Source organism: Brachypodium distachyon, chromosome 4, assembly GCF_000005505.3.
Source record: "Brachypodium distachyon strain Bd21 chromosome 4, Brachypodium_distachyon_v3.0, whole genome shotgun sequence".
Lineage (NCBI taxonomy): Eukaryota > Viridiplantae > Streptophyta > Magnoliopsida > Poales > Poaceae > Brachypodium > Brachypodium distachyon.
Genome location: NC_016134.3, coordinates 17214960 through 17283713, shown reverse-complemented (window position 1 = coordinate 17283713; position 68754 = coordinate 17214960). Strand labels below are relative to the sequence as shown.

Below are 68754 nucleotides of genomic sequence, written 5' to 3'. Positions count from 1 at the left end.
GCGTCCCACAAGCCAAGTTGTCGCCTTGCGAAAAGTCCGCTTTCCAACAATGCGTCGAGAATGCGAAACACCGCGATAGCCAGTACGTGTTCCTGCCGTCGTCGGTACAACATTCAACACAAGGGAAGAGGCTTACGAATTCTATAACTTCTTCTCATGGGAGGTTGGTTTTGGTATAAGGTACGGGAAAAGCAGAAGAAACGAGTCCAGGTACCAGAATAGCCAGGACATTGTATGCCAATGTGCGGTGAGTCCTCACTTGATTAGAAGAGCATAAAAATATGGACATGGTTCTCTACGTATTCCGTCGCAGCACAAAAAAAAAAGTAACCTGAACCATCACTCACTCTTTTCCTCTTTTCTGTCTCTGCAGGGAAGCGACGGAAAAGAAAATTCCGCTACTTGCAGGAATGGGTGCAGGGCCATGATTAGGTTGCTGAGGACCGACGATCACGGGTGGTACGTGAGCCGCTTCGTCGAGATACACTCTCACCTGCTGTCAGAAAGTTGTGGGGAGAAGACGCAATGGAACTCGCACAGCAGCATAGACCCGCTTGCGAAGGATTTCATCAGCAACCTGCGCGAGAACAACATCAGTTCCGGTCGTATTTACAGTATAATGGGGTCCTCTGGCACATTAGGTGTCGGCACACCTTTCCGGCGTCAGGCATTGCGATCCATGCGCGCCAAGCTGGCGCAGGAGTCGATTAATGACGATATGAACAAAACTGTTAGGTTACTACAGGAGCTCGCTACCAAGGATCCCAATTTCGCGGTACGTTTAGACATCGATGAAGAGAGCAGGGTAAAATCTGTGCTCTGGTGCAATGGTAAAAACAGGATAGATTACGCGCACTTCGGCGACGTGGTTACGTTTGACACAACTTATAGGACAAACTTGTACAACATGCCGTTTGGACTATTTGTCGGTGTGAACGAGCATTACCAATCAACAATTTTTGGCGGTGTGCTAATGCGTGACGAGAAGATCGCGGCGTTCGAGTGGGCATTCAAGACTTTTGTTGAGATCATGAATGGAAAAGCTCCCGACACAATCTTGACAGGTGCGCCTTGACACTCGTCCTAGTTGTTATATAAAAAAAAATTCCGACTACGTTTTTGCTACCGTACATCCCTATTTTTCTTTTTTTTTTGGCATCCATTTGGGCCATCCTATCTTAGACAGAAAAACTTGTTTGCTAACAGTGCAAAAATGTTCGATATTTCAAAACCTTTGCAGACCAATGTCAGGCAATGGAGGCTGCGATCCGGAACATTCTTCCGGGAACGAGACATAGGTGGTGTAAATGGCAGGTTCTGCGTGTTGCGAAGGAAAAAATCGGGTTTGTGTACAGTAAGCGTTCGGGGTTCAAAAAGAGTTCCACGAGCTGCTGATTCACGAGACCGATCGAGATCAGTTTGAGAGACGCTGGAAAGACATAATTGCAAGGTACGAGCTAGAAGGGAATACTTTCTTAGAGAGGATATACAACAAGCGACACATGTGGGCGAAGCCCTACTTCATGAGCACATTTGTGCCGGCATGACGAGTACGCAGCGTAGCGAGAGCGCAAACCATCTGCTTAAGCGCTTCATTCCTAGGTCTTAGCCAATGCACCTGTTTGTTTGTCAGTACAACAACATGCTTCAAGCTCGGTTATCGGATGAACAGCAGCAGCTTCATGCATGCCGCCAGTTGATTCTACTGTTTTTTCTTCTAAACGATTACATTTGGAATACTAGTTCATGTTCCGTACTTACCTGGCGGGGTTTTTTTATGTACGATCCTATAGAAAGTAAAGTTCACTTCATATCTCGTTTTTTTACAGAAAAGGAGGATGCTGAAACAGTGTACCACTCGAGGTAGACGCCGCCGGTGTACACCAAAGCTATGTATGACCGGTTTTCGGAGGAGCTGTTCAAGGCCGGTTCATACATGGTGAGCTCGTCGCTGCCTGATATGGAATTCAGGGTGAGGATCACCCCCGGCTTGGAACTTTCTACGTATGACTTCAGCGAGCACGCTGTGAAGTTTGAGTTGGGCGGGCAATCGATTAGTTGCGACTGCGGCTGGTTTGAGCACGTCGGAATGCTATGCGCCCATTCAATAAAGGTACTCGTATTACAGAAAGTGGCAACAAATATTTCGTATCTCAACGTTTAACTTTTTTTCCCTTGATGCCTACTGATTCATATTGTTTCTTTCTTCCGAACAAATAAAAAGGTACTCCTGCACCTATCCGCGACAAAGATCCCGACGATGAATGTTGTTAGGAGATGGACAATGAGTGCAAGGGATTCAGCGATCATGCATCTCGTGCCTGATGGGCTGGAGAGCTTGCAGGCCCATGACGAGTCTTACCGGAAGAATGCATTGTACGTCGCCGCCATGGAGATCGTTAGCGAAGCAGTAAAAGAGAGGGAACTGTTCGAACCTGCTAGGGGCGCACTCAAACAAGCGCTGGAAACCATTGTTTCGAAAAAGCGTCCGAGGTCCGAATCACAACTGCTAACAGTGCCTGATGATTATGATACCCAGGACTGCCTGTCAGCACTCCTAATTAGGCCGCCTGACCGGATGAATCCGCGTGGCCGCCCGGCAACACTGAGGCCAAAGAGTCGGATGGACTATGTCGCTGCAAAGAAACGGAAGGAAGCAGCGCGGCAAGCTTTGTCGCACGCTGAAGCTGCCGACGAACTGTCCCCGGTAGACATGCAGCCTGAGAGGCCGATATTTTCCAAGACACGAGAAAGGCGGTGTGGTCGATGTAGAAAGCTAGGGCACAATAGATCACGGTGCAATGCTAGAGGCGTCTGAGAGTGCAAATAACGGAAATCGGAATGGTGCATCACAACCATCCTTTTTTTGTTTTGCCGATGTAAGAAAATATGTTTTTTTCTTGTGTTGCCGGTTATTTTTTTAAGCAGGCGACGTGAAGAAGGCGCCAGAATCTCTTTTTTTCCTTGGGCTACTCGCGATTTATATATGAAAATGTATCTTTTCAACCTTTTTTTTTTCATTGGCGAAACCAGGACAGCGGGTTGTGTGTGATGCAAGAGAGCAGGAGAAAAGGCGTAGACCGGTCACCGATCCAAGAAAATAAAAATAGTAATAATATATGTATATAAGTATTAAAATACATGAAAATCACGGCAGGGGATTGTAAAAAAATGATACCTCGCGACATACCTCCAGTGCCAACGAGTCCCAACCAAAATGCACGAAAAAAAGGTAAAAGCTTATAAATGAGTTTGTACTAATGCTTTTTTTTGTTGTAATAATGCACAACTGGGCCCGTATTTGTGTCAAACCTTTTACGTGTAAAAACATGGATGAGCAAATATGAAGTGTGTGCGGAGACAAAAAATGCATCGCACCTAACACAAAAGGTTAATTTTGTAGACGGAGAGAAACCCCATCATGACAAGTGTCAACCCGAAACCGCCGACGTACCTAGTGCGACGGGTATCGCGCGTGTTTTTGATCGTTAGAATGTATGCCGTGGTGGGTGTGGTGGTGTTGCAGCAAACAATCACGATGTCTGGCATAGATCATATTGTCGGTGATGAACAGACGTTGCGAAGAATTTAAAATAGATAGGTAGTTTGATTCGGCCCGATAATCGTTGCGCGATATTACACAAAAGACGGCCTCCCCTTGCCACATAGGTGTTGCACGGCACAAAAAAAAGAGAATAAACTGCCACTTTTCTTTTTTTCCCACCCGGATCCTTGTAACCGCAATCACATCTCCCAGTTCACGACGTGGTCTCTCAGTCTGAATATGTTGCTGTCCATCGTCATCAGGCTGTGGCAGAGTACTTTACGTTCGCGTGCAGCCTCTGCCTGGCAAAAAAGTTTGCTTCGTCAGATACTTTTTTAGTCAACCCACAAGTCATGCTTGTTGGAAAAAAAAATGTGTTGAAACCGAGTCTAAAAAAAACGAGTTCCGCGCGTAATTGCTACTTCATTGACGTTACAATGATAGTAATTGTTATCTACCGGGCTCTGAAGAATGACGGGCGATCTTATGAATCCATTTTGCGGTTCCATGTTGCTCTCCCTGATCTTCATCGCAACGTGTGAGCAGAATAGCGCCGTGTCATGCCTGGAAAGCACAAGTATAAAAGCCAGACATTATAAAAGAAAGAGAAAGCGCAAGGGCATATATGCTGGCGCACGGCATGTAAAGGATTTCCGTTTCATTTGTACCGCGCAAAAAAACAACGAAAAAAACTCATTGTCCTGATTGATACACACCTTTCAACAGGGCCGCCTATGTGCTGTATGATGTTGACTGTAAAAGCGTTAGGTGTTGTCCGCTCGAGCACATGCTTAATGCAGTGGCAGTACGGATGAAGGCATTCCTAATCCTTTGTCATCTTTGTCTAATGATGATCTGGCTGTTCAAGATAAATTCAATGATCTACGCATTGGACCAATTACACGAGCACGTGCCAAGTTATTAGAACAACAGGTGAACTCACTCCTAACTGCACCTAATGTTTATATTGATGAGAATTTTATACTGCCTAAGTCTTTGTATCTTTGTGTGACCAGGTTTGAGGCTGAGTCAACCGTAGAGCGTGGAGGAGAGGAGGCCGCGTGCGAGGATCATCAAGTGCTGTTATCCAACATCAAGATATGCGCGGGGGAGGAGAGGGAGGCAGACGCACCACAAATGAAGATGGAGCATACAAAATGTTAGAAGAGCAACTTGTGAGCAAGGGGCAGCCAACGACAAGAATGATCTGCCCATCACAAGTTGAGTACGAGTACGAAGCGCACAAGGATAGCCTACGACGAGTCCGACACGTCTAAGGGGCGCCCGAACCTGTGAGTCCTAATTTAAGCCAAATCCTATTCGGATTGGTTGTATGTGTTTAAGTCGAACCTAGTTTGAGTCTGAGTCCGTTTGTGTGTTTGGCTGCCCCTCGCATATATATACCAGGGTTAAACCACGTTTTAGCTATTTTCGAGACTCTTGTTGATTGCGAGAAGCATTCATCTGGAATCATATACACCATATTCGTTTCGATAGGGTGTTTGACATTTACTGAAAGTTCGAGCGTAATCTGTCGTTCCGCTGGGAATTGGAAGATTGCGAAACCGCTTGTGGTCGGCGGACTACTGCGCAAGTGTGTGGTGTTACGAATTTCCATTGGGTTGCAAGTTCGTCGTGCGGCGACGGGTGAACAGCCAGAAGATTTGTAGAATCATACAAGTTATCCACGTTGCTCTCTGAGAAGATCGGGCCGCCCCTTATCATCTTGGTATCAGATTCCCAATGTTTACTCGGTGAGCGTAATTTTTCCCGTAGTTAGATCTTTTTTCGTCCTATCCAGAAAAAAAGCGTCCTAAATTCTAGGTTAGATTTTGCCAAAACCTTAGTTGCACCGTTTCCTTGTGTTTAGTTGCTGGTCGTTTTCCTTTGCGTAACTTTTTCTTCCGTTTAGTAGATCATCTTGGTCGTCTAGGTTCTTGTTTCCGAGTCCTTTAGCAATCGGCGAGTTTCGTTTCTCCTTGTTCTAGTCGGAGTCGCCGAGATCTGTTTTGTGCTCGAGTCCTACTCCAAGTCAGGTTTGTTGTCTACGTATACAAGCCGAATCCGGTTTTCGAGTCCTATTTGCAGTCGGCGAGATCTGTTTTCTCCTTGTTTTAGTCGGAGTCGTTCTGTTCTTGGACGAGTCCTTTTCCCAATCGGCAAGCTCAAGTTGAGCCGAGTCCTTCTTCTAGTCGGTTAGGGTGTATCTGAGTTCTACCACAAGTTAGAGTACTATTTCCAATCTGAGTCCTTCTTTGAGTCGGTTTGCTCTTTCGAGTACTAGTATATCTTTTGCTCTACGGGCTGCTCTTGTTTTTCCATAAGAATCCGATTGATCTGTAAGTGATTTGAGTTCCCGGAAAGCTTCGGTTGCAAGGAAAGAGTAGGGGCGAGCAAAAAAAAAAAGAGTCTAGAACTCTCTCCGAATTTTTTTCAAGCCTATACTGTTTTTACCCTTCCGGGATCGTTTTTAGCTATCCGTCATTGTAGCAGAAAAGTTGTGATCCAAAATTTGCTATTTCCAATTGTCGTTTGAGCAATCTTGTGCCCGTTTCCTTTGAGCCTTTGCTAGTGTCTCTCCTTGTGCATTGCAACACGAGCTTACCTCCGACGTATCTCATAGTTTCAGCTCTTTCATATAGTTGCATTTGCCCCAATTATCTCCACCGTGTGTGTTTCCCGTATGAATCGAGTCATACGATCAGTACTAGGCCTTGTAAATTTGGTGTTGTTAGGTATCCCAACCAAGCTCCACCTTATACACCTTAGTTGTCATGTGATAGTCTTGACCCATAAAATTCGCTTGATCACACACACGTGCGTGTGAGCCACCGCAGCGGTAAGTAGCTTTTTCAATTCACTTCGGAACGGTAAGATACCTTGTTATTTTCAGTTTTGAGTGAGTTGAGAGTTTCCACCTATATATCTACACTTGGTTGTTGCTGTTTTTGTTTCTACCATGTCTACAGACGCTGATCAGTATGATGTGGAGAAAAAGCACGATCCTACAGCCCCGGTGCAGTTCTATCAATATGAGGCGCTTCGCAGGCACTTTGAGCGTCAACTCGGCCTCCAAATTGATCCCCTCGCAGAGCAAGTGCAGAACATGGAGCTGAAAGTGGACAATACCGAGAAAACCGTGCATGACACGCATCAATCTATCACCGCGTTGCAGCAGTCGGTTGGCGTGCTACAACGGTCTATTTGTGCTATTCAAACCACCTTGGAAGGGTTGCAAGGTGATGGTGAGAGTGTCCATGGTCGTGAGGAGGCGGATCGTGAGGATGATGGCGCTCGACGTGAACGGTTTCAGCAAGACAATCGTGATCGTCGAGTACACCAAAACATTCCCCATGGTCGCGGGATGGGTGGTCGTGGTCCGCATGGTCGTGGATTTGCTCATCGTGATGTTGACGGTGATTTCAGGCAGCCACACCATTGTGATGATGATGGCTTGGGCAGGCCCAAGTTTACAATTCCAAAGTTTGAAGGCTCCACTGATGTTGAAGAGTATCTCAATTAGGAGCTGAAGGTTGAGAAACTATGGCGCATGCATGAGTACACCGAAGATAGAAAGATCAAGTTGGCGTCCTCTGAATTTGATGGTTATGCTTTGCTTTGGTGGGAGAACCTTGTGCAAACACGGGAAGAGGAAGGATTGCCTGCTATTGTTACTTGGTTGTCCATGAAGCGCGAGATGCGTGAGCGTTTTATTCCACGCAACTACATCCGTTCTCTTTATGATAAGTTGCAGAATTTGAAGCAAGGTACCAAGTTCGTAGATAACTATCATCAAGAGATGGAGCTTATTATGCAGCGTGCCCGCGTGCGTGAAGATGCCGAACAAACCATGCAACGTTTCCTTTCTGGTCTAAACTTCAATGTCAAGCGCATTTTTCGGCATTACCAATACCATGATATCACGGAGTTGCTGCATCAAGCACGTGAAGCGGAGGCTCAGTTGGTGGAGGAGGCGAAGTTTGCTGCACGTACTACCGCTGCCAAGGGTCGTTTTACACCACGGACAGCGAGCAGCGCGTCTACTCCTAGCACGGCATCCGGGTCACGTGGCACTTTCAATACCAAGCCCGAGGCTGCTGTTTCTAATGCCAAGAAGCCGGTGCAACCCGCTTCTAGTTCTGCGTCATCCTCTACTTCTACCGCCCGTAACAGGGATATCATTTGCCACACCTGTGGCGGACGAGGCCATATCCAGCGAGATTGCCCCAATAAGAGGATTATGCTTGTGAATGAAGAAACCAGTGAATATGAGTCCGGTGATGAGGTTGATCCTGAATCGGTTCTTGAGGAAGATGAGGAGGATCCCTATGGTACTGTTTTATGCTGATGCTACACATCTTCCAACCATAGTTTGTATGCCGAAAGTCTTGAGTGTGGTACCTAGCGCTGCAATTTGTTTCAAACCAAGGCCGTTGTGGGACACGACAAGGCGTGCAAGGTGATTATCAATGGAGGAAGTTGTTACAATCTAGCTAGTAAAGAGCTTTGCACGAAACTGAAGTTGAAGTATTTACCGCACCCCAATTCATACTATATTCAGTGGCTTAGTGATCATGGCGAGATGAAGATTAGCCACATGGTGCGTGTTGAGTTTCAGATTGGACCATATAAGGACACCGTCGAGTGCGATGTGGTTCCAATGACCGTGTGTCATTTGCTGTTGGGACGCCCGTGGCAATCCGATAGAGATGTTCGTCACAATGGGAGAGCTAACACTTATAGTCTCCATTGGCATGGCAAGGAGGTGATATTGCGTCCGATGACACCACAACAGATTGTTAATGAATCACGACAGAAAGTTAAAGTAAATCGTGAGAATGAGCGTGAGAGATTAGATAGGCGAACGACTCCACTTTCGGTGAGTGAGTGCCACAAGCCAAATTTGAGTGGCAAACAGAACCGTGAGGGAGAGAATTCCTTAGTAATGCTAGCCACCAAATCAGATTTAAGAGAGTTCAGTGAGGATCCTACTTTGGAGCCTTTTGTGCTTATGTGCAAAGGTGTCCTTCCTTCTACTAACGAGATAACCCCGTTGCCTATTAGTGTTTCTCATGTTTTGCAGGAATTCGGTGATGTGTTTCCGGATGAAGTCCCCGCTGGTTTGCCACCATTGAGAGGGATTGAGCATCAAATTGACTTGATTCCAGGAGCGTCGCTGCCCAATCGTCCACCGTACCGTACAAACCCCGACGAGACGTAGGAAATTCAGAAACAAGTACAAGCGCTTCTCGACAAAGGTTATATTCACGTAAGCTTAAGTCCTTGTGCTGTTCCTGTTATTTTAGTGCCTAAGAAAGATGGTACTTGGCGCATGTGTGTAGATTGTAGAACGATTAATAACATCACTATTCGATATCGTCATCCTATTCCCCATTTAGAAGATATGTTAGACGAGTTGAGTGGTGCTGCGATATTCTCTAAAATTGATTTGCGTAGTGGATACCATCAAATTAGGATGAAAGAAGGGGATGAGTGGAAAACAGCTTTTAAAACTAAATTCGGTTTATATGAGTGGTTAGTCATGCATTTTAGGTTAACTAATGCACCTAGTACTTTCATGCGTTTAATGAATCATGTTTTAAGGCATTTCATAGGCAAATTTGTGGTTGTGTATTTTGATGATATACTTATTTACAGCCGCACTGAATCTGAACATGTTGATCATATTAGACAAGTCTTGCAAGTGTTGCGTGATGCTAAATTATTTGGTAACATGGAAAAGTGCACATTTTGCAAAGATAGGGTCATTTTCTTGGGGTATGTTGTTTCTGCCCATGGGGTTGAGGTTGATGAATCAAAAATTGGAGCAATTAAAAATTGGCCTACTCCTATCAATGTTAGTCAAGTTAGAAGTTTTCATGGTCTTGCTGATTTTTATAGACGCTTTGTGAAAGATTTCAGCACCATTGCTGCCCCATTGAATGAACTAACTAAAAAGGGTGTTGATTTTGTTTGGGGACCAGCCCAAGATAATGCTTTTGATGAATTGAAGAATCGTTTAACTGCTGCACCTTTACTTGTTTTACCTAATTTCGCTAAACAATTTGAGATTGAATGTGATGCTAGTGGAATAGGTATTGGTGGTGTTTTGATGCAAGAGGGTCATCCGATTGCATATTTTAGTGAGAAATTGAATGGTGCACAATTGAACTATCCTGTTTATGAGAAAGAATTATATGCTCTTGTTCGTGTTCTTGAGGTTTGGCAACATTATTTATGGCCTAAAGAGTTCATTATACATTCTGATCATGAGGTTTTAAAGTATTTGAAAAGCGAAGCTAAATTGAACCGGCGACATGCTAAGTGGGTGGAATTTATTGAATCTTTTCCTTACATTATTAAGCATAAAAAGGGTAAGGAAAACGTGGCTGCTGATGCTCTTTCTAGGAAAGTTGTGCTTTTGAATCAATTAGATGTTAAAGTTCCTGGATTGGAGAGTTTACGTGATTTATATACTTCTGATCGTGACTTTGCTGCACCTTATAATCTTTGTAAGGATGGGAAAGGATGGGATAAGTTTCACATACATGATGGGTTTTTGTTTCGAGCTAACAAACTTTGTGTACCCGAGTTGTCCGTGCGTTTGTTATTGCTACAGGAATCACATGCCGGCGTTGAATCGCACACTTTCAACGTTGCTGCGATCAATGATCAAGAAGAACCTGCGTGCATGGGAGGAGTGTTTGCCGCATGTGGAATTTGCATATAACAGGGCAGTACATTCAACAACGCAGCTTTGTCCGTTTGAGGTGGTATATGGTTTTAAACCCATTACGCCACTTGATTTGCTGCCACTTCCAAGTCAAGAGCGTGTGAATATGGAGGCGTCCAAGCGTGCTGATTTGTTCGGAAGATACATGAGAAGACTAAAGAAGTAATAGAGAAGAAGGGCAAGTACAATGCTACACGTGTCAATACAAAGCGAAAAGAAGTGCTCTTTCAGTCCGGCGATCTGGTAAGGGTTCATTTTCGCAAGGATAGATTTCCTGAACAACGTAAGTCAAAGTTGCTGCCACGAGGAGATGGACCATACAAGGTGCTTGCCAAGATCAATGATAATGCTTACAAGATAGATCTTCAACCCGATAAGTTTGGCATGAGTAATTCGTTCAACGTTGCTGATTTGACGCCATATGATGGAGAAGACCTTGGAGCGTCGAGGTCGACGCCTTTTGAAGATGGGGAGGATGATGAGGGCATCCCTAGTCCTTTGTCATCTTTGCCTAATGATGATCTTGCTGTTCAAGATAAACCCAATGATCTACGCATTGGACCAATTACACGAGCACGTGCCAAGTTATTAGAACAACAGGTGAACTCACTCCTAGCTGCACCTAATGTTTATATTGATGAGAATTTTATACTTTCTAAGTCTTTGTATCTTTGTGTGATCAGGTTTGAGGCTGAGGCAACCGTGGAGCGTGGAGGAGAGGAGGCCGCGTGCGAGGATCATCAAGTGTTGTTATCCAACATCAAGATATGCGCGAGAGAGGAGAGGGAGGCAGGCGCACCACAAATGAAGATGGAGGATACAAAATGATAGAAGAGCAACTTGTGAGCAAGGGGCAGCCAACAACAAGAATGATCTGCCCACCACAAGTAGAGTACGAGTACGAAGCGCACCAGGACAGCCTACGACGAGTCCGACACGTCTAAGGGGCGCCGAACCTGCGAGTCCTAATTTAAGCCAAGTCCTATTCGGATTGGTTGTATGTGTTTAAGTCGAACCTAATTTGAGTCTAAGTCCGTTTGTGTGTTTGGCTGCCCCTCGCATATATATACAAGGGTTAGACCACGTTTTAGCTATTTTCGAAACTCTTGTTGATTGCGAGAAGCATTTATCTGGAATCATATACACCATATTCGTTTTGATGGGGTGTTTGTCATTTACTGAAAGTTTGAACGTAATCTGTCGTTCCGCTGGGAATTGGAAAATTGCGAAACCGCTTGTGGTCGGCGAACTACTGCGCGAGCGTGTGGTGTTGCGAATTTCCATTGAGTTGCAAGTTCGCCTCACGGGTGAACAACCGGAAGATTTGTAAAATTATACAAGTTATCCATGTTATTCTGTAAAATGATCAGGCCGTCCCTTGTCAAGTACGGCTTGATCAGGCTTCTCGCTCTAGGCACGTGCTTCTCGAGCAGGCCCCTGACGCGTTGTACACAATTGTCATCGCCGTCCCGTATGACTGTCACGGACTGCGGCCAAAAGAAAGGAGGAAATTACAAACTAAACTTTTTTTTTCCGATCGTGTACGCCAGATCAGCGTCATGCGCCTGAGAAATAGGAAAGAATTAAGAAATGAAGGTGCGTAATGACAAGTCATGGATGGATGTCTTACCAGTTCGCACGCCACGACGTCGTATAGCGCGCCAGCTCCCATGAACATGTGGCCCACCGATCTAACCGGTGGCTTCCAGCCGTATGACTCACATATTTCCTGTGAAGAAGAAAAGGATTTTTTTTGAATGAATTTCAAGTGCTGATGGGCCGCCACCTGATGATAACTATCCCCCATATACGGGCCGGTAAAAAACATGATTTTATCTGTACTTACGGCCCATTGCGGAGGTAGGTAGTGCGCCTTCCGCGCCGATGAACGGCCCATGGTAGCCTTACTGTCAATCTCGTTGCACAATGCCATGACAGCCTTCATGATGTCCATGCAGTAGTCCTCGCGCCCGATGACAGCTGACCAGAACTTGTATCCGGGAATTTCAAGGGTTTGTTCACCGGGTAGACGGATGTTCAGCCACACCCTGTGGATGAATAAAATAACACGTTTATTCGAAAAGAAACAACATAATTTAAACAACATTATAAGTTTTGATTTTCTTTTAGAGGAGACATAGGGTTTTAAAAAGGAGACATAATTTGTTTTGCGTGGGAGCGTCAAAAGACCTGGCTTGCTGTTGCGCGGTGGTGTGGGTGTGCACGTATGAATGCAGTAGATCGATCGTTCGGTAGTATTCGTCCGGAACTGAAACTCGCACGGTGCGGTTGGCACGTTCGTGGATCCCAGCAGAAGGGAGAACGGATGTCGGCGACCCTGCAGCAGAATTGTCCGGTATGTTCTCGGGCTGTGTCGGTGGAGCCGACGCCGTGCGATTCGCATGCATAAGATTTGCTTTTTTTTATGTTCATGGGGCAAATCGTTTTCGGAAAAAAACTAAAAATGTCAGACAAAGCTTCCATCCAGGTTCAAGTAACCAACCATGTTTAGGTAAAAAAAATAAAAAAGTTAAGTACGGAAGAGAATGTCCCTGCTATGAAACCAACATCCCTAATTAGCAGTCTTGCGGCGGTATCTGGTATCGCAGACGCTCCACGTTGAATCGAGTTACCTTCTAGGGCCCCGGGTAAATTTTCTTTAATAATAATCGTACACCAGTTTTTTTTGCTTTAAGGGTAAGAGGGTGTGTGGGGGGAGGGTGGTGGTGGTTTGTGTGGCAACATAATTGCTATTCCGGGGAATAAGTTTCTCACCTATCAATACCGGGAGGGCTCCCGATGGCCCCTTGGACAAAGTATTAGTTGGGACGTCCGCTGAGACCACCGATCCTGCAAGCGCAATATGCGACGTAACGGTGGCTCATTGGGTTGAACCGGTTACCGGCATTGTCCAAGGGAGAGCGCTCGTTGTCCCGTTATCACCTGTCAGCGACACGACTGTTTTCGTGTTATCCCACGGTAAACCGTCGAGGGAAAAAAAGAGACCGAGAGGCCCCGTTCTCCATTTTCTCAACCACCTATTATGGCGTGGTAAAAACTAACAACAACATCTGACAATTTATAGAACCTGCTACGCAACCCGCATCCCTCGGTGTTAGAGCGAGCGCCTTGTTCAGGTCGATCTCCAGCTCACTCCCTTCGACACGCTTCCTTTTCCCTATTGAAAAGATTGTGTAAGAACATTTTTTTTCCTTGCAAATTTTGTCGTGCATCGCTCGAACGATAATTTAAGATGGAATAGACAATGTGCGTGCGTTTTTTTTTACCTAACACCTCGATGGCGTGCGCTGCTGAGACGCCAGAGTCCACGATTGTCTGGTCCACGTCGGTTGGGCTGCCCTCTATTTGAATCGGAGCAGACGCTGACCTGCCGACCACCCCACGATCGAGGACTAACGATTGTTGGTTAACACACACCATTTAAAAAATAAATGTCAGTGAACCATTAGCGTTTTCTTGTCTCTATGTATTTTAAAGGAACGCATGATGAAAAAACCTCTGTCGCCGTGGCCGTGTTGATCGGTCACTTGCCGTACGGGTCGCTGCTGCACGCGGCATCTGGCACATCAAAGCAAAACGTGCATTGTGGGATGGTACCGCACCACGAGCATCTCGTTTGTTGTAAACGTTATCCAAGCAAAACGTGAACTGGTATGATGAAAAAAAAGGAGGGTAGCAATTAGGGGACGCGGAGAAAAGGTCATTAAAACAAGTACGACGATACAAAAAAAATGCAGCTGTTTTTGCCTGGAGCAAAAAGGCACACGAAATCCCTAACGGGCGGAACAAGAAAAAAATGTCTCGTTTATATACACATAAATTGTTGGGGGGTGGGGGGTGGGGGGCGTCACCTTTTTGTTTCTGAACTTCATCAGGAGCGAGCAGTCTTTTTTTTAATCCTTTCTTCACCTGCTTGTTCACCTGAGCCCTCAGGTATGATGCGGTGTCGGAGCAAGGTTTCCGCCACTGGGATGCCGAGCACCCCATTTTTGGTTCGGTGGAGGGCGAGGTGATCGCTCCGGCGATCGCCGGCGTGGCGATAGACACGAAATGTAGACACAAGAGTTACTCAGGTTCGGGCCACCCGGAGGTGTAATACCCTACGTCCTCCTTTGAGTTGCATTCACAAGTTTGAGTGCGTACAGATCACCCGGGGAGTTCCCGGGTTGGCTACTTAGTGAACGCTGTGCTATGTTCTAATCACTCGGGTTGGAACCTTTTGACCGGTGGCATTGGTCATCCTTTTATAGACAAGAAAATACCACATGTGCCAATGCATGCAGCGTGACACGTTGCCTAGACGCGTGTTACAGCCACACGAAATACACTTTTGCTCATCCATGCTGCAGCGTCCGGTCTACTGTACACGGTAGAAAAAATAGTTCTCAGGGTAGTCGCCCTAGAGTTCGGGAAGACTTATGTCGGTGCATTAAATGCACTGCGCCCGCTGTCTTGTCCTGTCTTCACTATTCTGTGGGTCCCGCTTGCATGCCCGAGCGCGGGTTGCTAGGGTGCACCCTCCCGGCTAGCGTACCTGCTAGCTGCCGGGAGGCGTTCCTTCGGCTTCCCGGGAACGGAGTTCCCGGGAGCATCTTGTACTCGGCCCTTAGCTTTAACTTCGCCAAAGGCCGTTTCCTCGAGGCAGGCTTCCCGAACTCGCCGCTTCCCTGGTGGCCTTCCTGATGGGGCTTCGTCACCGGCGACCCACACGTCACGTATCAGTGCGACCCCGTGGGCCACTGGTACGACAGTAAGCCCCGGGCGTGGGCCGGCAGCCTTGAAGCTTCCAGCAAGTGTTATCCTCAGTCGGTTGCCGGGCTACGGCCTATCCGACGCGTGGGTCCCAAGGGGGAAACCCCCTGGCACCCGGCCTCGCGGGCCGCATTTATAGTTCCACTCCTCCGAGCGGACGCACGATTTCGTGCCTTATCCCCCTTAAACACCAGAGAGTTAAGGCCACGTCGCGCACCCCCGTCTTAATCCCCGATTCTTTAGGGCTCTCCCCAATCGTGGAGATGTCCGCTGCAGTCCGCAAGCCCCGATAAATACCCAAGGCCGGCGGCGGGCACTCCCCATTGTCTCTCGCTCCTCCATTGCCTCCTCCCAAGCTCCCTGCCCCCCAACTCCGACCAAATCTCCTCTCCACCTCCGCCGATGTCTTCCAAGAGCCAGATCGTCCCAAGGAGAGCACCAGCAAAGGGGAAAAGCGCAAAAAGGCCGACAAGAAGGAGTTGTCGGACAGAGCCTGGAAGGATGACGAAATGCGGGCTAAGTTTGCTTTCTTCTCCCCCGGGTACAACGGGGAAGGAGTTGACAAGCTGGTCTTGGCGCTGGCCACTAAGCACAACGAGCGCGGGCCAACGCGGGTCCTCCTCCGCTAGAGCCGCCTGAGGCGGGCGACACAGAGAGGCCTCCGCCAGCCGGGGCGGGCGGTGGTGCCCTGGAGAAGCCCCCGAGCCCCCAGCTCGCCCCTTCGGACGAGCAGAGAGCAGCGGGCTCGGCCAAGACGGGGGCGCGACATCAAATCCAGACGCCTCAGGGTCGCAGAAGGTCGCGGCGAGGTCCTCCTCCTCCGCCGGAGCCGCCTTCAGCCTGGGAGCAGGGGAGCTCGCCAGGCGGACTTGGGGTCGGATCACCTTCGACCCCAGCGTGTTCCAGCAGGGACACCAAGTGATTGACCACATCTAGCAGCAGCAGCGATCGTTCGTCAATTTCTTCAACGACGCGCAGCAGCACCACGCCCGCGTAGTGGCAGAACGGGGCGCAGCGCGACGGGAGGCAGAGGAGCAGTGCACCGAGCTGCATCGGCTCCGGGAGGAGCTCCAGCAGGCGCGACAAGCCGGGGCAACGCCTGCTGTGCAAGGGGTGCCGGAGGCGCAGGTCCTCTAGCAGTTGTGGGATCTCCAGCAAGAGCACCAGCGGGAGCTCGAGCTGGTGAAAGCCACACACGCCAAGAGCGAGGAGGAGCACCAGGCGGCTCTGGACTCGTTCCAAGGGCGTCTCTGGGAGAAGACGGACTTACTGTCCGGTTACTCCCTGGAGATCCAGCGCCTCCGTCGCGAGGTCGGAGAGCTGGAGACAGCGGCTGCAACAACAGCCGAAGCATCAGCGCGCCGGGAGAAGGAGCGGCAGGACCAGGCCCGCTCTCGGGAGCACGAACTTGCAGAGCAGCTCAAGGCCGCCCAAGATGCCCGCTCGTCCCTTCAGGGCGAGCTCAACATGGTGTGGTAGGAACTCCGACTGGTCGACAACGACAACACCAAAGAGTCGGAGATCGGTAGGCTGAAGTCCGAGTGCCGCGAGCACAAGCTGCAGGCCCAGGAGTTTCGCGGTGCGTGCACCGAGCTGTGGGCCTGCAGGACAGGGGAGGTGGCCAGGCTGAAGAAGCTGGCTGACTCGGCGGTGGAGGCGCTGCAGGGGTTCGACATCCCTGTGGCTTCCTTCGATGGGGTAGACATGGGGATTTTCACTTCGTTCTTCGCAGACTCCGTCGGCCGGCTGAGTGGCCTACAGAGCTGTGTGACGGCCTTCGGGGACCGGCAAGTCGGCCTTGCGGCCGAGCAGGTCGCCGGGCAAATTCTCACCCAGGTCCACTCCGCCCATCCCGACTTCCCGTTCGAGTCGGTCTTCGACGCCTGGTCGGACGAAGAAGAAGCCAAGACCCACCGGGAAGTGGTGCAGGGCAGCGTGGACGAGAGGGTGGCGCGGATGCAGGGCAAGGTCGACGAAGACGAAGCCGCTGCTGAGGAGGTTGCCGGAAGCCCCCGATGCCGAGGATGCACCTGACACCGACACAGCCGCCCCGGGAGCACCTCCCGCATAGTTTCCTTCCCTTTTTTTATTTTCCTGCAAGTGGCACGTGGCGCCTTAGAACTTTTTTATGTTAGCTTTCCCTTGTCATTATCAGTGTTACTCGTCAATTTGTTTTTCCCAAGCTTCAATATATATCTGATTCTATTTTTACTTGCTTCTTTGCCTAAAACTAGCTTGCCGGGGAGGGGCTCTGTCCTCCTCGTGTCTTAGCCTTGCGTAGCCGGGGACTCGCCAACCACATGCTTGGCCAGACTAGGGACCCAGGACGGACCCGTGGTGCCAACCTAGGACCAAACAGCAGCGACTAGTCACTCCGCCTGCGGGTTAACTACCCCAGCGCGCACGCCTCCGGGGCAGACCCGCGAGCCACGTGCGGAGGGTCCTCACCCTACAAGCGTCCTTCCTACGCTCTGGCAAAACAGGGACTGACCTTACACCAATAAACCAGTGTTACTAAAGGGAAAAACCAAAGACCCAGGATGAGATACTTAGCTTCCCGTTCTTTTTGGACTTGTTGCACCTTGTTGATAGCCGTGACAAGGACGCGGTAGCCATGCACCCTCCAGCAGCACCTTTGGAGCCGCGGAGGCATGCACCACCACCGCGTCTTTATGACGCCTCTCACTTGTCTCATCGCCATTTGTGGTGTCGTTTCGTAAGAGATATGGCAGGGCCGCGATGGTGGGAACATCCTCAGCGACAAGTGCAGAGGGATGCACCACCATCACCTCTCTGCGACATCTCTTACCTTCTTGCCCGTTGCTGGTGTTGCACTTGCCCTAGTCTCCTTAAATAGCTAAAGCGCTGCTCTTGCCTCCACACGTTCGGGACCACCAGTCGCCGCGTGGAGGCACTGGCCCTGTCTCAGTTTCCTGCATCAAACCTCGAAGTAATTGACATATATGTACAACTTACTCGCAAGACGACAACACCCGTGAACACCCCACGAGCATAGCAGTGTGCCTTCGCCTTATCTCTACCCTGCATGTCAAATTCCTGCAGTGCCCAAGGTACATAACAATTTCTTTTCGAAATGTACGAAAAACAGTATAAACTGGATAGCCGATAACCTCCTGCCTCCCAGCCCCCAGGCACAGAAGAGTCGACCTCAAACCTGGTTGTGAGCATCTTTACATTTCCACGGTGCCTCGCTGGCACGTAGCACGTTGCGGACGGGTCCGGCAACTACTAGGCCTCGTTCCGGGGCGTCCCGGCAACGAGCTTGGTTTTCGGGGTTCCGGCAGCCCCCTTCTCACAGCCAAGGATGAGGAGACAATTTTGTGCACCTAGAGCAGGAGACAGAAGCATTCACAAACAACAAAGCACAATATTTACTAATGCAACACTTATCTTTATTCAACTTTGTGCTAGTGGATTACAATCGGGCCTTGCCCGGCTACACTAGTTTAAAGAGGCACGCTGTCGCAGCGTCACCCCTGGGTAAGGCGCCACCGTTTCACGGGTAGAACTTGCGTAGGTGCTCAATGTTCCAACTATTGGGCACCGGCAAGCCTTCTTCGGTTTCCAGCCTGACAGCCCCCGGTCTGGTCACCTGCACTACCCGGAAAGGGCCTTCCCAGATTGGAGTCAACTTGTTCCCGGCCTTCGTTCCTTGTATCCGGCACAGGACGAGGTCTCCAACCTCGAGCCCCCGGGGACGGACTCTTCTGTCGTGATAACGACGGAGTCCCTCCTGATAGCTTGCAGCTCGTACAGCAACCCGGCATCAAATCTCCTCGATGAAGGCAAGGTCATCAATCCTCTACGTGTGTTGGCTCTTGTCGCCGTACCCATGTACTCGAGGTGACCCATACTTGAGCTCGAGGGACAGCACAGCTTCTGCCCCGTAGACGAGGGTAAACGGAGTTTGACCCGTCGCCCGACTCGGTGTGGTCCGCAATGACCACAGCACGGGCTGGAGTTCTTCAACCCAGTGTTTCCCATGGCCTTTGAGCTTGTCAAAGGTTCTCGTTTTGAGCCCTCGCAGCACTTCTGCGTTGGCTCGCTCAACTTGCCCATTGCTCCTCGGATGAGCAACAGAGGAGAAGTGAATCTTAGTGCCCATGTCCTCGCAGTAAGTTTGGAACACCGCACTACTGAATTGCGTGCCATTATCGGTGATGATGCCGTTAGGCACACCAAACCGGCACACAATGCCCTTGAAGTACTTGATGGCTGCCTACGCCGTGACAGCTCGGACAGGCTCCACCTCGATCCACTTTGAGAACTTGTCGATGGCCACGAGCAGGTACTCGTAGCCGCCAACTGCTCTCGGCAGCTTGCCGACGATGTCCAGCCCCTAGACCACGAATGGCCACGAGGACGGGATGACTTGCAGGGCTTGCGCTGGTTGGTTGCTCTTCTTGGCATGAAACTGGCATGCTTCACAGGTCTTGACTAATTGCTCGGCATCGGCTAGTGCTGTCAGCCAATAGAAGCCGTGCCAGAACGCTTCCCAGCTAGTGCCCTGGAGGCCACATGGTGTGAGCATGTGCCTCGATGTATATCTTCCAGCAACGAGGCGTCCTTCTTCCTGGGGCACGCAGAGGAGTATGACTCCGTTAGGACCCCTACGGTAGAGTTCTCTGTCCACCAGGGCGCACATTTTAGCTTGCCGGGCTACTCGCTCTGCGGCAACGTCTTCCTCCGGGAGAGTCCCGTCCTTGAGGTAGCAAATAATATCCGTCCCCCAGGGTGGTGGCTCCCGGCTAGTATATGCCACCAGTTTGGCGGCATAGTCTCCTGCAGCTGCAGGGTCACCTTGAGTTGCCGGAGGGGCTTCCCCGGCAACTTCCTTGGGGTCGACAGAGGGCTTCGACTGCCTCTGCATGAACACCCCAGGAGACACCTTGCTGCGTTCCGCTGCCCTCTTGGACAGTTCATCCGCAACAAAGTTGTCCTTGCGCTTTACGTGCTCAAATCGAAGTCCTTTGAACTTGGACTCCAATTTTCGAACTTCCTCCACGTACCCTGCCATCTGGGGGCAGTCGTAGTCCTTGTTTACCTGGTTGATCACGAGTTGGGAGTCTCCGCGAACAACCAAGCGCTTGATGTCGACAGTGATTGCCGCGCATAGCCCGGAAAATAGTCCCTCGTACTCTACTGTGTCGTTGGTGGAGTTGGCGAAGTCGAGCTGTATCAGGAACTTGAGCTGGTCCCCAGTGGGTGACTTGATCACCACTCCGGCACCGGCGCCCTGCAAGCACAAGGCATCGTCGAAGTACATGACCCAGTACCCTTCGTCCAATGTGCCGGGAAGGCTCGCTTCCGGCTCTTCTTCCTCTGTGCCTGTTGATGTCCACTCCACGACGAAGTCAGCGAGAGCGGCACTCTTGATGCTCTTGGTGTTTGCGAAACGCAGTCCGAACTCCGCCAGCTCCATTCTCCACTCGGCCACCCTCCCGGTGGCTTCACGGTTGGTGAGGGCCCTCTCTAGGCAGAACCCCGACACCACCGTGATGCTGTGCGCCTGAAAGTAATGGCGCAGCTTCCTTGAAGCAAGCAGGATCCCAAGCAGAAGTTTCTGAAGCGCTACGTTCGTAACAGATCGCGTCCGGAAGGTAGCATCGTGGAATGCTTTAGGGTAGAAGAGTGCATCGAGTTCTGCACGGATTGGTTGGCCGATTAGAAATCAATAGGTCTTCCCGAATCATGGCAAAAGGGAAGCTCGATGGCGAAGGTGGCCTTGGACATACATACCTTAATGTCTATGGAACAGGAAGGGAAGCTGACTTTGAAAGAGCACATTTGGTTATGTTGCAAACTGTCGATTGCTGCCGGCCTTATCAGGAAATGCACATGGAACAACTGTGAAATGAAAACCCTAAAAGAGGAGAAGTCTGGATCCACTGGGAGCACAATAAAACATTCGCAGCGTGGCTGAAGAATTATTGGTATGACAGGGAGACGACCAATGTATCAGAAGAGATGGTTCCATGTTTGTCACGGGAACCTGCTTACCACGTCTCTACTTGGCAATCATATGCGATCAACGGCTATAACTTCTACACTACCTCTCAGGACCGTAAAAGCACGTATCAAAATAGTGGTGTAGTCATGACTTCTGAGACTGCGACAAACAACAACAGCAAAACCAAAGCGTTCTTCGGCGTTATCAAGGAGATCTGGGAATTGGAGTACTCGATCACAAAGATCCCAATGTTCCGTGTAAGATGGACCAAAGGTGACAAAGAAGAAAGTCACAGGTTCACGACGATGGTGCTACCTCCTGAGATCCCTCGTGAACAAGTTGACGTGAGAAAAATCCCGGCAAGAGAGGAACCATGGGTCTTTGCTAAACAATGCAAGCAAGTATTCTACATAGACGACCCGGCAAATAAAGGCCGCGTCATAGTAAGAAGAGGGAAAAGAAGCATTGTTGGAGTGCACGAAGTTACTTCACAAGAAGACTACGAAGATTTCCATGGTCCGACGACCGCCGCATATGACGAAGAAGCAGAACGGACGATACTAACGAGGAAAAGGAGAGGGAAAAGAAGAAGTGATGGGAGCGAGAGCGAGAAAATACCACAAAAACCTACCTCAGAAGCAGTTCTGCGAGGAGTCAAGTTATGACTTACCGAAGGAAGGAGAAGCACTAGTAGTCACATTGTAAAATGTACTCGTATTGTCTTAATGCAAACTTTGTACTAAGTGAAAATATGTGTGAAATTTGTATGCATGTGATGAATTTTTTGAATTTAATGTAGCACAAATACTAGAGAAATACAACTGCCCCAACAAGCATAGTAGCACATCAGTAACGGTCAATTACTATGCGACCATTACTGATGTATAGGAGCACATCAGTAACGGTCGGTCGCTCTGTCGCCCGTTACTAATGTAAGCACATCAGTAACGGTTGCTGAGCCGCCCACCCGTTACTGATGTGTAGGTGATCATCAGTAACGGTCGCGCGGTTACGCGACCGCTATTGATGTGCTTCGGCGTATAAAATGAGCGGTCGAAACCCTAGCCCGTTACTCTACTCGCCTGCGTGTCACTTTCCTAGCAGACCAACAGTGGGCGCTCCTCCTCCCCCGGGTGAAGCCCTGCCGGATCTTCGCCGCCGCCATCAACCTCCTCCGCGCCGTCGACCTCCTCCGCTGCCCCGAGCCCGACGCCCCCGACCCGACGCCCTCCGGCCGCCACCCCGCGTCGCCTCGTCCTCGCCGTCGACCCCGAGCCCGCCGTCCTTCTCCTCAGCGCCGTCTCCCTCCACCCCGAGCACCGCCACCCCGCCGCCGTCGACCCCGAGCCCGAGCCCGCCGCCCTGCACCCCGTGTCGTCGTCCTCGCCCGAGTGCCGCCACCCCGCGCCGCAGTCTCCCTCCTCCCCGAGCACGTGCCGCCGTCTCCTCAATCACAGGTGCGCGCCTCTGCCTCCTTCTCCTCTGCCTCCCTCCCTCTCCTCTGATTTAGGGTTAGGATTTAGAATTAGCAAATTAGTTGTTGTTTTTTGGGTTAGGGCTAGCAAATTAGTTGTTGTTGCTGTTGTTAGGATTAGCAAATTAATATGCTGTTAATTTAGCATATTGTAGCATTGTTGAGTGTGTCAAATTAGTTGTTGTTGTTAGGGTTAGTGTTAGTGTTAGAGTACTTTAGGGTTAGGGTTAGCAAATTAATATGTTGTTAATTTAACGAGAGCTAACTCAATAAGACAATGTTGCTGTTAGGATTAGGGTTGCTGAATAAGACAATGTTGCTGAATACTGCTGCTGCTGCCCCTTAACTTAATTTAGGGTTATTTGCTTAATGTCATGTATACATGTTGCTGGTCAGACAATGTCATAAAAGAACATGCTGCTGCTGATTAACTGAATTTTTTTAGCAATGTGAAGTGTTCATTATTAGATTATTAGATGCTGTCATATATACATGTTGTTTTATATGCTATTTTGGAGAATTGAGTAATGAATTGTGGGCCCGACCATCGTGTCGGGTCATTGGAGAAGGGGCCGGCCAACGAGCTGACGGGGTACATATGCGGGTGGGTTTTTTATGCAGGTTTCGAGCTCCTAATAGAGAAAAATTGCTAGTTTTTTAGCATAGGTCATGCCGAAATTTTCGGCCGATATATATTTGATGGTTTTGATGGCATAGGTACGAAATGGGCAAGAGTAGCCAGAAATCAGTTCTTTATCGGGAGGAGGTAGATCGTGTCAATGAAGAGTCTTCATCGGGAGAGCAAATTGCCAGCTCTAGCTTAGGTAGCTCTCGTTCAGAAGAGCGCGACAACGAGCGACGGGTGGAAGAAAATAACCCGCAGCCAACTGAAACTACCGCTAAGAAGCCAAGGAAGAAGACGCCGAGGGGGAGCCACAACTTGAAGGAGTTTTGTTACGTGGTCACCCGACACTCTGAGAGAGGCCACCCAGAGTCGCGTGAGAGGGCACAGAAGGCCTTCGCAACGACCTGTGGAGCCGTTGCACGTAAATATTGCAAGATCACCGACGAGTGGAGTGACATCTCTGAAGTCGTTAGAAACACGTGTATCACGGACGTTGCAAGGAGGTTCCAAGTCACTGATGAGTGGCGCGAGCGATTCCTAGCATCCGTCAACATAGCAGTGCGCAATAGACTTGCTAATTGGAAAACCACCGCTAGAAAGTGGATGGACAAACTGTATGAGATCATCAAGAAGAAATGGTCGTCGATAACTGATGAGGCCGAATGGGACAAATTCAAGAAGGAATTGTCAGACCCTGCCTTCATTGCGAAGAGTGAACGTATGAGGGCGTTGCGCGCGAGGAAGCCCTTGAACCATAGGCTAGGAAGTGCGGGGAAAGAGGGGAAGAAGAAGGTCTGGCGCAAGCAGGACCGAATTCTTGTGGCGGCAGGCAGGGTGCCTCCAGTGCATGACATGCTGGAGGACCAACGTGCTAGAGAATATGCACGTCAGCACATGACACCAGAGGAGTGGGCGGGCATTGAGCCTGTTAAAAAATTTACGGTAAGGGTTCACGTGCATTAATTTGTTTTCGGCGTTAATTAGGACACTCCTGATCCATATAGACTCACATCATGTCTTATATGATAAAAAGAAAATGCCCACAAATGGGAGGAAAGCAAGAGGTCAGAAACATCCGACAACTCCGTGCAGAGCAAGAGGTGGGAGTCGGCTGTGACCGCCGGCTTGCAAAAGGCGGAGCACACGGGCCGTGTTCTAGAGGAAGGCGAAGGGGCCTGCTGGGATGATTATTTCCCGCCTGCTCCGAAGCGAAGCAGGGTCCAGAAAAAGCTTCCCGCTTCTGCTGAAATAATAGAACAAGCTAAGGCGGAGGCGCGAGAGCAGGCATCTATGCTGTTTCAAGAGGTGTCGCGAGAATATGCAGTGCAAGCCGTCCATCATTTGGTGTCGGCATTGGCCAAAGACCACCCCGCCCTTGACGCCATGCTCGGGGGAGGAGTGGAAGGTTTTGAGGAACCTCCTTCCTCCTCTTCCTCCTCTTCCCCCGCGAAAGAGCACCCCGCTGAAGAGCAGCGCCGCCTCCGACACACGTACGACGACGAAGACACCTACACCCCAGGTTACAGCCCGGCTCCTGGCATGGACAACCCCCGCTAGCCAACCGGACCCAAGCGAGGGCATCTGGGATAACGATCCGGGTTCGAGAGACAACATCCTTGTAAGCATACTTTTCAAACTCTTTTTCACTCCTTACTTCATGAATAAAGATCTTACACACATATGCCTTCTTCTTGTTACGCACAGGCACCGGTGAAGTGTCGTATCCACGTAGACAAGCCTGGGAAGCCTGTAGGCGCCATTGGCCGCCTGATGCCCAGACAATCACCGCCACTGGTGCACGGCATTCTTATGAACGACGCACAAGTGAGTGTGATGGTGGACTCCGTCGTCGAGGAGCATCGTGATTATGCTATCCCGCTACCTCCGAAGGAAGGCATGGATATCCTAGGCGGTTGTCCAAACTACCGCATTATGTGGCCTAGGAGCTTGATATCTCTCTACAACTAGCGCCGGCCCTCTATGACTCCATCTCCCTCCGCCCACAAAGGTACTTCTCAATCGCCGCTCGGCCTTTCCCCTAAGATACTTCCTCCTGTCGATGCCGGTGGAGATGAAGAGCGGGCAATGTCGATGCCTCCACAGCTCAAAGATAGCCAGATCACAGGGTCGGCACAGGCTGGAAGCGTCCCTCCTACCTTCTCTCTCTTGGGTGCCGCTGAGTCCATGGGTGGCCGCAAGATCGATGACAAATACAAGGCAGAGGAGCAGAAGGCATGGGGCAATAAGAGGAGGCATAAAAAGAGGGGGCGCGGCGGCAAGACCATCAAGGAATTCTCTAATGTCACTCAAGATGAGATGCACTATGTGCCTGACATAACTGGAGTCTTGGAGTCTGGGAGGACAATAGGCCTGACATTCTCATAAAGAACCCCCATCAAGGCCAGAGATTCGAAGATGGATCCTGTTTCATGGTTAGGGAGTTTGACCGGGTGCTTATTTACTATCCTAGAAGACCGATGGTCACCGAAGATTCCCTGCGTGCCGTGTCCAGAGAGATGCAAGAGCTTCATCAGTTCTACATGCAAGAATCAGCTGGTTCTCAACAACATGCCCAACAAATCAATGTTCGAATCCCACGAGACTATGGCTTCTTTGACCAAGAAACCGGGAACATTCAGGAACGTCCTATCACCTTTGGTGTGGAGTTCAACGAACTGTTCCACCTCTTCAACCGCTAAAAGCTTGATATCAACCTCTTAAGGCTATGGTCTGCCTACCAAATAAGAGAATTGCGGCGAATAGAGGTCAAAAAAGTAGCCATTCTAGACCCCGCGATGTTCAACTACGGTGACATCGGTCTTGAGCCAGAAAAGGATCCCTCAAGAACCCTGGCATCTAAATACTTGGCGGCATGTCTCGAGAAATACGCGGACCACGACTTTATCCTCTTCTTTCTTAATTTGGAGTAAGTTCAATTTTATATATGGAACTGTTTGTTTTTTCTAATTCAGTCTTTCTTATACACCCTTAGATACTAAAGTTTGTTTCTTTTCAAAACAGAGACCATTGGGTGACACTACTCATTTGTTTGTCTTGGTCCGTGATGTACTACTTCGATTCACTACTTTCGAAGAAGGGTGTTCGAGGTCGGTTCTGGAAACCCATCAAATCACTCATTAACACTGCCTGGAAAGTGATGACCAAGGAAAAACTAGCTGGTAAAGGCTATAAAGACGAGCCTCATCACAATCACAGGTTCCCTTGCCAGCAACAGCCGTCCGGCAGTGTGTTTTGTGGCTACTGCTGTTGTCACATCCTTATGGAGAATGTTAGCATGTTCAAGCCTGAGTGGAAGGGGTCAGTCGCGGCGATAGAAGAGTACTGTCAGCCCTGAATGACAATGGAACACCGACCTAAATGGGTCGTGTATAACATTCAAAGGGAGTTCGCCCATCTCATCAACAATGAGGTCATCAAGCCTAGTGGGGACTTCTACGAACGCGTGGAACAAGTGGTGTCTAGGGTTCACCCACAACAATAGCTTCAAACTTGAAATGAGATACATTTGTATTCTTTATATGCTTCTATGAAATTTTGAGACTTTGTAATCAATGTCGTGAAGTGAGATACTATTGTATTCTTTATATACTTTAAATGATGCGGCTTTATATACATTTGTATGCTTTAAATGATGTGATGTGATGTGATGTGATGTGATGTGATGTGATGTGATGTGATGTGATGCGGTTTTATATATATTTTTCTGTGCTGTGATGTGATGTGTTGTGATGTATATATTATTCTGTGTATTTTCTGTGGTTTTAATTAATTTTTTAAATACCGAAAATGTATCAGTGTCGGTCGCTCGACCGACACTGATGTGGCAACACGACCGTTACTGATGATATATACATCAGTAACGGTCGGATCGGCCCGCCCGCCACTGATGATATATACATCAGTAACGGTCGCAGTGACCGTTACTGATGATGGTACATCAGTAACACGAAGTTAGTAACGGCGGCCCCGACCGTTACTGATGTTGTTTTTCGACCGTTGCTGATAAGTCTTTCTGTAGCAGTGTGGTATTCCATATGTGAAATTGTTGAATCGTGGAATTCGGAGAACAATACTTGTTGAATTGTACCAAAACTGATGCATTAAGAGCAGGATAAGCAGTGATGTAGGCGTGGGATATGTACCAGCAGGAGTAACTGGTCAATGATGTGATCTTGGACTGCAAGATGGGAAGAACCTCAATTGACTGGTCTTGGATCGATCGAAACTCAGTTCCCCGTATTTTTTTCAGCCTAACCATGTAAGTTTGGACTCTCAGTTCTCAGTAATATTTTTAGCTAACAATGTAATAATTCTTCTCTAAGCCCATGCAACAAAGAGCAAAGGTGCAAGCCAAATCACAGTGATGGTGATGCTTGCGACGGCAGTGAAGGAACAACATATCCTGGAACAACATATCCTAGTAGAAGGTGTCTTGGATGCCTGACCACCCCACAGGCCCAAAACAAAAGATACGGATCTCCGTTTTCACACGACGTCTTCAGGTTCTTTATATTTCTTCGCAGCAATCTTTCTGTGACAACCTCAAGATCGTTCACAATTTCGAGGATTTGCATACCAGACTTCTCCTTCGGTGCTGTCCCGTGCTCCTTCTTCCCATTGAACCTTTCCTTGTCATCCCTCCAAGGGTCTTTAGCATCCAACCACTTTCGGTGGCCCATGTAAACAATTTTCGATGAAGCGGGCAGCTTCTTCGATGTCGTGTTTTTCCCGCACTTTGTACATACCTTCTAGCCATGTGTCACCTGGCATGAAGTATTTCCATTCGCGGGATAGTCATGCACGCAGGTCAGAAGCGCTGCTCTCATCGTGAAGTACTCACTCCTGTTTGCGTCCCAAACCACTCTGCCAGGGTTCCAAAGCTGCTTCAGCTCATCCTTCACTAGCTGCAGATACACATTTAGGTCAGCTCCCGGCTGCTTTGGACCCTGTATGAGCATGCACATGTAGATGTACTTTCTATTCATGATTAACCATGGAGGAAGGTTGTAGACAAACAAGATCACTGGCCATGTGCTATGCTTGTTGTTCATGTTTCCGAAAGGATTTATCCCGTCAGTGCTGAGACCGAGCCTTAGGTTTCTGGGCTCTGCCCCAAAATCCGGAAATGACGTGTCGAAGTTCCGCCACTGAGTCCCATCGGCAGGGTGTCTTAGGACCCCAGGTTCCTCCACACGGTAGTGCCCGTCAAGATCGAATGCAGCCTGTGCCGGATCGTGATGGACGAGATACCTCGCGTCCTTAACGTTCTGCATCCAACGTTCAACTCGGCCACCTGCGGTAAGATACTAGACAGTCTTTGCTGGCTTGCCCTTCATCACTTCTTCCCCATCGTCTTCGCCAGCTCTGGCGTTTTTCTTCTTGTATCTCGATGCACCGCATATGTGGCAGCTCCCATGGTTCTCGTACTCTCCAATGTATACAATGCAGTCGTTTGGACATGAATGATGTTTCACGCAATCTAATCCGAGCGGGCATATAATCTTCTTTGCCTCGTATGTGCTCTTGGGCAACTTGTTTGGCTGTGGAAAAACCGAAGCAAGGTAACTCAACAAGTTCGTGAAGCTCTTGTCTGACCAGCATGATGCTGCCTTCAGCCTCAAAAGTTCGAGTGTCACTTCGAGCACGTTGTTTTCTTCGCCAGCTCCATCATACAAGGGTGTGTTTGCGTCCTCCGACAATTTTTTGAACTGAGTAGACTCTGCCTCATCTTCGGGGTCCTCCAGCTGGTCCCGTAGGTACAGGTCATCTAGCATTTCGGCAATCCTGCCACGTGGATCTCCTTCACCTTCCACATTAGCCTCCTCATCGACCCTTGTTTCTTCCTCGGAATCATTCGCCAGATCATACCGCAGGACATCATCATCTTCGCTACCGCTACCGACATCAACCGCATCCTCCCCGTGACAAGTCCAGCGAGAATAACCTTCCAAAAAACCCGATGCCAGCACGTGCATCTGAACATCTTCAGGCTTCATCATGCATGTGTTTCCACATTTGCGACATGGACAACGCATCATCAAAAGTCCTTTTCGTTCCATATCACCTTTCGCGACTCCAAAAAAGACCGTCCATTCGGTTATCCATCGAGCATTGATTCTGTCCTTGGCGTACATCCAAGAACGGTCCTTCGATCTACAACACAATACACAAGAAAACAAAAAAAAAATAGTTAGCCTGATCATTGACAAGGGGATTAAGGTGTTAATTAACCGAAGCTAACTAATAATTTGAAATTAGAGACATTCGGAGAGAAATTGAAGGCCGGCGAGAAAAATCGGGAGGGAGAGAGAGCTCGCAAGCGAGAGGGAAGCTCTAAGCAACGACGAGGAGGCCGCATTTTGGCCGGCGGCCGCGGAGCTCAAAAATTTGAAATTGGGGAACTTCGGAGAGAAATTGGAGACCGGCGAGAGAGATCGGAAGGGAGAGGGAAGCTTAGGGCTCGAAGATCGGAGCTCGGCGGCCATGGAGGCGGCGCCACCGGCGCGGGGGGGGGGGGGGGGAGGGAGGGAGGAGGGGCTACCTGGGGGGCTCGCCGGCGGCCATGGCGCCATCTGGCAACACCTCGCCGTCGCCAGAGAGGAAGGGGCCACAGCTGATCCGTTACAACGCGCGGCGCGACCAGCTGCGGCTCTACCCAGCGAGTTTAAAACGCGACGATCATCAGTGCTGGTCGCGGTTTTCGTGACCGTTACTGATAATCGTGGACACATCAGTAACGGTCGCGCTGGGCCGACCGTTGCTGATGCATGGTTCATCAGTGGCGGTCGCTTCTTAGCCGACCGCCACTGATGTAACTCGCGAGCTATGAGTGTTCATCAGTGGCGGTCGAGTCGCGCGACCGCCACTGATGTGTGGCTGGGCGGGGACGGGCGGTGCCCGCTCGGTTCATCAGTAACGGTCGCGGCCGCAACCGACACTGATGTTCTTCATCAGTAAGTGTCGTTACATATAGACCGTTTTGTAGTAGTGGGAGCACCACACGTCCCAGAATATATACTGGGTTAATTGATTTTAGGCGATGCTAATTGGACAATGCTTCAGATTGGCTGCCGCACAGGACACATGATGCTGATTCGCCAATCGCCATGCAAAGGGGTGTGATAAGCTAGGGAGGTGGGACGGGAGTTCAGATCATCGCCCAATGGGGGAGGGAGGGATCGTGGACTGGATGTGGCTAGGATCGAGCCGTGGAGGGAGGGATCATGGTCCGGATGGTATGGATGGAGGTGGAACGGGATGGATGGAGAGAGATCGCAGGGATGTAATGTGTTAACATGAAGCGATGAACGGCCGTATTTTGCTTTTTTTTGGCCTTTTTTAGGAGGTCTATCTTTTTTGTGATTGTTCCATTACGTAGCTTTAGTATATAATAGATCATCCAGTAAGGCAACATTTCTCTAAAAACTCACAACAGTGAAGGTTAAGGAAAATTACCCACCAACACAAAAATTCCCTTACAGTCTTTCATGTGCCTTTTCAACTTAAACCTGACAGCTAACTAGACATTCTACATCATTATACTCTATACTCATAGGCGATGATAAAATTGAGTTTCACAAGTAACTGTACCGACAAATAATCGAGCAAACCAACGGACAAATGAAAATCAGCAGCAACAATTGAAGTAGCATTCAGGACTGTAGCCAAAATTGATAGTACCAATAAGAGAGAACAGCCAAAATATCACTAGTCAAAACCGAGAGTTCCAAAATACCACTGAAAAAACCAAACTTGTCAAAATACCACTTCAGTTTTGGTTTTGATGCCAAAATACCATTATCCACTAACTGAGTCTAACGGAGACTAACAGCATACAAAAAGACATATATGCCCTTAACTCTTCACACACCATAGGTCTCTCATTTCCACTGGCAAGCAAACTAACTAAACTTGTTTAAGAGGACTACTAGTAGTAGTTAATTTTGCTCCTCGTAAATGCACTGGGAGGTGAAGAAGCCTTCCCAATGGCTGCTGCCATTGGGCTTGGAGTTGCAATAGAAGGTTGAGAAACTTGTTGCACTGCACATCGCTACAAAAAAGACTGATCCGAACAAAACACGCATGGGAAGGGAAGGACTGTACCAGTGCAGTGGTGGTGGTCCGGGTGGCGGCTCGATTTGGCGAGCCCGCAGCGGCGTAGCATTAGGAACGGTGGAGACCGGAGAGGCGGAAAGGGCAGCAGCAGGCCAGCAGGGGCGGCAGCGGCGGACAGCAGCAGGCCAGCAACAGCAACGTCGGCGACGGGCAGGGAGTGTCCTAGGGAGGGATGGAGAGGAAGAGAAGGGGACGGGACAGGCTGGTTTGGTTTAGACGAGAAGATTTAACGGAGTACTAACGGAGTGCTATTTTGGCCCAAAAGGCTTTAAGGGCAGTGTTGTTTTGGCAAGTTTGGTTTTTTCAATGCTATTTTGAAATTTTTGGTTTTGACTAGTGGTATTGCGGCAATTCTTTCTACCAATAAATGGCAAACAAAGAGAAAGAGATGATACTTAATTCACATTGAAAATGTAAAGGGTATCCCTGTTTCGTACACCTTGAAGCTGCAAATTTCCAGTGACAGATGCTACCAGACCCAAAATTAGTCAAGTACAGAGACTATCTCACCGGACCAGGTTAAAAAAGCTGGTGGAAGTACTTGATGTGATTTCCATTAATCTGTACTGTCATAGGCACTAGTGTGGTAATGATTATTGAGCGCTTCGAGTATGAAGTTTCTGTCTTGTATGGTTTGTCACACACTAATCGATCAAGAAAGAACATACCATCCGATATCTATTAAAACTAAGATTGATATATAGGCTAGCTATTTATCTTGTTTTTAAAAGAACAACGGCAAGAAGCTAGGGGACGATTTGTTTACCTGAAGGACGGCGGTCGAGTACACCAAGATTTGCACCTTCCCGCTGGAATGTTTTCTTCTGACTACGTTCTCTGCGTGAGCGTGATGAGGATGAACACCCTGTGGATGGAGCTACGCAAATTTCCAGCGCAAAAAACAAAAGTACGGTACATCGGACGCACTTGGGACTTCGGGAGTGCTTTGCGACCAACAACTGGACCCCTTCTGCTTTTGTGCAAACACATGCTTCTCTCGGTTCTCTCCCCATATGTTATCCACAGGCCACAAGTCTTTAACGAAAGGTTTACATAAGGCATCGTTCCTTGGCTGTGTGTCCCAGATTGCAAGCTGTAACCTGGAAATGCTGTTTGCCGTTCATGCTTGCAGACACCTTTTCCTTTCTGGAAACAAAGCTTGATCTCGACTTCTCCATCATAAAAAGATGAAAGAGCTAAAGCTGTGTCATCCAGCATTGGGCCAGACTTAAGTTAACTAATCTCCTTTGGAGACGTAGTCAGTTAGTCGGTAGGACAGGTATCTGCTACAATACATTAAGCATATTAATAGCAGGCCTTTTGCCGCACCTTCTGTCTCACCGGCGGCAAAGACCGTCCAGTCCTCAGGAAGCGCCCGAAGCGGCAGGTACTGCGTGGGGTGGCGCTTGATGTCCCACCGCTGCGTCTTCTTGGGCCGCGTCCCCTTCTTCTGCGGCCACCACGAGCACTCCACAAAAAAAATAAGGATTATGCAATCTGTAGATGTCTCACTGCCAATTGTGGAATTTGGAGGCCCTTATAATTTATTTCTCCAAGCAACTAACACCCATTTCTATTGCTAGTCAGCAGGCCACTCATCAGGGGAACTGAAACAAAAACAAGCAAATGAAGGTCCTACGGGAGCCACACAAACTGGCCACCGGAGAGACAAAAAACAGATCGTTTCAGGTTATGCACAGAATTTTCAGTTCCCAATATGTTTTTGCATGACTCCGACCACCCCTCTTGATGAAAACCTGCTCCAGTTGGAAATTACAATCCAGTATCCGATAACCAGACACTTGAAAGTCTGCTCCTTGCCACAGGAAGTTCAGCACTTTACAAACATTTGATCATCGTCATGTTCTGAACCATTGTTGCATGATTCCTTGCAAGATGACTTCACAGATGCTCCCGTGGATCCGCTCCACCTGCAGGCAGCCGACCGCCGGCGATTCTTTTGCAGCTTGGTGGCAGGAGTCTATCCACTCCTCCCCTTCCTCTGCTCGGAAGGGCACTTCGTCTCTGGTCATGCTTACGGCATGGTCGATTTGGAAGCAGCAACGCTGCCATCTTCGACAATGGAACCCCCAACCTCGCCTCTCTCCTTTACCTTATCAAGACAGACGCTAGGTGCTGGGTGAGGGCGGGAGCTGTGGCCTTGGAGCGGTCGTGTCGTGTTGTAATTCGGGTGTGGCTCTCTGTGGCCTTGTACGTAACTTTATTTCTATCAATGCATCGAGACGCAAAGCTTTTGCGTTTTCTCGAAAAAGCTGACTTCACAGACAGCTCCTAGAGTTTATATCTCTTCTCTTCGGACAGGGTGAAAAGTTCTGAATCCTGATATCCTGTGCAGTTGCAGTTGTGGAAACTTTAGCCCACACTGTATTATAATTCATCAGCTGAACTGGGCTGCATTCAGACTTCAGAGTCATCCAAAATGGTGAAACTTCAAGAAGTTTACGTACTCCCTCCGTCCAACAAATGATGTCTCAACTTTGATCAAATTTAAATGCATCTATACACTAAATCATGTTTAGATACATCCAAATTTTGACAAACTTGAAACATCTTTTGTTGGACGGAGGGATTACCAAAATTTTGCTATTTACAATGCATAATGCATTGTCAACTTGAACCTATGACTATGAGCAGCCAATGTACATGAGCCAAACATTCTACTCACTTGTTTCAGGACGGAGGGAGTGTATCATCGTATCCATAATCCATATGCTGATCTTCCAAAAACTAATAAAAAGTAAAAATCATATCCATAGGCGGCGCAGCGATGAATTGAGACTTAACATTTTGAGTAGCTGTAGCGTGAAGCCAAGAGATCAACAAGCAAAGAAGCCACTGAATCGAAAGCAGCAACAGCCATTGGAGTACTATCCAGGATTAACTGTAATCACAAACGATAGCATAATATCTCAAACAAAAACCATGCGTGGTGAAGAGTTCAAGGAAACGACGAAATACATGAGACAAAAGGTCGGGGTTTGCGGAGACGGCTTCAGTCCGCGGCGGCGGGGGCGGCGACCACCTCGACGTCGACGGCGACGGCGGGCGCCGACTCCTCGTCCTGCGCCGCCGCGTCCTCCGTCTCGCCGGCGGCGACGAGCGTCCAGTCCTCGGGGAGCGCCGGCAGCGGCGGGTACTGCGTGGGGCGGCGCTTGATGTCCCACCGCTGCGTCTTCTTGGGCCGCGTCTTCATGTGGTGCTTGGTTCCCTTCTTCTGCGGCCGCGACGAGCACTCCACCGTCAGCGCGCACCCTCCGCCGACTCCGAAGAAGCCCGCAGACGGGCGGGCCGTCCTTGGCGCCGCTGCCGGCGCGGCGGCGCCCGCCAGGAAGGCTGTGACGAGCGACATGTTCGACGAAATGCCTCTCTGCTTCGGCGCGCCGAGAGCTATGGGAACTGGGGTTGTGCGGTGTTTGGTTTGGGATAAGACAGGGGATGCTTTGGATTGGGTTTTGTGCAGCGCGGTTGCCCGCAAGCCGAGTAAAATCCGACCGTCCATATGTTTTCCCCGAAATATCTACCGTTCATCTTGGAGCAGCATCACATGAGGCTCGTAAAAGAAAAACGTCTTCAGGATCAATCCTCCAAGGCCTTATTCCAAAGGGCTCCCAAGGGAGGCTCCTGTTCCCTCCTCTCCCATGCCACGTCAGAATATCTCTCATCTCTCTGTCCATGCCACACAGCCGTCGCTGCCCCTCGCCTCTGTAGTGCAGCGCGCGTCCACCCGCGCCTTGCCGTCGGCCGCCGCCAACGGCCGCGCAACCGCCGCCTCCGCCGCCCCCGACTGCGCCCTTGTCCCCGTCGCTGCTTTCCCGCCTCCTCTAGAACCGGCGGCATATAGATCCAGAGCCGGCGGACTCCGGCCCTCCTCCCATGGCACGGCCGCCACCGCCTACCTCCAGCCCTAGCAGCGCCGCCTCCTGCCTACCACCGGCTGTTTCCTCTTCCCGCATACCCGGCCCTCCTTCCACGACGAGGTCGAGCTCGTCTCGGAGCTGCCCGGCCAGCTCGCCCAGCTCGGTGTTGCCACGGAGCAGGTGCCGGTTGTCGTAGTCGTGGCCGTGGGACGAGACGAGGGGGAGGAGGGGTTTGACGGTGCGGTGGAGGGGCAGAGGAAGGTGCCCCCACACGGCACGCATCAACTCCCTCCCTGCGTCGCCGGCCAGCTCGTCAAAGAGGATCCGCTCCATGGGTTGTTTGGCCGAACTTCGGCTGCGCGGGTATGCTTTGGGGGAGAAGACAAGAAATGGAAAAAAGAAAATGTCTCACTGACAAATGGGACCCATATGTCAGTGTAAAACAAATAGAGGCCAAAATATAGGCTCCTGCTGAAGATGGATCTAAAATAGAGGCTGAAAAATTTAAAAAGAAGCACCTAAACAACAAGGAGGGGCCATGTTTTAAAGGCCACTGCTGAAGATGCTCTTATTCATCTGATCATCGGTTCAACTTTTATAACAAAACTTTCATGAAATACCACAGAAAATGGATGGAGAAAAATCAACTCGTAAAATGTTTATTCATAGATGTTGTAATATAATAAAATCCTTACATAGGCCAGACCGCGATCCTATGTGGCGACGACCAAGTCAACGAATCCCGAAGACCAATCAAATCGTCAATAAGGCATAGCCATGCCAACTAGACGCCGGTCAAAAGAGTCAAAAGGTCAAGGCCTCCAATCCATGGTCAAAGGAGCTAGAGTAAGGGCCAAGAAAGCTCTAGGAGCAAATTTACCACCTTACTCTCACTTTTCTTCTCCCTCAAAAATAGCCATGGTCTTTTATCATGGACTCCTAAGCTATAAATATCCCCCCATGAGGGCATGTATCATTCACACTCCATTGGAATAAGATCAAAGGAGAGAGGGCTAGAGCATCTCAAGGAGCCCGCTCTCGAGTGCTTGGATCGAGCCTAGTCTCGACTCGACCTCGGCGACGCGACTTGAGAAGCCTAGTTTCGAGGTTCCGGACCATCTAGTACGACCTCGACTCGAAGTAGAGGGGTCGGGTTAGAGTCTCGAGGGTATCCTAATCTCGCTACTTAGAAAGACGAGTTCAGCCTAGGTCCGAGGCAGCCCTTAGAGATCTCTCGCTATAAGCGACTTAAGAAGACGAGTTCAGCCCAAACGCTTGGCTAACGACCCCCTCGAACCCTCTCCTAACATAGGACTGAGACATACCCGCAGGGTCGACCGAACCTATTCAAAAAATATCGACATGTCAACTTGTCCCAAGTATACGACGACCTTCGCTATAAGGCCGGCGTACATCCCCTACACCTTATTCTCGCATTTGTGCCATCGTGCATTGACACCCCGTATTCCTGTTGTTTTCTAAAACAATGACAATACAAATGATAAGACGGCCAGGCAGAAGAAAAATGTATTGTACTTGTGCCACGTGCGGACGTGCCCAGAAGCAAATAATGAACCTGCAACAATTACAAAACTGGCATGCTCCCGGCTGAATTTATGGCCGAAATGTAGAAATGATTTCTTTGCCAGAATATCAAAATGAAAGAGGTACAATTTACAAACCAGTCAAATTCTCATTGCCAACTACGGAGTACAACTGTTCTATCTAACCACAGGGTTATGAAGCGAACAGTTCAGTTTTCACAAACAAAGCGCAATGAGATCAACTGATCATGGTTCCCATTGCACTACTAAACTTTCAACCATCAAAGTGTGCATTCACATTACAATTGCTCATTAAAGCAAATAGATGCAACAGCCAACACAGCTACTACTGCTCCGAATTAAATCAGAAAACCGATTTGAAGACATATTTACACCGTAGCAGTCAACATTCCTCCAGTTCCATCTCCATTCAGATCCATGTAATGTCAGATGGCGTCACTGAGGTGAAGAACAGAACATGGAACCATCATAGCTGTCTTCAGATTTACAAAGATTGTTGTCTAAGCAATATATCAAACCACATTAAAATATGCAAAGATGTTGTTACTCCTTGGGCAACTGATCATGGGGCTGTGAGACGAAGAGTTTGGCGTTCTCTGCAACCTCTGCCTCGAGCACAGCCTCCAGGAGTATGTCTGAGCCTTTTGGTTCATCTGTGAACACATCAAGGAGCATATATTGGTATGCATTGGTTAGGAGAGTTGTTGCAGTACTTAATAACTTTTAAAATATATTGCATTAGATGGGCGAACAAAAATAAACTAAGAAAATGCGCAAAAACATTACATGAGATTGAAAACTACGGAACTCGGAAGACGCACAGCATTCATTTGTGCGTAACTTACGTCACCTATGTAATATGTTCATATCTCCCTTTTGATATTGTAACTTTATTTGCAACCTACTCCATAATCAGATCTGTAGAAACAAAGTAATAAGCTTGTTTCTCAGAATTTCACGATATACGGCAGAAAATGTTGGTAGAACTCAATTCACAAAGGTAACAAAGGGGTGCTACTAAGGCCGAACTGAAAACGCGAAAATAGTTTAATGACAGACATTCTAAATTTCTAACCAACAGGTTTGAAGGAAGTTCTCTATGGGCTTGTACAAAGCTGTAGAAAATATCACTCGAGTACATATATTCACATTGCTATCTCATACAAATCTAAGAGAGTGAAACATTTTTAGATTTAACCATCAATATAGAGAGAATTACCAACATCGAGAGCAACAAATTGATACTACTAGATCAATCATGGAACATACTTTCAAAATATATAATTGTTGTGAAGCAACATATTTTAGAAGAAATTGATGGTCAAAGTGTGGCTTCAAACATTATGTCAACATCCCAAACTACCTACATATGAAATCACTAGGAGTAGGAGTGCAATCTTGTCATGGACATCAGGTGTACATGGACTTCTAGGGCTCAGTGGTATATGTCTCATTGTAGTGGGACACATCCAAAATAACCACAAGTTAAGTTTTAGTAGTTCCTTGAAATAATTCACAGAAGATTAACACATATAGCACAGAAGTCAGAAGCATCAGTGACAAGATAACGTTAGGAGTTAAGAATGTTGTTCATGTACCTGTGCGTTTGGGAAGCAATCCAGCACTTTCAGCGGATATTGGGAGTATATTTAGCAGTCCATTGCTCTCTTCGAATTTTTCTCCATAACTCACACTTGTCGAAGAACTCATCTTTATTCCTGGGGATTCACTTAGCCTTGCATACATCATTGCTTGGGTATGTAGATCTGTAGAGCCAGTATTCGTCGACTCCATGTCCTTCAGGAGCCAGCAAGCAATGACTAGTAAGCTCACACTTGCACTGAAGTTGAAGAGACAATATCATCATACCTTAGATGTCCCCTTTGTAGATCTATCAGCAACATCAAACTTTGTAGCTTCAGCTGTGCTTGCTGATATGTTGGTAAAAGACCTCGTTAGTCAATTAGTCATCCAACCAAATAAAGCGTAGGGAAGCAATATATCAGAATTCAGAAAGGAACAAACAGGCAAGTATAGTAAGGGAAACACATTATAATCACCAGAGTTCTGAGTCCTGTCCGGATTATTCAACATCGTCATAAATGGTTCAGGATTTTTTCTACAAAAGCTTTCGATTTCATCACGAATCATACTGCGAATTTGATCACGAAATTCTTCTGGCTGCACATTGATAATTAACTCTATCAACAGATGTATCAACATAAATGGAAATAGAAATAAAATGAGCTATTGTTTTAATAAGAGCGTGGAACTGAAAGACAATGAGATATCATCATACCTTACTTGCAGAACCATCATATGATCCTGCTTCAGCCAAGCCTTCTGCTGTTTCAACAGAGAGCATATTAGGGTAATTCAAATACAGTACATAAAAGTAATAATCATATAGAAAAAGTTACCACTATTATGCTGCCTCTTGATAAACTGGCCAGGAGTTAATCTAGATAAGTTCTGAACTTCATAACCAATTGATTGTAACTTTGACATAGCATCTTGAAGCTCCGTATTAATCTGAATAATATAGGGGCATAAATTAAATGTGCATAATGTTGAATTCCACCATGTGGGATGTGTCAGCTATACTGAATAATGCATGGCATGAAATATTAGCAATTTATGATTGATTAATCATTCAATCTGTCAAAAATTGTAATCGATATTATATAGGGACAATCATACTACTAACAGCATATATGCAACAAAAATAGTATTACTAGCAATTATTCTTTGACTTGGTCAGCCCAAAATGTATTAGCAGCTAATGGTGAGTTTCCTTTGTTCTAACTAGAAAATTATTCTGGGAATTATGAGTTATAGCATTTCTGAAGATTAAAGTTACATGAACTTCAGTATGGGTGATTATAGGCCTATCGGCATAATGCAAACTCCTGCCAAAGTCCTCCCAAACGGAAAGGCTAACCGTATCACAGGTTGAGAACCAATCAACCAAGAGGCCTCATCAACCAATTAAATGCCATACATCAAGAATCCTACATCATTGCACAACACAAAGGAACAACCCCTCATGCTCAAGCAGCCCAATTGTGTACATACAATTGCCAGATGTCTCAAATGGCATTGTATGTGCAAGAATCAATTCACAGTTGTTCTGTGGCAGAGTACCTTCTTCGCTGCAGTCTGCTCGAAGATGTCGTCCATTTGTCGGCGGTACAACATGAGGCGCCCGACTGCTCTCCCTGTCATCCGTCCTGCCACCCTTGCCATCTTAATCATGTCGCTGGGCTCTGACAAGAGAACAAAAGAATCAGACTCAGACTACACCCAAAAAACATAGGAAATTGCTAACATTTGCGGTTCCACCACAAATTGAAAAAAGTGCATCCCCCATTTTTTTCTTCGTCTGGCAGCAAATGGCTACAGATCGAACCCCGATTCAACATAGCAGGCAAGGTAGACAACGAGATTGAACAGAAGGCAGGAGAAAAAGAGAGATGCGGCCGCTCCGGTCTTACTCATCATGACGGAGCAGGCCCCGAGGATGACCAGCAGCTGGCCGGTGGAGACCCCCAGCATCTTGCCCCCGGAGCCAGCGACCGGCCAGAAAGGCCTGGCGAGGGCGGCGCGTGCGCGGAAGCTGGAGAGCTGCGGGGCGGGTGGTGCTCGCGGCGCCCTTGGCCACGGCGTGACTCGTGAGCCGGCCCTGGGCGAGGCGAGTTCGCGTGCTGGCCCAAGCGTAGCGGGCTGAATGAAAACCGTGGGCCGAACGGGTGTCAGCACTCGCACATTTCGCGTACTCGCTCGAGTTTAGCTGAAAAACAACTTTACGCTCAAAAAACAAAGCTAAAAAAAAGGTACTCGCTCGAGTCTTGAAAACGATGACATTTTGGATAAAAAAAACGCTTTGGTCACTTATTTCTATTTTTGGAATTTCTTGTTCATGCGTTCACGTGCATTTTAATTCCTTTCACTTTTTTTTGCGGGTAATTCCTTTTGCTTTGACATGGAAACATGATGCACCCAAAAATTCGTATTCAATCGTCTCTTCAAAATTCACATATAAACTGGCTTGTGGTATGAAGGCATTTGAATTAATGAAAGCCGCTTTGATCTGAGCATTCAGATATAGTTAGTGGCTTGTTCAACATTTCGACAAAGTTAGTGGCGGCCATTAAGTTTTTACAGCTAGCTAGAGTGGCTAAGGGTGAAAGTGTTAGGATAATTACCGTCCGAAACCGTTTCCAAATCCGACGGTATAGGATATGGTAAGAGAAATAACTATCCGGTCGGATACGGTATAGAATATGGTACGAGCGTATCCGACGCATGGATACCTGATTATTCGAAATTATGGCCGGATAATCCGACACTAATAAGTCGGATATTATCGGTTTTCATCAACATGCTACATGTACCCCAACATAAACTTAGAGTGTGTATGCTGTCATACTGATATTGGAACTTTTAGTGTGTATATTAGCAATGAGTATGTCTGTGTGTCTGTGATCTTAGCCATAGTATGGTATCTGGGTCAACATAAATGACTATGAACTTATTAGTTATTACTACTATGTACATGAACTATACACCTATCATTATCCGTTTCCGGTACGCGTCGCTCCGCTACTGTACCATATCCGTTTTTGCATCTGAATCCGCATCCGTGCCATTTTCAAATCCGATAAAAGAATACAAAATAGGATACGGTATAAGTATTATCCGACCGAAGCCGATCCGTTTCACCCTTACATATGCAATTTGTCCTTTCCTATTTTTTACAAGGTGATGTTCAGAGAACTCAAAAGAAACTAAGATAACAAGGGATTGTAGCTGCAAAACCGGTAACTTCTTTCACTAATCATAGAAAATGATGGTCAGAACTTAGAAGAAACTAAGATAACAAGTGAGTGTAGCTACAAAGTCGATAACTCCTGTCACTAAGCATAGAAAAATTGTAAACTTTTATACTCAAATAATCAAGGATTTCTTCAGTAATTTATTCTTCGAGTCAATAATTCGAATTCACTCAATTCTACTTCTGAACTTCTTCAACAACAACAAATATTTATACTTTCAGAACTACAATATTTCTTCTTTTTGTCTCCCAGATTTAGATTCAATATCCGACTCATTTTCATTGAAGCATGTAAACTAGGTCATTCCTATTAGTCACAACATTTCAAATAATTCATCAAAAACACTTCAGATAGTTCATGAAACATACTTCATTTGATAATCCAAACCAAATGTGAAACTTGGTTGTAAACATACCACAACCTTATGATCCCAAAATCCTACCATCAATTAAAAGCTAAACATGATGTAAATAAGCATTCCCATGACTTCAGTAGATGCATGCAACTGGCATTTTTTTATAAGATGACACTCCTCTAACTAGCCTGCTACAAATGGTATTATTTCACACACACCGTGTGAAAGAACCATATATTGCGGAGCCATGGGCTGAGTACCCGCCTGCATCAAAGAAATCATCATCGTCTGTCAAATCCTGCAATGAGAAAAGAAGTTTAGTTAGATGAACCATATCTAACCGCATAGTAATTCATGTACAAAGCCTTAAAACACAAGAGACAAGGTAGTTTTGAAACCAGTGACATGCAATGAAAATCAACATATATATGGCATATGGGAACTAAAAAAGTCATAACGCAGGAAAAGTAAACTGGATAGGCATTGTAGGACATGAAAAGACAAAGATTATTACTTTTCATTAAGCACAAGAATGTCATCCCAGGAACAACTTCCATCTAGCTCATTTGTTCCTATAAGGGGGCCATTGTTGTAATTCGGTTGATCATTGACAGCTTCTGGATCAACTGAGCCTTGTTCTTGCATAGAGAGGATACCACCTTCACTCCCACCATTCAACATATGAGTTGAGGTGACGTAACTAACCATTTGAAGGTTAGGCAATGTATAACTACCGATGCCAGAAGTTATACCAAGTGTAGAGCTCTCATTCAGTAATTGTATGGAGCTTGTGTCGTTGCTTGCTACATTGAATGACACATTCTGCTCACTGGTACTCAAGATTGCTCCCATTTGATTTTGCAATTTGTTCTGACACATACTGCCAGCTGATGCGGTGGCAAGGCTTGTGACATGGTTGATGTTCAAGATGTTGGCCTGTGATTCTCTTCCATCTGTATTACCATGATCAGACAATTTTGCATCTTGCCAAAAATTGCCAATGTCCCTATTGTCGTCTCCACATGGATTCTTCTGAGATGAGTGTCCATGTCTCAGTTGGGGAGACGGTTGCACTGGAAGCTGATTTGCATGCACCAGCAACCCACCATATGGTATTCTTGCAAAGTAGTTGCCAGTATCATTGCCTATGCTTGCCTCCAATGGCTTTCCACACAAAATGTTGGAATAGGATATGCCACAAGAACGAAAAGAAGAAAATGCATCAGCTGGCATGTTTGCATATGAGTTGGAGGAAGAGGTATGTTGTCTTGCATCTGGCAACGGTGATGATGCAGAGGTGACATCCTTGAGGAACATGCTACCACCATTGTCAATTTGCCCCATGCCCAAGTCGTCCCTCTGTTTTGACTGAGTGGGCATGACATTGTCCGCTCCAAATGAAGACGGAGAATGCGAATCGATCCTTGTGGAAAAGTTGTTTCGAGATGGCTGATACTGCCCATGTCCATGGTAATATTGAAAGCTTTCTGGTTCTTTCATTGCGTTGAACGAGGAGCTTAGTCTAGTTGATGCATCAGCAGATGGATTGGAGTTCATTATTGTGTTATTTTCGACCTTTGTTTTGACCTTTTTGAGGTATAGCCGATACTTCTGAAATAACAAGATAGGAAACCACATATGTGTGAGCCACACTCATGGAAATCATTGTTCAAGATATGAAGAAAACATATTAAAGCAATCGAGATACTGTTGAATAGTCTAACAAACACTAGAAATTTGGGGCATATGCATTATATGAAATATGTCTCATGCACATTTTCACAAAGTAACATTAATTAGAAGTTTATTATACACATTGCATGAAGCATTATTAAGATTAGAGTATTGCATGTCAAATATTATCTAGAAAGAATGACATCAACATGCAAAGTAGGTACAAGGTGTATAAAATAAACCTGTAGATGACTTGCAATATTCTCCCTATTGAGGTAATCCACATCCATCATATCCAATATCTTTTTTGGTACTGCTTCTACATGTACATAAAGAAAACGTTTGTTGCTGAGAACAAATGCCAAACACAAATGCTTTATTTTGATGAATAAACAATGAAATTTGAGTGCTTACTATCGATGCCCAGCTGGTTAACAGCTTTCAAAAATATGCCATGCAGCTCCTTGGTCCATCTCACCCTTGGCTTTGTCTGGGCCGATAACACCACGTTCTCTTTGATTTCATGAGAGACATCACCATGATATTTAATCATCCCTGGGCATTTCCTAATGTCCTTTGCAGGGCCCTGCTTCTCATCAGCATAATAATTCTTGCCACTGTTGATGCTGCTGCGGTCGTTCCTTAGGTGAGGATTTCTCCTCCTTACTATATGCTGCCATATGTTCTTGAGCTCCTTGGCACACAATGGTTTCACCAAATAGTCACACGCCCCATTAGTTATCCCCTTCATCACAGTTTCTATCTCCTCGTTCGCAGATAGCACTGCATGACATTTTGATCAGTTGTGGATTGCAAACAATATATATTCAAAACATAAAATAAAATGCACAACATACATTGATTGTCCCAATTAATAAACATCAGAAAAAGGTGTTCATTTCATCTTTTCCATTTTCATTGAACGCAAATGTGTTCACCACATTGGACAATGAATCAAAATGTGTGAAAAACAATGAGACTCATGTCACAACTATGGTTATGCGACTCATGTCACTATAAACATGATAGATTGCACACATTCAATTAAATAAATGGGTGTCGTTCACCGAGCGAATATAGAGTTGGTGTTGGTATATGCTTCAAAAAAACAAGATAATAATGCTTCAACATAAATAAATGGACATTGTTCATTGCATTAATGTAGAGCATGACAGTGCTTGTAGGTGGAAGGCGGTGGGGCTCAATGCAGCACGTGTCAATGGTGGTCGAGAGAGATGGTGGCGTACATGACATGAGCTTCCTAGCCTGTTTGTGGCCCTCCGGGGGTTGTAGGCGCAAAGCTAGAAAAAACTCATAAAGTGGAGGAAAGTGGTGGATCTTGACACAAGATGTAGGGTACACACATCTAGCGGCCTGGGTGCGTGATATAGAGCCCGCACTTTATAGGTCGTGGAAAGAACTTGTATCCTTCGGGGTGTGTTGTGGGCCATTAAGTGCTAAGACATAGGAGATTTGTATGATATTATGGGCCGGCCACATACCATGGTAATATTTCTTTTGCATGCACTTTGTGACGACTAGGCCACAACCCAGTATTGCCCCCAAGAGGAATACCCTGGCTTGTTAGTGTGAGTCTCATGTGTAGTTCTGTGGTGGATTTAGTCACACGTGCACAACAATTAGATACACTTTGGTTCAACATATATATCCTTGTGTTCAAGACACATAGAACCATTGGGTTAATTATTTTACACTAAGCGTGGATGATAGCACGAGAGCAGTGCTATGTATATATGCCCTGACCCATAGGTGGGCTAGGTATTGAGAAAATTTGGGCACTGGTATATAAAAGCAAACCCTGCTGGCCGCTGCATGAGCCGTGTGTCCACGTGATACCCTGAAGGGAACATGTATAGAGGGGTGGTCTACATATGCCATTTAGTAGTGTGTGCTGCCGAAGGCATCCCCTAAAAGAGGATAAGTATAATACCCCAACATGTTAGTGTGATCCATTTGTAGTTCCACATGGATATTCGAGATAGAGTTGGTCCAGAGTATATATATATTGACTTCACACCACAAGTAGGATGGGCATATATCGAAAAAAATTTGGTCAAGATGTTACCATAGCTACAAGTACGAATTTTTTTGGGTCAAGATGTTACCACAGCTACAAGAGCCACACGTATGACTTCATGCTAGTAGGTGATGCGCTACACCTAGTTGTGCCTTAAGGCCATCACTTCAGTTGGCATTGCTAAGAGGATTCGCCTAGTGTGTACGCCAAGGGAGATGACAACAGGTTCCGGTAAGGCGGCTATTTGGCTACATACAGGGGACGGAGCCAGGATTGAATCATAAGGGGGGCAAATAAGAACACTGGAAGATTGGAGGGGGCAATTAAGCCTTAGATTCTAGCAATTTTCCATTTTTCACTTTCAAACGCCCCTATTTTTTACCTTGCGGCAGAATTGTTGGGGGGGGGGGGGGGGGGGGCAAAGCCCCTGGCTACATGTGATTGCTTCTTGCATCCACATTTGCAGAGTAGCCTAGTTCTGGAGGTGGATATGGCTTCTCACTCCTTGATAGGTGGATGATGGCAACTAACTTGGTACGAGATATGGTCTCGAGGCCTTTATCTCTAATTCTTTATCACCGTCGAGTCTATAATGACCCTATCCTACTTGTTGTATATGTCACATCAGATATGTGTCCTGCTCGACGAAGATGCAGGGTCATCCCATCCCGACGAGGCCATTCATGGCTGTGGTATAATGCTTTGTCTTTTAACCTTATTATATTAGTCCTCTTATCTGTTCATTGCTAGTCTCGGTGCTCCTCTTGGTCAATAATGTTCCCTTCTTTGATCTATTCAACATAGGTAAGGCAGATTTAGCTTCTTCAGCTAACCGTGGGTGGCAAGCTATCATCAACTAGGTTTTTTCTCACCTGTGCTCGGCTCCATCCATGTGTTGATCCTACGTGCAATGATCCAACAACGTTTGTTCTGGTGGTGCATCTTTCTATTGGTCTATGGTCCCGCCCTGTTGTAAGTTTTCTCAGTTTTTGCTCTTTAGTTATTCTACTTTATGTCTTTAAGTGAATTGCACTTGAGTTTTGTCAAACAAAAGTGTATAGACACTTCATATTATTTAAGGAAAGAAATACACGCATTTTATTGCTATAACGAATAATTTAGACTCTCCTAGGGGACACTAGACTAAATCCCACCTTCCATAAAAAATAGACACCCCTCTAACACCTGGATATATAGCCAGTCCATACAAATTCGACATGTGTGCTGACAAAATCAATATCGCCCTAGCCTTTGATAGGGCCGAGTATAATGTCAGCAACAATGCAACTGGGTGACCATGAACCACCGGTCCCATATCTTTACTCTAATGTGAGAAGATAATATATTGCATACTCCGAAGTGAATAGAGGAAACATATTTTAAGAAAATATGCAGTGTAAAAGACATATATGTCTTGTGTTGTCCTTCTCCCCTGTGTTTAGAATGGTCATGGTTGTCGAATCTGCCATGAAGTCCAGTGAGTTTCTTTATCCTCCTTTGTCGCTGATGTCAAGCCCCAAGCCTCATTGACATATCCTTGGCCATTGATCTTCTCCGTCTACACGACTGCTATCACCTCCACAGCTTGCTAATACCACCACCATCACTGCTGCCCACCTTCCTGTTAACGTTTTGCAACTACCATGATATCCAGCGGTGAAGCTACCGTGCGTATGTGCAGTATAGACAATCTCACCAACCGCCGCCACAGCCGGTCTACCCATAGGCCCCGGCTATAGGCCAGAGCACCAGGAAATTAATATCCTCTAACCGCGTAAAAAATATCAACAGAGAAAAAAGACGGCAGAGGAAGAGGATGGCTAATAGGCGCACTGTTTGATTGATCATATTGATCCTACATCACATGGCGACAAAAAATAGAGCATGCACTGCATGCATTCACTAAGAATACATACGTCGTCACATGTATGTGTAGGATGCGAGACCATAAGTTCGATGCATTGAGTACTTTTATTATCGTTCTCAGGGTGAGCTACTGGCTGAACCTATGGTCTCACATAGTACTCAATATATCTACACACAAACATCTTCTACACAGAAAATATTTGTTTCCTGCATGCCTTGCCATCCAAACCAAAGATATACATAGTACTCAATGTCTCTACACAATAGAGCAAACATTTTTAATAAAAGATAGTGGCCTTACTGATGACGGGGAGATCCATCTCGAGACCGATGTGCTCAAGGAGCTCGAAACCGTCCATGTCTGGCATGTGAACATCGCTGATCACCAGATCAAACTGGTCCTTCCCCTCCCTAAGCATCTGGAGCGCCATCACCGGATCCCTCGTCATTGTTGCTGCCGCGGCAAAAAAGCAAACAAATTAATGAGCCACATGATTTTTTTTGACGAAACGCAGTTGAGACTGCTTCATTAATTAAAGTAGGAGCAAAAGTATAAAGATTGTGCTAACTAAAAAAATACAAAGAGCATCCCGAGATGGCTTGCACTACAGACATCGACACAAGAAAAAAAAAAACACGCAACGCTAAAGGAGAGCCCATGACACCATCAAAGGGTATCGCAACACCAAGACATTGCAAAGAGCACAAACATCACCATCATACCCTACTCAGCGGTCATCATGACAAGGCCATCCGAGAGAACATTGCAACAAGTTCCGACAGTGTAGTCAAAGGACCTCCCTCTGCCGAGACAAACGTCAAAGGGCATTACAAAGCCGAGACCACACACCGGACATGAACCTTGAACACCTACTCTTATATAGGAGAACATCGAGCAGAGTACGAAGATGCTAGCCACCTACTCCAACCAAAGGCGCTGGTCAATACGGACTACAATGCAGGAACACAATACAAAGCTAAACACAACACATGGAAGAGCATCGGTGACGCCCGAAGGAGGAAGCCAGGAAAGGCCACTACCCATTGCCCAGTAGCCGCATCGACCTGCCAGGAACCTACAGCTCCAAGAAGGCGACTTCCAAGGCAGTCCGTGACATAGACGCGCCGTCGTCTAGTCAAGAGGACCTAGAGCTTAATTTCAACCCGATCTAAGAGAGGGGCCACAACAATACCTCAAAAAAGACCACGGCATCCGCAAGCATCGACATTGTTGGAACCAGGTATGGTTGGCCTAGGCTTTGCTCGGCCCCATGGCTATCTGCAGCAGGTAAAGCAACAATAAACAACAAGAAGAAAGAAATCTGGTACGACAATCGCCACCTAACCCAAATGGACAAGGTAAGCTCCTCCTCCCCCCCCCCCACCCTGCTAGCGCCCGAGCAAGGGAAGAGATGAAAGAAACCAGCATCGGGGCGTCGCCCAGCCATGCACGACTGGCGGCCATGAAGGGCAAATGCCAGCAGGACATCCAGTTTGCTAGCCTCAACAAGAAGCCACAAATCGATCTACGCACAATGCACTGGATCTTGGTTCTAGCGACCGAGCGCCCTCTAGTCGCCGCCGCAATCGCCCCTTACCACACTAGCACACCCATGCTTTGGCCCGCCGCAGCACAGAACTCACACCACTGCAACATCCCTAACACATCCTTTAGAGGAGGAAACGGGGGCGCCACCATCGCGGCAAGGCGGCAGTTGCAACGGAAAAAAAGAGAGATCTCAAGGGTTCGGGCCTAGCGGCGGCTAGGGTTTGTCCCCCTTGAGACAAAACGAGGTTCGGTTGTTCTTGGTTTTTTGGATTTCGTGAAGACAACTGATTTATTCCCTACAGATTTAACCATGGATGCAACGTACATGTATATCAATCCTAATGGAATAGGGGAACATGGAGAGGTGGGCAGGAAACACTACTCACGCTGGTAGTTGCACCGACGCAAGAGGCCCTCTAGGACCTTGAGGCTCACAGGGTCATCATCTACGGAGAGCACGCGCAACCCTGCAGGGAACTGCTTCACGGCCCCATACCTGCCATAGGTTTCCTCACTCATGGCCGTTATGTCTTCCCCTGGCAAGGCAAACAAAAAACCGTCTCAAACAACCTAGACCACGAAACGTCACGCCAAAACCCTAACCTAGAGCATTAATCCAAGAAAAAAGAGCCCCAAAGATCCCTCCTTTCTCACCTTGTTACCTCTCGCTCACCGAAAACAAAGACAAGACTAGAGAGAAGTAGCAACAAAGTTACGATGGAACGGGGGGCGGAGGGGGGTGGTGTTTACTTACGGAGCTAGAACATGCCGGTGCGCTCTAGAGATGGAAATTGTCATTCCAGCGCGAATTGCCCAACCCCTTAATTTCCTGTATTCCATTGCCAATGTGACACTGGGTTGACGCCTCTCTATGTCTTGCCGATGCTTACCATATTTGAGGTAAAATGCTTAGGAAAGAAGTCAATGCATGGCGTCTTTGGTGCTATATAGGTGGCTCCGTTGGCGACAGTGCTGATCTGGCGGCAGCGTGTCTTGGCTGGTGCGTCGACTTCGCCAGCGTCCTCTCCATTGGGCACTCGAGTGGAGAAGGCGTCAAGGCCGATCTGACTGCAGCGTGCCATGGTTGTCCTCCGCAGTGCGGGTGGCTGTTCCGTCGGTGCAGGAGGTACCGCGTCAGCTGTCGGGGCAGACGGCTGCCTTTTCCTCCGCGTTCGCTAGCTTGTCAGGTGGGATCCCACGTGTGCTAATTTCTAAACTTTAGCTTAAACTAGCTGGTCACGTGTGCTTCGTTGCACCGCTGAAACAAACGTAGATTTTTTTTTATTACAGAACGCGATAGAGCGATGGTAGCTGCCAGCACGATCTAGGACTACTTGTGATCATCTTTGCCGAGCCATGGACTACTGGTGCAGCATTTCCTACTTGATGTACTAAACTGTTCCCTGCTCCCAAGTTCATCGTGACGCATTCTACTCTTAAAATTACGTTTTAAAATGCACGACGAAACAGTGCAGCAGATATGATATGGGGTCGGGGTGGCCCGATTTTTCGATGAGATTGATAACTCTCAATTTGGGTAGGAGGTGACGATGACGATCCGACTACAGCCTAGAAGGTAGCGCCTTAGCAATTAATACACCAACTTCAGAGGGTTACTAATCACGCGGGGGCACGATCAACCTGACCACGAAGATCTTTGTTCCTGCAAGCAATCGAAGAACAAACAAGAACAAGATAAATAGCGGATGCAATCTGAAATTGCGAATATACTATATCAAACCAATGTCTCAACGAGACGATAAGTTAGAGTCTTGACAACGGTAAAACAGAGTAGCAAAGATGGCTAAACTTTATCTAATCAAAACCCAAGGCTCCATAGGAGGGCTCATGGGGTATAAATAGGAGGGGAACTAGGTGGTTTTCGGCCAGGCCTTTGAGGGACTCCGAAACGGTCTAGGAATCCTCCTAAAACACAACGAAGACATCTAAAAATTGGCTGGACCCTATTACATGGCCTTAGGCTCAATAAAGCAAGGTTATAACCCTCATCTTTGGCCCATAGATACCCATTGGAGGGGGAATCCTCCACTTGGCCGAAATTTTATTGATGAAGAGGATGCGGCTTTTTTCTCATCTCTCGTTATGACGGTTTCAATATTCTGAAATCATCACTTGAGTTAGCTCCCGCCACCTTGCTGCCACCTCCATGGTTTGCTGTCCAACGCTGATCCTTGAGATCCAAGCTAGGTCCTTCATTCCTAAAACACATAAAAGAACCCATCTTAGGTTGCAGCATATTCTCATTAATATTAAATGAAGTACCGAGGAACGAAAATACCTGATAATTTAGTTGTTGTGCACGAGTTCTAGTAATTGGTCCATGTATCTCCGGTACTTGAGGTGTAGGGCTGTGGTTGTATCATTAGTTGGGATGTCCTCATCAAGATAGAAAAACGATCGGATCATGTCTGCACCAAAGAATGTCAACACTGTCTCTATTCCAACTCATTATACGACATACAAATGTATACAGAGTAATATTTAGCTGCAAAAATCAGTGGGCTATGTATAAACCGTTGAAATCTAGGGTATGTACTCCATGAGGAAAAGCATAGCCACCTGATGATATCAGGTTTCGGCATCTGCCGTAGTTCAACCAATTGATTGCAAGAACTTGGTAGACACAACAGGCTGTGTCAGGGATTCTCATGTCTGTGATACATACCCTTGTCACAGATGAAGACATACTAATTGTCAGGACTTGAAACAGTTTTATTCAGCTGTGAACAACCCTAAATTTGAGACCAGCAGCTATGCAAAAGTTAGAGAAACTACAAAAAAAGCCCACATAATCTACAGCACATTCGTATGGTCACCTACCACTTTAGAATGGAACATCTCTGATGTACAATAATTCCATAAATGGATACCCAAAATGTGTCAGGGGTGAACTATTCATGGTTAAATACAAATCTGAAATCTGCTTCCCTACATTTGCTCACATCATTAAAGTCAGGACAAGGTGCCAACTGATATTATACCCCTTGAAGCATTACTTAATTTGACGCTAGATGACAACTGGCAAAAGAGAATCAAACATTATTAAACCATCCATTTATGAACAATGAGAAAATGGTTGGTTCCCAAACAAATGAACATAACTTTGTCTCCCCACAGAGAACCAGGTGCAAATTACAAGTGGAATGGAAACAGGATGGTGCAGCCTAGAATTCAGAAGTTACAGGCGACTGCTATGTACAAAGACACGAATCACAATTCACATCTCCATTAAGAACATTTTGGCATGTTGGCGACTCTTTATTTACTACCAATTCTCCTGTACGATCTTCGCTTTCTCAAATATGAACTTGCCTTCCTTGTACTTCTGCGATTCCTCATAGGCTTTCTCGTACTTCCAGCCCAGCACCTCACGGCAATCACGGCAGTGGATATCAGCGACCGTGTGAAGCCCCGTCATGAGTTGCCTGTCCTCCTTTGCCCCCGTAACGACATTCATGGCGTGAGAGAAGAGAAATGCACGACCATTCTTCCCCTAGAACAGCCAAAAGAGCAAGGGCAGGTAGTATCAGTGTCATCCTCCAAACACAATAAAAATCTAAGATATATCTAACAAGTTCTTCATCTGAAGTCATCGAGTTATAGAATCCGAACTGCCAGGACAAACCCAAGTAACTCTGGTTAACTGAAACCCTGCTATATTAGTGTCTGAACATCTCAACAGCAGTTGTAACTAACAACTGCAGTTCCTAAACCTCTTTAACCTCATTTGATGCCAAATTTAGCATTCCATACCCAAACAATCCGACATTACTGTTCCACCTGAGTTCCTAGTGATTCAGTTCTATTCAACGTTGATCCCTAATACAGGGCCCCAACCCACAATAGTTCAACAAGGGGAACCCGCCCTGAAGCCTGAAGGTAAGCTAATTATTCAGTAATTCTTCCTTCACCTGAAAGGCCTTGGAGATGATGTCGTCGTGGAGGCAGACGTGGTTCCTGCAATGGTGGCAGCTGTAAACCCGCGGCCCGACCAATTCCGCCATCACCAGTTCAGGCACCCCCTATCCTGCAACCAATTTCACCGAATCAAGAACTGACGCGCCGCACCACAAAAGGGATATTACAACCAATTTTACCTCGACACCCAGAATCAAGAAACCAGGTACCGGAATCAAACCTACTTTCAATCGGTCCCCGCGGCTGATTCGAGAAGCGGAGGGGAGACGGGGAAGAAGAGGCCGCCACGCAAGACGACGGATCAATCGGACACGCAAGAAAGGACTAGAGGGGCCGCCGAGGAGAGGAGAAGGAAAGAGACGGCGAACAAACGAAACCAAACTCGGCACGAAGGAGACGTCGGGTTAAGAAAAACCGCGAGATTTAACCGTTTGGAGCCGACTGTGATTTGTGAAGAAGGGGAGCCAATTGGGGAAAGATTGAGGTGGGATGAACGCAGAAGAGGAACAGTGAGTGTGAGAGCGATGAAAAGAATGCAAGTAGGACGGGAAAGGGAGAGTGTGACGGTGTTAGAATATAGAAATCGCTAGAGTTTATCCGACTTAAGAATCTGGATTAGGAGACAAATGTTTTGCCAACATGCATGATCCGTATTTTACAGGGGCTCGAAAAAAGAGGGCTGAACAACGGCACACCTTCTAGATGAAAGTATTGGAATCTATGAGAGTGAATGTTTTTTCTTCCGTCCGATCAAGAAGAGCTTGGCCGTAATCCGCGTTTCTTTGCATCTTATTCTGCGTAAGTGCCAATTTTAGTTTTATGGGGACGGTTTGTAGGTATAGCAACTTTAACCCATCACGCGGGGAGGGTTAGGGAGCGGACGTTCCCTATATGGATAAGCACACCTTATATATATCAAAGTAAAATTGGTATTCATGTGTAAGTTTGGCAAAAATTCCTTTTTTCGAATTATCTTCGAAGAAAGATAGCCGTGACAAGCGAAGAAGAAAAAGAAAATGAAGAAACTGGCCAAGGAAAGTTTAACTAGCAAGGTGCGAGGTGGACACTAAACTCACCCGCAGCCAAAAAGAATGGAAAAGCTAGTGGCCTTAGAGGCTCTCTTAATCGACATACAACGATGCTTCAACTTGATATGACCAGAGGTGGCAGGCACAAGGGGAAAATAAAATGGAGGATGGAGAAAAAACGCGAGAATTAAAAGAAGGAGAAAGATGTGAAGCCAGATGAGTTAGTGAAAAAGAATGTGAAATTTCTTCTTTATGGAGCAATTATTGAAATACTAGATTACAATTGTTACTACCATATGAGATATTGATACCACAGCCCCAAAATAGCTTCAACCAGATAGGTAGGCCTAAAATCCTCCAATCCTTCGAAAATTTTGTGTTGGTAAATTTGGTTAGAGATGTTGGAAAGAGAATTTAGAGATATTAGGTTAAGATGACCTCACAGGAAGGGAACATGATAAGTGCTTCACGCAGTCACAATTCGGGGAGGGGATGTTTTTTGCTTCTTTTCTTATAACTTTTGAAACAAACATCTAAATTAAGATAGTCGTGTTTACAGAGAAAACATGAGTGACAAGATAGTCCACCTATAGCACATAAGAAGACATAAAATAGAAAACGGAAAATATAAGACATGAAGCATGAGGCAAGGCGGGACAACTACAAGTCATAAGGCACGACAGGGATAACAATGAGAGGTAAGACACCGAAACAATTTGTCTTTTGGAATTTTGATTCAAAAGTTACCGTGTTTTGTATTTTTTTTAAATCCACCATTTGAGAGTCTCCTTGTGCGCCCTGCGTGACGTGCAACATTTGTTAAGTTAGAAGCGTGGCCTGTATTGTGTGGGATGCTTGAAGCACAGGTGAAATCTTACGGATAACCTTCCCAAGGTTGTACCCTTTTCTTAACAATATATAAGGTTTCGGCTCAAAAAACTATACAACCTCATGCTAAAACTTATTTATGTGATCACATGTCTATGTTGTGGTGTTCACTGTAGAAAAAATACTAAGCTGTCCAAACTCGATTTGGTATTGATAAGTTTAATTGATTCCACCAAGCAATTTTAGTCCCAACCAAAAACTAAACTATTGCAACTCAATTATATTTTTGATTTAACCTTAAACGAATGCTCCAACTGTACATGAAAATTTCAGTTTCAAGTGGACGCTAAGAACGCATAAGTATGTCGACGGGGCGGACAAAATGTTAATATACACAAAAATTATTGAAAGTGAAAAAATGTCAGTTCGGAAAAGTACTACTCCCTCCGTTTCATATTAAGTGTTCAAATTTGCTTAAATATGAATGTATTTATACACAAAAAACGTCTAGATAAATGTAATAATACGTCACTTAATATTGGACAGAGTGAGTAATAAAAATCGCACGTACAAATATTTGGCAGAATGTAAATTAGGATGTGTTTTTGACTTTCGTAGTGTTTTCTACTCCGTGTTAAAAGCTATTTACATCCTGTAGAAAAATCATAGAAGAAATTACGCAACAAACCAAATTTTTGGTTCTCGTAACAAATCTATGAAGGAAGGCTGTGGTAGTAGCCAACTAAGATTTTTGTTGTCTTCTCCCAGAGCAGGGGGTGCATTCAATTGCCTGCTTCCCCTTCTTCCTCTCCCCTCCCCCAAAGCAGCAAAGCCAGCCTGGTTCCCCAAACACCCACAGCCATCACCACCACCTCCTTCCTCTCCCATAATGGCCCAAGAAGCCATTGCTCCCAACGATCCTTCCTAACTGTCTGTCCTGCCCTTTCCACACAAGCAACGGCGATGCTGAGCTCCTGCGGCGGCGGCGGCGGCCATCCGAACTCGCCACAGAAGCATGGCAGATGCGACGAGCAAGGGGGCCAAGATGGGTACTTAGGGCTGGCAGGTGCTTCGCTGCCACCACCTCCCTCTTGCTCCTTTCTTGGATCCACCGGCTCTTCTGGGGCGCAGATGCTGAGCTTCTCCTCCAATGATGCAGCAGGTGAGATGGGTGGGTATGGGAAACGGATATGATTTTCTTAATAGAAAAATCTCAGTTGTGATTGTTTTGCTCATCATGGTCATGGATGGCATCATCCTGCAAAAGCCCCTGCCTTTGGGGTCTTGTCAAGACCAAAAGGGCCCCTTGTTATTCCCCTCTCTTTCGCTTTTGCAACTCATCCCCAAAAGATGTGAGCTTTTTCTTCTTGGGGATATCTCACCCTCTCTTCTTTTTTTTCTCTCACAAAAAAGGTAAAGTGGTGGCACAGATTTGTGCTGCTTCCTTAAATCTTGCATGTGTAGGGACTAGGAAGCCATGCTCATGGGCATCTTCGTTTGCTCCGGTCTTATCTGACTTAAGATGACCATTTCATCATTGTTCTTACCATTTTGCTTCTCTTCTGATTGAAGGATTCGGTTTGACCTCAGGGGCAAGCATGCAGGGTGTTTTGGCAAGGGTCAGGGGTCCATTTACCCCAACACAGTGGATGGAGCTGGAGCACCAAGCCCTGATCTACAAGCACATTGCTGCAAATGCTCCTGTGCCATCCAGTTTACTCCTCCCCATCAAAAGAAGCCTCAATCCGTGGGGTAATTTTTGGATACATCTCCTGTAATTAGTATTTCTCTTGTCCTATTTATGTTGTCAACATTTCAAGACAAGGCATAAAGAAACAGCCATTTTTAAAACATGAAAGGAGCAAGTAGATGTCATATGGTTGTGGTTATCTATGTCCAGTAGTCCGTTATGTAGTTTGGAATATAAAAGCTTATCTGGCATTGGGATTCTTTCATGTTTTATTTGTATTCTGTGTCTTCTAGGGACAGGTTGCTGTTGCACAATTAGTTTGTTGGGGATACCGGTAATCGAGGTTCCCTTTGGGTACTAAATTTGTAGTTTGAATTATTATATTTATGTTTCCAAGAAGGCACTGTAATGATCTCAATGATTGCATTAGAGTAATGTTACTCATGTGGTAATGTTTACTGCTACCAATGTGCTTCTACACAATTTAAACAAAAAAGATGTAAAACTCTCACTCACATTGGATTCCACTGTATATTTTTTATCGTATAATCTCTTCAGCAACAAGATATTGAAATGCCGTCCTTAGTATGCTGAAGTTCATGTTACTCGAGTGCCTTTTCTGTGTACTACCCAGTTATTATGTGCTAAATGTTGCCGAATCAGTGTCAAGAACATATCATTTTTGTGGTGGTTTATGGAATTCTCATATGAAAAATGACTATTTTGCAGTTGGATGGGGACCATTTCGTCCAGGGGGTGCTGATATAGAACCTGGGAGATGCCGCCGCACAGATGGTAAGAAGTGGCGGTGCTCTAGAGATTCTGTTGGAGACCAAAAATACTGTGAGCGACACATAAACCGTGGTCGCCAACGTTCAAGAAAGCATGTGGAAGGCCGAAAGGTGACACCCACCATTGCAGAACCAGCCATGGTTGTTTCTGGTGGTGTATCATCACGCAGCCATGCTGCTTGGCAGCAGCAAGTGGAAAGCTTAGCTGCTAATGTGGCTGATCCTTTTCCAAGACAGTCCAACAGGTGAAGTAACCTGGTCCTACATTACATTAGTACTTGCATCTATGCCTGTTACTTGATTAGTAAGCCTTTGTCAAGAAATGAGTTATGATTGATATAAATGGCAAGCTAATGCTCTGGCATGTGCAAATGGTCAAATGGAGGTGCCTAAGTAGTCCATCTTTGTATCAGGATTCATGACATTATAAAACATTCAAAATGTTATTCCTTTTTTGATGAAACAACCGCAGCGAGTTATTTATTGCCGAAGAAGGGCTGGGAAGATTCCAACCATGGAGTACAATAAGGAACACTGAAAAAAAGTTAGATATTTTCAATTAAAAATTCAAATAAGTTAGATTGAACTAGTTACATGAAAGTAGTTCATGGTGCCTTTGATGAACTTCATTTTATGTTTCTCTCTGTTCATAAATAAAAACTCCAAAAGGAAAATAAAAAACTATGATAAGTAGTGGCAAGCTAGTGGGAACGGAGGCACCATATGTGATTGGAAACGCATGATGTGTACTTCCCTGTTCCTTTTTATAAGATGTTTTTTGACAAGTCAATTTGGCTTTGCCAAAACGTCTTATAAAAAGGAGCAGATGAATTAGTATTTTTCGAAATCAATTAGTTGGGCTTTCGTGACATTGTCACAACCTTAGTAGAAATATTGCAGTAGACAAGCATGGAACTTTTGCACAATTTTTTCTTCCCTGAACTAAAGATAAAGACACTGCTTTACAGGGAACTGCTGGAGAAGCAGAATGTGGTCGAACAATCATCAGTACCCACTCCAATGGATCCTTTTGACTTCCCATCATCACATTCTTCTTCGAATCGTGACGAAGTAGCATTTTCACCACTGAAGTTGCACCATGATCTTGGCCAGGTTTTCAGTGTGTATGGAGCAGGCAGTTCATCAGAAAAGGGTAACAGGTCTCAGCCTCAGGAAAGTTGGTCACCAGTAACTAGGGAAACACTTGACGACGGACCTCTGGGTGAGGTTTTCAGAAGCAAGAGTTGCCAGTCACCTTATGGAGCGTCTCAACTCACAAAAAATTAAGTTGGATTCTCTGTAACCCTGCAATTGACTACTAAGTACTTCAGTACAGTGCCCAGCATCAACACTGAGCATTGGCCCTGCACCAGAGAATCACATCACTAATGATGCCTATCACATGGCATGACAGGTAGAATGGAGCATTTCCAGACAGTGCCATCACAACGTTAAGTATTCAGTCTTGTCTTGTGGAATCACAAATAACTGAAACCATGTTCATCGCATGAGTTTGTTGGTACAATGTCCTGACTTTTTTTTTTGAATTATGTTTTCATGCCCTCGAACTTTGTTTTTTGTTGAGGTGAGCGTATTGTGTTGCTTTGTTTCTGTGCCTGTTTTATCATGTGATGAAGTTAACAAAGAGTTGATTTTCTAGAAATTGCGTCATTAAACTTCAGAAGGACTATAGATGTTTTTGACGTATCATTGCCTTCTTTGACGGCTCGGTGGTGAATGGAAATGACCCTGGTGACCAGCTCCATTTGAATTGTCGATATTTTAGTGGAGCTTGTCGATGCACATCTCTATTGTCGGACACCAACCCTTGAGATTGTTGATGGCTGACTACATCTCCATGATTTGTGACGAGAGCATTGCCATCTTCTTCTTTTTTCCTTTTTGAAAAAAAGAGGGAGGACCCTCTAATTTCCATTTTGAGAAATAACATAGGTTCTTACAAGTTCAACAAAACAGTAAAGAGAAACCCAGAAATCTGATAACCACCAGTTGCCCGCCGAACAGATCAACCTTCGGCAGGCTACAGACCAAAGTTTCATCTTCAGGTCACACCCCATCAGCTTCCAGGTCTCCATCCCATGTGATGATCTACTTGCCACCTGCTCGAAGAGTCTTGTACCGCACTTCGTCTTTCCTGTTTTATCTGCATTAGAACCATAAGTTCAGCAAGTACCTCACCCTGTGAACGACAACCAAAGGACCAGAAATTCTTTGGTCGTCCAAGCATGCCTCAATTCTAAAATTCCATATAGTCCATAGAACAGAAGCTATTCCTATTGCCACTATTTCTTCTTCCGTCTGAAATTGAGAAAGCCTGCTCCCAAATAGGGAATGCATACCATCAGGAATAGCATCTATTCTACTCCCTCTGTACTGTAAAGGATGTCGCGTCCTTCCACTCATCCAGTGCAATCGAACTTTTGCCAAAAAATCCCTCAAATTGAAATTCATTTGAAATTTGGGCTCAAAATTGAAATTCAAGTTGAAATCCAAACTGAAATCTTCCCCCAGAGGCAAGCGGAGCTCCCGCCGTTGCCGTCCCGCAACCTTCGCGCCGCCGGAGGCAAGCAGAGCTCCCGCCGCCTCCCGCCAGAGCCGGCAATCCAATATCGCGGAGGAGATCCATCGCGGACGCCCGCCCCCACAGCTCGCGGCCCATCCACCTGCTCCGGCCAGCAGGTCGCCGCCCCACCACCGCACCGCCCCCAGCAGCTCCAGGCCGCCGGCCTCTGCTCCAGGTCAAGGAGCTCCCGCAGGCCGTCCCTCTGCTCCAGGCCAGGGAGCTCCTGCGGCCCTCGCTCTGCTCCAGGCCGCCGGTGCTGATCTAGGCGAGCTCCAGGCGAGGAAGCTCCTGCCGCCGTCCCTGGCTTGGCCAGCGCCGCCTCCTGCGCCCGCGCCTCCGCCTCACCAGTGCCTCCGCCTCCGGTCGTCAATCCTAGAATTAAAAAAGGAAGCAATCTCAGGATTAGAAGAAGGAAGGGAGCAATCTCAGGATTGGAAGAAGGAAGGGAGCAATCTCAGGATTGGAAGAAGGAAGGGAGCAATCTCAGGATTAGAAAAGAAGGAAGGGAGCAATCTGAGGATTAAAAAAGGAAGGCAGGAATCTATTTCTACCCAAAATAGAAGTTCAACCCTACAATTATAGAAGTTCTTTCCCAAATTTGAAATTACTACTGCTCCAGCATTGTTAATATTTCCATTGTATGGTGTCTTAATCAAATGAATGTTAACCGAAAGTGTCAAAATGCAAAATGAGATTGTAGTCGATAGAAATTCAGTCCTATAAATCAAATTATTGAAACTAGTCGATAGCAATTCACTCCTACACTGTAGAATGGAAACTGAAGAAGAAAAATGCAGAATATAGAGACCTGTGTCTGTTAAGATTTAACTTTCTGAGTACTCCATTTTCACTCAGTTCAGTTTAACTGTTAACTGAATGGCTAGAGTTCTTTTAATTCTTAATTCATTTCAGTTAAAAGTTAATGGCTGTGCACTGAAAGATTTTGACTGAGGAAAGGAAACATGAACATCTTACGTGCCATTACAGGCACAAGCTGAATTCAATTCAGTTGAATTCAGTGTACACTCCATTACAGGCACAACCTGGACGACCTGAGCCTGGCATAACTTCTTGTTCTGTTTGGATGGTGATGTAAATTTCAGTACCACCTCAAAAATCTGGAGTAGCAGATTGTTTTGTGAAGATTCTGTACTTTGAAATGGGCAGATTTTTTTTGTTAGAATTGCAACACATGCTGCTGTGTCTCAAAAATTAACAGGAAAAATACACAAATGACATGCACATGTATATATAGATCTCTGGTTGTTTACACATGCATAGTTGCATCATTCAGAACTGAAGTGACAACTACTTGACATGCACATTGTGAACTGAATACATACTTAGTACTGTCACAAGGAAACTACTTGACAATGTTTTCTGAGTATATGGCTAACACACTTAGTATTGTAGAATCATAATGCTGTACTCTACCAATTTTTAAACAAGCCTAGTCATGCTGTACTCTACCACAATTAACAAGTCTAGTTCAGTTCCAGTTCAGTTAACAGTTGTGCCTGTTTAAATCAGATAGCAAATGAATTAATCCCTAGTTCAGTTCCAGTTCAGTTAATTGAATTTGTCCCTAGTTCAGTCCAATTGATTTTTTTTCCTTTGACCTGTATGGCCATCTATCTAGGTTTTGTTTGAACCCACATGCTAATTGCTAGCCGCACTGTTAAAATCAGATAGCAAATGCATTTCATGTTGAAAAGGAAAAACTTAGAACACTTCATCTTTTTAACCAGAAGGATAGCTTATGTTCAGCATAGGACTAGCTTATGTGCTGGTGCCTATCTTGGACATTCCAGAACTGATTCACAAGAAAACCATGGCTTACCGTAAGCTCACTGTGTGGCTCCAGATAAAGCAGAGAAGCCAATTGCTCGCCAATGAAAGTTTCTAATTCTTGGCAATCTCGACTGATCTGCACAAGTCAAAAGTGAATTAAATAGGCATGAACATAATTCTTGGCAGAACACAGATTGGACCAAAATTAAAACATACAATGTCTCCATGTTGCATGATTCAAATTCATAACTATATGTTGCATTTGTCAGCTCTAAGGAACCATCTCCAACTCGGTTAACAGTTCAGTTAACTTTTCAGAAACTGAACAGTCCATGCTAGAGAATATTGCAACAGAGGACAGCAGGAGCTTAGATGTTGAACTGGTCTATAAAAGGGCCGCCCCATACGACTGAAATATTTCAAGCCAAAACATATGATTCAGCTCTGAAAGTAAGAGTTGTAGGAAACTGAACTCTTCCATGTCTCAGACATCTCTTCAGGAGTTCAGTTTTCTCCAACATCTTATCTTTAGTGCCGTCTAAACTGATTGCAATCGCAAAGATTTCACAACAGCGTGCTCGCTTGGCTTGGCATCACAATCAGAGAATTTGGCAGATGAATTTGAGGGTTGGATGGGACCAAATCAGTTAGTAGTACTACCAATCAATTGTTGTGGTGTGGTATGATGGCATGCAAAATTCAGAGCACAAGAAAGTCAGTCTGTTACTAGTACTACCAATCAATTGCCCCACAAATAACTTGCTCCTGAAACTCGATTATCCAGAATTCAGACATGATTTCCTCCCAGAATTTCTTTCTTCAAATCGAAACAATTAACCACCAGTTGGATGAGAAAGAAAAAAGGAAATTGGGTGGTGAGTAGAGTACAGGGCAGAGCTTTACCTGGTGCAAGAGGGCATCGGGGAAGGAAATACGGGTGTCACCGGCAGCGGAGATCCCAGCGGTGGGGGACCATGGGCCCGCCTTCTGGGCAGCGCGGCGGAGCGGGGTACTCCAATCCTTGCCCCACGCATCGGCGCGGCCGACGGCCAGCAGCGGGACGAGGAGAAGCAGGAGCAGCGGCGGCGGTGCAATCTTCCTGGCCTTTCCCTCTGCTCCGCTAGCACCGCACCACCAACCCATTACCGGAAAAATCAAATCTTGGACAGAGGAGGGGGAGCAGCACGGGGGAGCGTGAAAAGCCCGGTGGAGCAAGACGGCGAAGGTGGAGCAGCGACTGCGATCTATCCGTCGCGCGAGGGGAGCAGCGCCGGGGATCTGCGCGTGCGAGCGGAGCTGCGGCGAGCGAGCGCTACGAGGAACACTAGCCCGCAAGGAGGAAGATGAGGGAGGACTGAACGGTTATGTCGGTAATTTGTCATGAGGGTTTTCACAAAATTGACCGCGCGACATTTCAAATGAAGTATTATATATTAAAAGTACGCGACGGAGCAATAAAAAAAATAGAGATCAGAAAATTCAAAAAAAACCAAAATTTCTGACCATCCATTTAAAAGATAATTAATCTCAGTAACCTAAGTTGAAAGAATTATCCACCTCTGCCCTTAACTAAATTTCCCCGGACCTCCTCAGCCGCCTCCCATCACCCGGCCGCTGCCCGTCCCCTATCCGTGCCCAGGCCCTCCCACGCTCTCTCTTTGCTGCAGCTGATGTGATGCGCTACGCGTGGGCGCTGGCGAGCGGCGGCTTGAGCGATCGCAGTCGGCGACAAAGGTGCGGATGGTGGCGCGGACGAGTCGAAGGATGCGACGAAGGCATGGACGCATGGTGAGGCGTGGGCAGTGGGCACAAACGAGCCGTCGTCGGGCGAGTGGAGCTCCGTCATCGACCCAAACGACGACGCGGCGGCGGTGGCATCTGCGTTAGCCAACGGGGGCGACGCGTACTCGATGGTCGTCGGTGACGACGTACAGGCGGCGGCATCAACAGAGCAGCGTGGAGATTCTGTGCAGCAGCATCGCCCGGTAGTTTGTTTGATTGATGCGTTGGGCAAGACGAGGAACTGAACATCGAGTTCTACAACTTCCATTTTCCAATCGAAGGTCCTCCGCTTGTCATCGTCGGTTGCTGCACCGCCTCTGCCTGGTGGCCGGATCTTGTGGACGTGATTCCGTCCACCTCCGCTGTCCTCTGCTTCTTCTCAGGCATCCAGACCGCTGACTGATGATCAGATTTTGAAGGAAATTTTGGTTAAGTTGGTTGGTTAATTCTTCCTGCTTTTCGGTAAGTTTGATAAAAGTAAATGGTATTGAATATATATAGGGAGATTTGTTTATTTGTGAGGTAATTCCTTATGAGAACATCATGTGTTTCAACATCATAAGTTCAGAACTACTGTGCACTGTGATGATTTCTTTTCAGATGAATCCAAGTGTGTATTCCAGAAGGTTTAATTGCATTGCACCCATTGTTTTAACACTTCAACCTAAACGTCTGCATCAATCCTTGACCTGGTAAGTGTATGACTGTATGTATCCTAGCATGCATTTTGCTGCAAAAAATGCACAAGATACTACATCAAAAGAACCCTTAATTTTGTTCAGCCTTTATATAATTAAGCCCTGATGCTATGGAATTCACATTCTTGAAACAGGTAGCAGGAAGTTTTTTGTTCTTATATTTGCTAATCTAGAAAAAAGCTTACCCTCTAGCTTATCAAAGCATAACATCTACAATAATTTTCCTGCCCTTACTATTTTGAAATACAGGGAAACCAGTCCTAAATAGATTCTGGTGTTTTCAGTACAGACGATTGCATGCAACCTACGTATATACTTGGTTTATGAAATTTAGGAGTTAGAAAAGATCCATGTACAGATAGGTAATGGCTTTTGTTCTTCTCATTTCTACATTCCTCCTTTTTATTACTCTTTAGCTAAACTAAAGAAGTAGAGATGAATTATGTTATGCTTTGCAATATAGATATCTGTGCATGAAAAGTTTGATTGAGTGGGTTGCAAGATGCCAAATAAAAAAAACATGTCTTAAGTACAAATTTTATTAGTTGTCTATGTTTTCGTTCTGACAACTGATAACCTCAGACTTTATCCATTTTGGATGGATTCAGTTTGTTTCGTACAGATCATCTCTTTTAACAACTCTCACATTACTGTAATTACTCTGAACAACATATAAACTGCAATTTCCTTTTACTAAAACTTATCTGAAGCTACGACTACAACTAGCTAGCCTAAGACAAGGAGGTGCCGAACAGCCCAAGGGAGTACATGGAGAAGGAAATGGTATGCTCAATTGCTGACCTGCAAACTCTTTCTAATTTCAGTTCCCAATCTCTTTCTGAAGGGAAGGGAGTACATGGAGAAGGTAACATAGTTCACCTTGGCTTGAATTTGTGCTACAAGTATGTTGTAGAGTTCATTCCGAGTCCACATAAATAATAAAGAAGATTCCATACGGAAAATGATTTATGTGAAAAAAAGAACTTTATGTTGATTCTCATTGTACATCTGTCATTGCTCAATGGATATATTCCATATGTTGGTGTGGAAGCATCTCAGTTTATGTTTAAAAAAAAGTCATATCGAGGGAGGGAAGAACTCAGTACCAACTAATGATGTTTTGGGTAGTAATATTGAAGTGATTAGTGGTAAAAACATCTATATTTTTTGTAGGGGTTATCAAAGTAGCATGAATATGCATGCATATGTGTCGCACCAATGGCACACGGGGTACCACCGCTGCACGACGCGTGGGCCCCGTCCCTGAGTTCCCGGTGAAGTTCCATCCCGGGCAGCGGCTACGACAGCCCGGCAAGCTACCAGCCCGGAAGGGCTAGCGAGGCTTCGGGGAATATTCTCGCCTGGGCACCTTCCGAGAAGCCGCTTCCCGGGGGGAGGTTCCCGAGTGTGTTGGGCCCGGGCGCTTCCCGGGGAGCGACTTGCCGGGACAGGGGGTTCCTGGGCGCAAGCCCCCGCCTCAAGTGTGGGGCCCAATGAGCAGATCAACAGCGCCACGCGGGCGCGTGGCGGGCGTGGGGTGCGCGGCCCCACCGGGGCAAGGAGTAAGGCGCACGGCTCATTAAATGAGCCGACAGAAGGGGCGTTACCCGTCAAGATCATGCAAACAGTGGCTGTCCAATCCTACTCTAGGATTTTACACCCCTAGCGGCGGAGGTGGCGTCCATGCGCGCCACCAGCTCACCGGGGGGCAATTGTATGCCTCCCCGCTCGACACTTGTAGCCCATGCACCGTGGCACCTGTGGCATCCCCTTGAGTATAAAAGGAGGACCCCCGCCAACGGTCAAAGGGTTGTTGGAATCTCAGTTGGTTCCAGTAGACGGTAGGGTTCGGTTGAAGTCGACCAGCCCACAGTTAGCCTCTAGCATTAGCCGAGAATAGTAAGGAGTACCTAACCAAAGGGAGAGAGTACCCGGGAACTTACCCGGCAACCTGTAAACACTTGATTCACAACCAATATCAGCTCAGACAAGCAGGACGGAGGGTTTTACACCTCCGGGTGGCCCGAACTTGGGTAAAAATGTGCGCGTATCTGTTCTTTGATTAGCGGCACTCTTCGTACATCATTTCGCCGGCCCCGCAGGGCCCCATCAGCCGAGCCGGTGATCGCCGGGGCGAACCCCGACGCCCCTATTGAACCTAAAAGGGGGCCGTGACCGCACACCCCCGGTGTCGGAGCACCGTGCGACGACATCTGGCGCGCCAGGTAGGGGGCGCGGGAGAAGAGCCTGCCGGTGATCACCGGCAGCATCATTTGCATCGACGTCGGCCTCGCTTTCTTCGCCGACGAGAATAGTCACCATGCCCCCAAGCGGGCTGGTGATCCTCGTATAGACCCGCGTGAAGCCCCAGCGGCGCACACACGGTCGCATGAAATGCGACCCGAGTCGGGGGCTCAGGAGAACCCCGAGCCCTCGAGGGTGCAGCAAACACAGCTGCCTCCCCCGCCTCCTCGGCCGTCTACCGACAATCGGCCGAGGGGACCGGCTGCCCCCAGTGCTGGGGCCAATCGCGCGAGCACGCACGGTGCGGCCCGCGCTGGGCAGCGGGGTGAGTCGCGGGCCGAGGATGCTCTGCGACAGCGGCACCAGGAGCATACCGCGTCGCGGGCGACCCCTGGGGGTTCGCACCCTGCGCACCCGAAAGCGTCCGGGGCCGGAGCGGGACGCAGCCGCTCGGGAAACCAGCTGCCCCCCGCACGAACCCCGGCAGAAGCCATCATCGCCGCGCGCGTCATGGTGCGGTACGAACCGCGGCAAGGCACGCCGGCGCACGAGACGTGGGGCGAGGAGTTAGACGCGCTCCTCGCCCTGGCCGCCCAGCAGCCGCAAGGCGAGGGCCCCCCGGTAGGCTCCGCCCACGGGCAGAACCCGGAGCACGGGGACGCACCACCCGCCTCGCGACCAGGGGAGAATCCTCCCCCACCGCAGGGAGGCCAAGGGGACGGGGGCCCGGAGGGGTCCTCGAACTCGTCGCCCACCGTTCCGGGGGGCGATGCGCGCAGCATCTTGAATGCCCGCCAGCAAGAGGACTTGCGCCCGCGCTTGGAGCGCCGGCGCAGGCGCGAGGTAGAGCGCCAGCGCCCACAGGAGCAGGAAGACGCTCCCATGGGCCCCGAGGACGGTTGCACCGCGTTCACACGCGAGTTGCGGCGGGTGATGTGGCCCCGTAAGTTCCGAGCGCCCGTGTTCGGTACGTACGACGGGACCGCCAACCCCAAGGATTTCCTCCTGACCTACACGTTGGGTATGCACGCCATCGGCGCCGACGACAAGGTCAAGGCCAACTGGTTCCCGATGGTCCTGAAAGGATCAGCGCGAACCTGGCTGCTCAACCTGCCCGCCGGGTCCACCGCCACTTGGGCGGACCTGCGCGAGCAGTTAGTGAGCGCGTTCCAGGGCGGCTATAAGTTCTCGGGAACCATGGCGGAGCGGCACACTATCGTGCAGAAGCCGGGAGAGACGTTGCAGGCCTTCGTCAACCGCTTCTCCAACCTCTCCTATTCCATCCCCGAGGCGGAGGCGGCTGCCATCATCAACACCTTCGCCATCAACGTCCGCGATCCCAAGATGCGCGAGAAGCTGAGCATGCACCGGATCCGGATGACGCAGGACCTGTACACCCTGGCGCACAAATGCGCCATGGCCGAGGAAGGGCGCCTAGCGCTCGAGCTAGCAGCTAAGGCTGCCGCGAGCCCTGGCGAGGGTTCGCAGAAGAAGGGCTCCCGCAAGCGCAGCGGGAAGCAAGTTCTCGCTGCGGACTCAGGGGTTCCTGCCGCGAGGCCTGCGAAGAAGGCCTCGCCGGGTGGCGGGTCCGGTGGCAAGCAGAGCGATGCGCCCCACTGCCCCATCCATAGCAACTCCACCCACGACGCGCAGAACTGCCGCGTTCTGCAAGGAGCAAGCAGCGGCAAGAGCAGCGCCATGAAGAGCGCCGCGCTGCCGGTACCTGCTTCAACTGCGGTGACATCGGGCATCTCTCTCTAGATTGCCCAAACGACCCCAGAACGGGACCGAGGCCTGCCGGCGGCGGTGCCGGCAGGGACGAACCCCAAGGGGGACGCGGTCAGCCCCGCCTGGGGCGGGACCGCCCACCCCGGGGACGCGACAGGGCACGCGCTAAGGAGCAGCGCGAGTCCGATTGCACTGGTGGCGACGAGCCGGGCTTCCAGGAGCCTCGCGGCGTCGCCTGCATCCATGGGGGAGCTTATGCTCTCCCATCCCACGCCGTGGTGAAGTGCCTCACCCACGACGTGTGCGCACTGTTGCCGGATGCGGAGCCGCAACAGCCACTGTGGTGGTCGCACGTGCCGATCACCTTCAGCGCCGACGATCACCCAGCACGGTAGTTGGGTTCAGGGGTAATACCCTTCGTCGTCTCGCCGATCATTAGCAATATGACGGTGACGAAGGTGCTGGTGGACAACGGAGCGGGGCTTAACCTCCTGTCCGCCAGGCTGATGGAAAAACTCCAGTTGCCGGTGGAGCAGCAAGCCCACCGACCCGTTCCGGGGGGTGAACCCCGGGATCATGCGCCCGATGGGACGCATCACGCTGCCGGTTACCTTCGAGTCCCGGGAAGTGTTCAG

The 68754-nt window shown here is 47.4% G+C and overlaps 5 protein-coding genes across 16 annotated transcripts; 1 reads left to right on the top strand and 4 right to left on the bottom strand.

Moving 5' to 3' along the window:
* Positions 1 to 34008: 34008 nt before the first annotated feature.
* Positions 34009 to 34721, bottom strand: LOC100842486 (50S ribosomal protein 6, chloroplastic). The gene has a single exon (XM_003577420.4). The coding sequence runs from the start codon at positions 34624 to 34626 to the stop codon at positions 34270 to 34272; it is 357 nt and encodes a 118-aa protein (XP_003577468.1). The 5' UTR covers positions 34627 to 34721; the 3' UTR covers positions 34009 to 34269.
* Positions 34722 to 36760: 2039 nt separating this feature from the next.
* LOC100826162 lies at positions 36761 to 47898 on the bottom strand. The gene is made up of 12 exons (XM_010239350.3): positions 47769 to 47898; positions 43978 to 44346; positions 43806 to 43882; positions 42771 to 43500; positions 40194 to 40457; positions 39844 to 39965; positions 39120 to 39231; positions 38999 to 39045; positions 38760 to 38880; positions 38569 to 38630; positions 38298 to 38496; positions 36761 to 37352 (listed from the first exon to the last, which is right to left on the bottom strand). Exons 1-12 carry the CDS (start codon positions 47896 to 47898, stop codon positions 37243 to 37245), a joined length of 2343 nt encoding a protein of 780 aa, XP_010237652.2. The 3' UTR covers positions 36761 to 37242.
* A 4151-nt stretch (positions 47899 to 52049) lies between these two features.
* Positions 52050 to 53530, bottom strand: LOC100841981 (protein yippee-like At4g27745). Of its 3 annotated transcripts, none has more exons than XM_010239347.3 (3): positions 53176 to 53530; positions 52949 to 53064; positions 52050 to 52530 (listed from the first exon to the last, which is right to left on the bottom strand). In XM_010239347.3, exons 2-3 carry the CDS (start codon positions 53039 to 53041, stop codon positions 52303 to 52305), a joined length of 321 nt encoding a protein of 106 aa, XP_010237649.1. In that variant the 5' UTR covers positions 53042 to 53064; positions 53176 to 53530; the 3' UTR covers positions 52050 to 52302. The 3 variants fall into 3 exon arrangements, with proteins under 3 accessions (XP_010237649.1, XP_003577467.1, XP_003577466.1); XM_003577419.4 differs by having other exon boundaries at positions 53135 to 53528; XM_003577418.4 differs by having other exon boundaries at positions 53180 to 53526.
* A 1977-nt stretch (positions 53531 to 55507) lies between these two features.
* Positions 55508 to 58951, top strand: LOC100841471 (growth-regulating factor 8). 3 transcript variants are annotated; one of them, XM_003577417.4, is made up of 4 exons: positions 55508 to 55973; positions 56402 to 56563; positions 57231 to 57537; positions 58261 to 58951. In XM_003577417.4, the coding sequence occupies exons 1-4, from the start codon at positions 55775 to 55777 to the stop codon at positions 58577 to 58579; spliced, it is 987 nt and encodes a 328-aa protein (XP_003577465.2). In that variant the 5' UTR covers positions 55508 to 55774; the 3' UTR covers positions 58580 to 58951. The 3 variants fall into 3 exon arrangements, with proteins under 3 accessions (XP_003577465.2, XP_003577464.1, XP_024310679.1); XM_003577416.4 differs by having other exon boundaries at positions 55519 to 55973; positions 56384 to 56563; XM_024454911.1 differs by lacking the exon at positions 55508 to 55973 and adding an exon at positions 55989 to 56316.
* Positions 58952 to 59151: 200 nt separating this feature from the next.
* Positions 59152 to 63055, bottom strand: LOC104584528. 8 transcript variants are annotated; one of them, XR_002960253.1, is made up of 4 exons: positions 62571 to 63055; positions 61717 to 61803; positions 60852 to 61023; positions 59155 to 60248 (listed from the first exon to the last, which is right to left on the bottom strand). XR_002960253.1 is itself a non-coding variant. In XM_024454912.1 (4 exons), the coding sequence occupies exons 1-4, from the start codon at positions 62808 to 62810 to the stop codon at positions 60218 to 60220; spliced, it is 459 nt and encodes a 152-aa protein (XP_024310680.1). In that variant the 5' UTR covers positions 62811 to 63055; the 3' UTR covers positions 59155 to 60217. The 8 variants fall into 8 exon arrangements, 6 of the variants coding, with proteins under 6 accessions (XP_014758818.1, XP_024310680.1, XP_024310682.1 ...); XR_002960254.1 differs by having other exon boundaries at positions 60920 to 61023; XM_024454912.1 differs by having other exon boundaries at positions 60852 to 60952.
* Between the last annotated feature and the right edge of the window lie 5699 nt (positions 63056 to 68754).

Coding starts and splice junctions, on each gene's coding strand:
- LOC100842486 (XM_003577420.4), bottom strand. CDS start 34,626: ATGTCGCTCGTCACAGCCTTCCTGGCGGGCGCCGCCGCGCCGGCAGCG.
- LOC100826162 (XM_010239350.3), bottom strand. CDS start 47,898: ATGGCGCTCCAGATGCTTAGGGAGGGGAAGGACCAGTTTGATCTGGTG. Junction 38,631..38,759: donor GGACAGGACTCAGAACTCTG/GTGATTATAATG, acceptor CCAACATATCAG/CAAGCACAGCTGAAGCTACA. Junction 38,497..38,568: donor CTACAAAGGGGACATCTAAG/GTATGATGATAT, acceptor TGGCTCCTGAAG/GACATGGAGTCGACGAATAC.
- LOC100841981 (XM_010239347.3), bottom strand. CDS start 53,041: ATGGCGGAATTGGTCGGGCCGCGGGTTTACAGCTGCCACCATTGCAGG. Junction 52,531..52,948: donor TCATCTCCAAGGCCTTTCAG/GTGAAGGAAGAA, acceptor TGGCTGTTCTAG/GGGAAGAATGGTCGTGCATT.
- LOC100841471 (XM_003577416.4), top strand. CDS start 55,775: ATGCTGAGCTCCTGCGGCGGCGGCGGCGGCCATCCGAACTCGCCACAG. Junction 55,974..56,383: donor CTCCTCCAATGATGCAGCAG/GTGAGATGGGTG, acceptor TTCTGATTGAAG/GATTCGGTTTGACCTCAGGG. Junction 56,564..57,230: donor AAGAAGCCTCAATCCGTGGG/GTAATTTTTGGA, acceptor ACTATTTTGCAG/TTGGATGGGGACCATTTCGT.
- LOC104584528 (XM_024454912.1), bottom strand. CDS start 62,810: ATGGGTTGGTGGTGCGGTGCTAGCGGAGCAGAGGGAAAGGCCAGGAAG. Junction 60,953..61,716: donor AGCCACACAGTGAGCTTACG/GTAAGCCATGGT, acceptor CCATCCAAACAG/AACAAGAAGTTATGCCAGGC. Junction 60,249..60,851: donor GCTTGTGCCTGTAATGGCAC/GTAAGATGTTCA, acceptor TTTTAATTCTAG/GATTGACGACCGGAGGCGGA.